The sequence below is a fragment of the Zophobas morio genome, unplaced genomic scaffold (assembly GCF_036711695.1).
Source record: "Zophobas morio isolate AGI-343-1 ecotype UQ-CSIRO unplaced genomic scaffold, CSIRO_AGI_Zmor_V1 ptg000280l, whole genome shotgun sequence".
NCBI classification, from domain to species: domain Eukaryota; kingdom Metazoa; phylum Arthropoda; class Insecta; order Coleoptera; family Tenebrionidae; genus Zophobas; species Zophobas morio.
In genome coordinates, this window is record NW_026972384.1 from 7,634 (window position 1) to 75,856 (window position 68,223).

Sequence of the window (68,223 nt, forward strand, 5' to 3'; positions counted from 1 at the left end):
TTAACTTTAAACAAACGAAACAATACATAAAGAATTCTTATTTACATGAGACTTTCTGGTAATAATTTTACGCATATGCCCACAATGAATAATGAGTCTCAATTCTTTATGTTTTCGACACCCTAATAATTGTCTCCACTTTTATTTATGTTTTTAAATCTAAAAATTACATGCCACTTTTTATTTCTAGAGTCACTAAAAAAAATTGTAATGAGTACTATTTTAGATTTTACTACAAATAAACTGAATTTAAAGGATACTTGTATGAAAAACCAAAATTTGCCTAATTAACCTTTTAGAATACCTCTTAAGAAGCTTAGCATTCAAATATTGGTTCAAGCAAGATTCTTTTAATTATAACGAATATAAGGAAGTCTTCTTAGGATAAAGTTAATGTTTAGGATCTGCGGGCCCGTTATAGTATATATGCCCCCCTAATTGAAGCTGAAAGTTAAACTTTTTTAAGATGAATAGAAATTCGCCACTTAGTGTAAAAAGGGCAAATTAATCTGCCATTGTAATAATTTTTCTACTTCTTCCTAAAAAAAATTTTTTTATAAAAAATAGCTGCAGCTAATAATATTTACAGTAGTGATCCCAACCCCAAACAAAATAAATATTATAACTTTATATTCTGGTTGTGTTCGAGCAATGCATTAAATTTAAGTAACCCTATTCTTGGCGTACTCTCATGTGGTGATAACTTCTTGTAACCAGTAATTAACTAGACCAAAGATTCTACTTCCTAGTTTATTATCTGCAGAGCGGAATAGACTTGATATTAGTTTTTATTCAAAGCGTGTTACATTAAGATAATTGTGTAACCCCCAAAAAAAAAAGTTTAGTACTCTATAATAATTAATTACTTCAAAATTTAGATATATTAAACTATTGTATTAAAAGCCTGGGTAAATGTTTATTAGAAATGGTTAGGTTTTCCGAAGCACTCCTTTTACGCCGAGATGGTTGCTTTATACAAGCGATAGAAGGTTAGGGGTTCTTAATCTTCTATAGTAGAGGCTTAAAAAGTATATACTACCGTTATTATCCTTGGGCGCCTCGGAGAAGTTCCCAGTCATGTCTTCGGGAAGGTCCTCTAACAAGTCCTGTAGAGCTGGATACTCTGATCTTAAGTAGTTTAGCACTTGCAAATTATATAATTAGGACTTTAGAGCTAAACAAATAATTTTTAAAAAACCATCTTCATCTGTAATTTCGTCCTCCTCAGCACCTAAAAAAAAGTGAGCAAGTTTTAGTAAAAAAAGAAATTATTTAAAAGATAATTATATTTTTTATTATAAAAAGCTAATTGTGTACCCTCAAAGCTATGTGACTCTTAATAACATATTAAAGCCATAATGCCAACCATTTATACAAAATAACGCAGCACCAGCGAAAGATGTCAACAAAATTTAACAAATCAGTAACTTTTTAATATTAAAAGTTTTCTATCAGTTGGTATGTTGGCAATGGACCTTTTTTGGTATTTTTTACCCGTAAAGAAAGCAACAATAAAAAAAGTTATTACAAAAAAAATATACCAGTGAAACCGGCCTCTTTAAATACAGGTTCTTCCGGTAGTGGTTGTTCTTTCATTTGTTGAATCAGTTGTTCTATTATATAATTAACTTATACAGAAGATTGGCTTGCTGGGAATAGAGTTTAACTTAGAATTTTGCTTCTAGGGGGGCCTCCTGGGTATCTAAAATTTAGGTTTTCCAGGAGAAAAGGCACTTTAAGAGGTAATTATTGATATCATTAATCAGATTTACACTTGAAAGTATGCAAAACCGCTTACAAGCTTTCAATATGTAAACAATTGCAGATTGAAGAGCTGGATGAAAGACGATGGGTGAGTATAATATTTACTCAAGGCGAAGATATACTTCATTGATACAACCTAAATTCAATTCTGACTGACTCCCCTCCACTATAATAATATATTATATTAAATAAAGGTAATTATTAAAATAAAACATGTTTAATAAAAGTAGCATTGTATAAAAAAAAATTACTTGCTGTTTCCTGCATGGGGTACATGTTCGCGCTCTTCCCCATTGTAGACATTGGCGCTTGTAAATATTATATATACATTATTATAGTAAGTAGATAAAGGAAATTCAAAAATAATACTTCCATTTGTTAAGAATAAAATGCAGTTAAGCAAGTGTACAAAATAACTAAATACATGATAAACTTACTACCAGATTTATTTTATATAAAAGGTAGATAAAATATTATACAAGGTAACTTTAAAAAACTTTTTCAGGGCGAATAAATTATATAATTATCACATTTTTTCTAAGAAAGTTAAAGTTAAGAGTTATAAATATTTTACTCCTCACCTGCGTTTTCTAGTGCAGCATCCCTACCCATTGGCGCGTTCCCATTATTTTCTTCAATAAGGCCAAAAGATTTTAAAACCTGTGGTACTAAAATAATATGAAAAATATCAACAAATGCCAAAAAAAAAGTAGAGAAGGGTTACGTGATTTTTTCGCTGCTTGCTTTAAGACTGGACCATACTTAGATACTGGAAATTAAGAAAAATTTTTACGGATTATTATTTATTGACTTACTTATTAAAATAATAATAGATATTTAAAGTTGTTAAACTCACTTTTTTCCCAAAAAGAAGGTTTAGTTTCTGGAGCGGCTTATAATAGGTACGAAATATTCGGTAACAAGTCAAAAGACGATACGTTAAAAAGTTTATAAACCTTTAGCTTCCTGCCCGCCGGAGCTTAAAAGCTTGGTAAACGAGCTGGTAGATGGCACTAAATATTGTCATAATCAATTTTTTTCCAAGCTTTTAATATAATAATATTACAAAAATTTTTTACTAAAGTAGCCTTGTTGCGGACTGGGTTATGTATATGCTAAAAATTAACTAATTTTATATTAATTGAATAAGTAATTTAACATACATTTATTTAATAGTGAGGTCCCAGTTGAAGCTGTAAAGAATAATAAAAAGAAATTATACAAATAAATTAGTTACAAAAAAGTATTTTTATATATAAAATATATTTTAATAATTATTTGCACATTTATAGATTTATGAGCTCAGTTCTCAATATTTTTAAGAAAAACTCAATCTAAAACAACTTATATTAACAAAACATTAGCTTTTGGGTGCCCTACATATATATCAACTTTTCTGATTAAATTATAGCTATGATGAAAAAAAAAATTACATTTAACTCCTCCCCCAGGCAGGGCTGCCTCCTGATAACTAATATCAGCATTTTCATTAGTTTCATAATTTTCTAGACGTCGGAGTTGGGAAGTAACAAAATAATATTAAATTTTTTTTAAATTATATGAATATAGCTTCCCTAAAGAAAGAAAAGTGACTACCTTCTTCTAAGGGAAGTGCTAAAGAAGTCGAATAAAGCAGAGCAATAAGTAATAATAACTTCAACATCTTAAACTGTACTGTATTCTTTACGTTTTTCTTGTAACCATTTTATATACTAAAGTTAATTTACATTTTTAGTTAGGTTCTCTTTAAATAAAAAAAATTGTAAATTTACTATTATGAAAAAATTTTCATTACTAGTAAGGTTATTAATTAATTATAACATAATTATTAAAGTTTTTATCATAAATCAACCAATGAAACTAGTTACTTACTTTTTACTTGCATCTAAATAAGTTTTTACTTAATGAAAAGAGTTAGGATTATTAAAATTCGCTTGTTTCTGATTTAATTTCTACAAGAAAGGCTAGAGTTGTATCATAATGAAATAAAATCCGCTTAGTTAAACTTAAATGTTTATGTGTCTTTTAACAGCTTCTCTTACTAGAGCTTCACTTTTGCAAACAATTGTATATAAGCGACAAAAGTACGGCTAATACAAATAATTCAGCATTCAAGTGAGATTTACAAATCAAGTCTTTGCTGGTTTTGAAATATACTGAAGAAAGGTTTTTAACTTCTTTCAATGTAACTATTTTTCTAAATTTACAAGAAAAATTGATAGTAAAAACAAGATGCCTTCAAGCTTTTGGCGATAAGAGGTTAACGGTCGCTCTCATTAAGGTTTATTAATTACTAAATAGTTAATAAAAGAAATTATAATTATTTTTTTTTTCTTCCTGAAATGTGATATGTATATTAAAACCGTATTATGCATGCTCAAATGACATGATCTTATATTGGTCTAAAAGTAAACGAGGCATAATCAAAGAAAATTTATTCTTTGTGCCTATAATTTTAGTATATTAAAAATAATAGTAAAGTATATATTTACATGCATACGTAAATATGGTAACGAAGAAATTCTGAAAATTAGAAAAAGTGTCTTAGAGAAGGTTAATGCTTTAATTATTGATAATTTTACAATGGAGTGATTTTTGCTAATACTATAATTTAGTATTAATATGTTAAACTAATATTTTTTTTGTTTTCAGATTACATATTGCGCCTTCTCGCAAAACAACCAGCATTTGAAAAAAAATATGTATATTTTAATAAAATATCTTCTTTTTTTTTATATTATTATTTCTGAGTTGAAGTCTGAAAAAAATTTTAATATAGCCTTAAATGAAAACTTTAGGTTTTGATACAATTATTAAATTTAAACGTAACTAAGTTTTTTTTGGCAAAAAAAACTGACCTATAATACGGTTCGGTTTAAAAGATTGTATATACTATATGTATGGTGAATAATGCTTGGCAAGTGTTCGCAATATACCTTTTTTTTAAGAATTTTTACGTTGATAAAAAAAATAATGCAATATAAACTCGAAATAATAAAACGTTTAGGGGTTTTCGTTGAATAAATTACCTTATTTATAACTATAAGATTTCACAACTTAAACAAAAAATTTTCTCGTTAAATTTTAACGGTATTAACTGTAAAAACGCAAAATTAGTGTCATCTTTTCACTTTAATCAAAATTTCTTTTAGTAATTAAACTGAGTGATCCACTTAATTTTTTATATAAAAATAAAAATTACGAACGGCCTAAAAGACAGAACCTTCAGTTTATAGTAAGCGTTTCGTAAATTTTTCTTGCAGGAAGAAGTTCAGGTTGTGAAATATATTAATTTAATATATCGAACATATGATGATAACTTAAATAAACAATAAATTATAGTTTATAATTTTTGGTTAGTTGATAATATAAAAGTCTAACCTGAAAGTATGAAAAATGCTATAACTTTAGATAACATTAACCACCTTAAATTGCTAGAAAAAAATAATATGTTATTCAGAAGTTGTACTTAAATCACCTAAAAGCTACATGACTTATGAAAAAAAAAAGTACAATACTTGTAATAATAGTAATAATAATCAAAAAGGAATGGATAAAAGGAACTAACATCAATTTTTTTTTTAACCCTTGCAAAGATCCGTTAAAGAATTTTGTAAAGAAAGGACTTAACAAAATTTCTCAATTATTGCCTATACATACACAAACTTATTTCTGGCTTCCAGGCATAATATAAACATATTTAACACAAGATAATGTGAAGTAACAAAGTAAAAGGCTATATGGAAACACCTCTTTTATAACTTAATAATATATATCAGGTGTTGACATTCTACAAGTAACCTCAGGTTTTTCCTACGTATTTTAGTTACTCTCAAAGAATTATTAGCAACCATCATTAATCTTATAAATTTTATATCAAATTTAAAATTTTTGTTATTAATTGTGTAAAAAAGCTTTTCATTACTTGCGTGCACCTAATTGTAGATTTGCGAAATTTTGAAATAACATAAACTGGTAAAAAAAAAAATTTTTATTTATATTTTGTTATTGTTCTTTAAAGTATAGTCATAATCTAAGTTTAACGTGATCTTAATGCACATGGACTGAAAATTTTAGTTTTTCTATGAGGAGATGAGCTCAATGCGGAAATAGGAATTGAAACGCATTATAAGAAATAAAAATGGAAACAAAACAACATTCATTAGTGAAAAGTAATATTTATATGTAGAGATAAAAGCCCTTTCAGCAGTAACTAGCGCGGAGAGAAGGATAAGCGAAAAACATAAAATATTTAATATAAGAATAGATGAAACTTAATGCATTTAATAGAACATACTTATATACAAATTCCAATCAAATAAAATTTAAGTCAATCTGAATATTGTAGACTATTTACAATGGCGCCTCCCTTTTCCTTCTGTTTTTTTACTTAGACCCACCTTTTACACATCTATATATAGTGTATATTAAAAACATCTTCTCCATGCTTTTTAGGAATTACCCGAAGGTTTCCTATTAATGCCCCACTTTTGAAAGTTTGGCGTTTCGAAAATATTTCTATCTTTTCTTCTCTTGCAGGGTGGGTCAACAAGTATTTGTTCTAAAATAAAATAGTTTATTAAGTAGGATTTAATAAAATACTTATCTATATTTAATACAAGTTTCTTTAGTTTAGTATCATAAATGCAGTTTTAATACTTAAACCTTTGACCGGTCGAATTTTTATTTGTGTTTGTAAGTATTAAACGTTTTTTTGGAATAATAGTAATGAATATTCAAGTATTTGGTGACAGGCATTAGCATAGCTTTGCGTTAGTTGTTATTATTATATGTGTAAGCTGTATTTAATTTGGAATTATTAATTTACATATTTAAATTTTTTAAAACCATTGTATGATCAGATATTTTCTTTTTTCTTTTTATACTGACTATAAAAAGTGTGATTTTTAAGTTTATCTATTCAAACTTTAATTTTATAGATTATGTCGATACAGTTGTAAGTAAGCTGAATTATGCTTACCTTGTGTTTTATGCGACTTAAATGGAATTAGCCAGATCAGAAAGTTTCCGCTTGAAGTGAACCAATAGTTAGTTTTTTTTTAAAATCAATTAATATAATTACTAAAAAAAAGCTTAAATAAAGAGAGTTGTGAAGACTTCTCTCGGTAGCTCGGGTAAAAAGGTTAAAATAGGGAAATACTAATTGAACTTTTTGTGCAATTAATCGTAAATGCAACTTATGTACCTCTAACTTAGGGGCCGTGACAAATTTAATTTTTGTTCAGTGATAAAATCGGTTACTTAGTATATTTCAATTATTTAAAAGTTTAAGCATTAACGATTTGGTCTGGATTTCTTTAGAGCTTCCTTTAAGATTTTAAAGTAGTTTCTGGTTGTGTGTGCGTTTTAGTGGGAGAGTCAATGTTCATATAGACATTCGTAGTATTCCCTGCGCTCATTGTTCTTATTAAAATTATTGCATAATGAAATTTTATTTATATTGTCAAGCGTCTAAACTTTCTCCACGTCTCAGCTTGTAGAAAAGACGTTTGAGGTATAATGCTACTCATTACTTGGCTAATGTACTTATGGAATTTCGGGCTTATCCTGCAATGTAAGGAGAGAAAGATTTGATATTAAAAATAAATATAATGCTTAGAGAGATCTTTCTGACATCTTTATTATAACCTATTATAGATTGTTAAATATATCTGGTTGTATGCTCATAACTAATTATGACACGGCGACACAACGCTTCGATGATGTATTAACGGTTAATATACTTTACAGGAGTATTATATAAAGTGCATGTACGCACCGTAACCGTTTGTGGAAGACCAAGTTGAGCAATATTTCGGAAGTTAGCGATGACGGTTGCATCTCTTTCCGAAAATTATTAGGAGATACAGTTACCGTGCGTACCCCATTACTTACTTTGCGAGACAACAACTTTTTGGCAGAAAATGATGCTGACATAGTGACACTTTTTGCTAATCACATCGCCACTCATTGTATGCCACCTGCTTCCTCACTTGCAGATAAAGTGCTTTGTGAGTCGAACTTCTTTGCTTGCTAAAGAACAGCCCGAGCCAACTACCACAATGAAATCATGCAAATTAATAAAGCTCTAATGAGACGTAAGGCATCCTGTCCCGGCGGTATCACTAATGCAATGTTAAAGTCAATACAATGGTGTCTTTTATATCCTTCCCGTTGCGCTAGAAGACGGCAACTGTAGTCCCCCTGCCCCGACACCACAATCAGCCTCTACATCAAAACAGGTCTTTTAACGTCTGACATCCCTTGCCAAAGAAACTGAATTAGTCATACTGCCGCTTAAAAACGTTTGTTGACGCAAACCAGGCACTGCCTAATTCCAATTTGAATGTTGGCAAGAACAGTCCACGAATCCAACAGCTCCTCCGTTTGATAGGAAAAATGGAAGACTTGGTCCTTTAATTTAAAAAGGGCAAATAGCTCCGTCTTTCCTGATGTCGAAAAGCTTTTAATCGAGTTTAGCACAAAGTCGGCATATTTAATACTTGTGTAGGCTTTGCGCACTCATCCAATTGGTGTCCCACGAGTATCTCTACTATACCGCCTACTCTTTGCGCCTTGCGTGCGTGACGTTTCACCTCCTGGCTACTTCCACACGCGAATTGCCGTATGGACGGGCAATACGGTGATTTACTACTACTCAGCTTGCCGTCCTTAGTGCAACACATTGGCAGTGGTAATTAGTGACGCTTATCAACTGTCATCTGCGGAAAATTACTATCAACGCGGAAAAGGTAAAATTTTTATTACAAAGAAGCGTTTTTAACCAACGTTAGCGCCTATCTTGTTAGACGAGATAATACCTTGGTACCCGCTAGCAAAATACCTGGGGGTTATTATTGATAATAAGCTCTCGTGGGAACCGCGCGAAAAACTATGATGCGGAGAAGGTCAAGACAGCTGCTTAACCTTTTACCCTTTACTTTGTGCCCGAAGCAAACACGTTGCACCACAAGCGACGCTTGTATGTGTTATGTATCCGGCGAATACTATCATACGCGCCTACTCTCTGGGCCTTCGCCTCACCGGTATAGCCTTTTCACTTAAAACAAGCTGCTACGTCTTTTAATAAATGCCATGGCCTGTTCGAAGAACCTTGTGTTTAAAAGAAAATTACAACAAAATTAATCTCTCAACCCGATTATATTTTATGTTTACAATGTACTTAATAGTGATAATACTTAAAACACAAACATAAGGGTGGCTTAGTGGTTGGTAAAACTTAAAATTTTGCATTTTTTTGTACATTTTTTTACATATAGAAATCTTAATAGTAAAATAGAGACAGCGAGTGGCTTTTCCCTTCTGGGTATGAGCCTATAATCGGAGAGGCCTGGTTGGCAGTGGTGCTGGTCGGTGTCTTCAGATGGCCTTGAGCCTTGTGTCTAAGGCCGCCTCTCCAGGTGGTGGTTTTTAGCGGTTTTCACCACACTAGACCGAACTGCGGGAGTCCTGGCCCGATATTTCCGGCTTTCCCAGTCCTTTGGGACAGTCATTGTAACTCTGTAAAGAGCGTACGGTAAGCACTCGTGCCCCAACCCCTACAGATGAGGAACTTCAGATTAAGCGGTTTAAGGTCTCATAAAGACGGCGTAGTATGCCAGTGCATAAATAAAAACCGTTAATAGTGAGGTTTAACCTTTACGAATATGGATATATGTAAAGATAAAAAATTACTGGTCACTTACAAAAATCTTTGGTAAACTTACAAGCAAATTGTCTAAGTAATGTCATTGCTCGATTAAAATTCCCTTCTTTTTAAACTACAAGTAAAAAAACTCACTAATCTCCTATAAGAATCTATAATTAAGTTATAAGCAAGTTGTCTAAGTAGATGTTCTAACCCGACTTAGAATTTTTTTTGTACACTACTAGAAAAAAAACTCATTGGTCAACTGTAGAAACCAGTAATAAATTTTCTAAAAAAATTGTGTAAGTAGACATTCTATCTCGATAAAGTTTTTACTAAAATACTACCAATGAAAAAAATTCAATAGTAAGCTATAAATATCCATAATTAACTTATAAGCAAGCTGTAAAAGTTGATGTTCTAGTTCAAAATTAGTCAAATTTTTAATACCACGAGAAAAAAAATCACTAGTCATTCAAAGAAATCTATAATTAAGTTTTAACCAAGTTGTCTAAGTTAGTTAATTAAAATTTTTTTTAAAGACCACTAGTAAAATACTCACTAGCCAAATATTGAAATCTATTTATAAGAGGTCTGAGTTGATAGAAGAGTAAATTTTTTAAGACTACCAGTAAAAAAACTTAGTCCTATATTAAAATATATAAATTATAAGCAAGTTGTCTAAGTTTATGACCTAGCTTAAAGTAATCCTTTTTTTTTAATACTACTAAATATAAAACGAGCTAGTCTTATATAACATTCAGTAATTAAGATATAAGCAGGTTGTGCAAGTTGAAGGAGTTCAATATTTGGATGGAACTCCATTTTAATTGAAATTTTAATTTTGCATAGAAGCTACGTTTTACTTATGAGATTTTATAGTAATTTTTGTTGACTTATTGCGTCTTGCAACATATTATTTAAAGTTTTAACATGTAATATTTTTTGCGAAGTTTATGCAAGCAGATGTGCCTGCAACAAAGCTACGTTCCTATAGAGTTTTTAAGTCGCAATAAGATTAACGAAATTTGTATGAAAGTTAAGCTTAAAATACTTTTTAAAACTTATTCTAATAGTTCTTTCGGTATATAAACCATTAAATAAAACATTTTTTTTTATTATGTTTGTATAATGAATTATCGGGGCCTGATCCTGCAATATAATTATTAATTTGGACTTCTTAATCTAATACAGAATTTGCTACTTTTTTTTTTAACTATTTGTTACGTTAATTCTTCTTTTTTCTTTTATTATTATTTTTTATAAATTTATTTATAAACTTATGAAAACGATTGGTCATGTATTATCCAATCAATTTTTTTTAAATTTAAACAGTGAAAGAAAGCGTTCTATATACCTAAAAAAAAAGAATATCAACTTGTAAAACTTTACGATAATTTTTTTAGAAGGCGCTCCACGCGGACGCACATGCTACGCCGCACTATAAAAAAAAGGAGCGTGACAAAAATAAAATAATATAATAATAATAACTTATAAAAATCCAGAAGTTTTATGATTAATATTATGAAACTAAATAAAAAATAAATAATGAAGTATAACTACTAAATTTACATATTAAAAAATTTAATTACTATTATTATTACTATGAAAAAAAAAAGTAATCTAACAAAAAAATTCCACCAATCTTACAAACTTTTTGATATTTTTGAACACACAGAGGACACTTATTTTTTTTTCTTTTGACCTTGGAAAACGTGAAATATGAAGGTTAACACAATAAAAATTTTAGTAATAATAAGTATAAATAACATAAACTAAAATAATAATAATAAAAAACTTGAAAAAAAAAAATTAAAGTGAAACATTTATTTTTTTTTTACTTTCTGTTTACTTTGTAGTTTTTTTTATTAAGAATTCCTTGGCCCCTGGTTTTTAGTTCCCTTTAAAAATTAAAAATAATAGAAATAAGTAAATTTAAATAAAATGTATTTGTATTAATAATAAAAATGCATACAATTGTTATGAGCGGCTACGACGTCGATCACGTGGGCGAGTTGGACTTCGAATCGAGCTTTTTTCTTTACGATAGCCCGGTTCGGCATGGTCGCGATGGCGACTTCGACTTCGGCTGCGACTGCGGCGATGAGTTTTTTTATTATGAGAGTCTCGATAGTCTAATAATAATATAAAAAATAAAAAGAATAACATGTATATATTCAAGTAAAACAACAATAATAAAAATTAAAAAAAATAGAATTTATATTTTTAGTAATAATTATAAAAATGATAATATATAAACGCTGATAATATTAAATTTTCTAAACTAATAAAAATATTTAAAAGAATAATATTATTATTTAAATTTATATAAGTAAAATGCTCAAAAAAAAAGGTAAATAATAGTAATGTTATTAATAATAATAGATATTATAATAATATGAACAATCAAATAATATTGAATTAATAAGAAGTACTAAAAAAAAAGTATAATAATACAAATATAAAAGAAATAAATATAATAAGTAAAATTATAATAATAGCATTATTAAATTAAAATATAATCATAAAACACAAAAATAATAATTATATTTATATATTTAAGTAAAATGATAATAATAAATAATAATATTGAAATTTCTAAATAATAATAATAAAATAAATATATTTAACACATATTAATAATAATAAATAACTAAAATATTTAAAAATAAAAATAAGTAAAAATCATAATAATAAAATTTTTTAATAATACGAAAATTTAAGTAAATTGATAATAATAAATAATATAAATATCAATAAATATAATGAAAATATAAAAATAGTAAAAATATAAAAACATTACAACATTAATAAATTATAATAATAATATATTTATAAACAAGCAAAATAATAATAAATAATTAAAAAAATTTAATGATAATATATATTATATATTTCAGTTTTTAAATAAGTAAGTAAATAATAAATAATAAAAATAGTAATATAAAAAATAATAATCATTTGAAATAAAATCATTGAAGCATTATGATAATAATATATATTATAAATTTTTTAATTATAAAAATATTTATAATAATATTAATAGTAAGTAAAAAATATATTACTAAAAAAAAGTAAAAGTTATTATTATATAAAAATAACAGGAGAATCTTATAAAACAATAAATAGTGATAATATAATGTTATAAGTAAAAAAATATATATATAAATAATAAATATATTTAGATACTTATAATATAAAGTAAAATAATAATATATAATAAAGAAATTTAAATATTAAAAATAATTATTAATAAAATAATAATAAAAGTCATTATTATAAAAAAAATCAGAGATAAAAATAATTATAATATTAAAAATAAAATTTAAAACAATTATAATATGGTGTAAAATAATAAAACTAATAATAAAAATATAAGTTTATCTAATAATAAGAGTAAAGGAAAAATATATTATAAAAAAAGTCATTATTGCAAAAAAATAATGATAATAAAAAGTCATAACAATACTTAAAAATTTAAAAATTATAATTTATTAATACTAAATTTACATAAAACAAATTAATAATTTCTATAGAATTGTATAAAAGAAAAATAATAATAAGTAAATAATAAGTAAAATATTAAATATAATAATAATGAATAAAATTTATTTAAGAAAAAATAAAAATAGTAATAATAGATAAATAAATAAAATATTAAGATATAATAATAGATAATTAAATATAAAATTTAGAAAAATTAAAAATAATAATAAATAAATATTAATAATAATAAGAATAAAATATAAAAAAAAATAAATATAATAATATAAGTGATAAAAAATATTATTTTATAAGTGATAATAATAACAAATAACAAAGAAATATTAAAATAATAATTATAATTACTAATAACCAATATAACAGAAGAAGTTATAATTATTATAGTAAAATATAATGATGAAATATTTCATAAGAAAACTAAAAAACGAGTTTTATTATGAATATAATAATAAAAACAATAATTTTAATAATTTTTGTAATAATAATAATAAATAAATATTAATATTAATAATAATAATTCACTTCTTCTTTTCTCAGAATCTCGAGTCTCACGTTCGCGTTTTCTCCTTCTTATATAAAAAAATACAACTTTTTATAAAAAAAGTTTGTAATTTTTATTTATTTATAAAAAAAATAATAAAAAACTTAATTAAAAAAAAATTCAAAAATATAATAAAATGAACTTTTTTTATATAATAATAATAATAAAGATTTTGTTAATAAATTAAACTTTTCTTGTTATACGTCAATACTAATAACTAAAAAAAAATTAAAAAAATTTAGAAATAAAAATAATAAACACAATAAATATAAAAAAAATTTATTTTTCTATTAAATAATAATAACTTTTCTTTAAAAAAATAAAAATAAAAACAAAATGATAAAACAATTAATAATAATAATCATAAATATTTTTTTGATATATTAATTTTTAATCACACATCAATAATAATAATTAACAAAAAAATATAACTAAAAAATTTCATATTAAAAACTATTATAAAGATTAACAAAAATATAATAATTTTAATATTTAATAAAATTAAATTTCTTTTCTATACAATATTAATAAAATAATTTTTTTTATAATTATAAGTAAATAAACATTTTTATATAATAATAACCAACAATAATATAATTAAGTAAATTTTTTCTTATTAAGCAATTATTATAATAATAAGGATATATACTATAAATTTTATATTTGATAATATTAAATTACTATTCATTATATAATAATGAAAATAAATAATATTTTTCTATAAATACTTTTTATTAATGGAAACAGTACAATAATAATAATAATAAATAAGCTATTCAATATTTATAATAATAATAATAATAATAATAAGCAAACTTTTCTTTATTGATTTTTTTTTTGACTCATAAAAAATAAATGTTCATAAGTTTTAATAATTCCATATTATATTAAAAATAGTAATAAATAAAAAATTTTCATTACAATAAACATTTACTTTTCATTTTTTACTTTTATAATCAATAAAAAATAAAAAAAATAAAACGTATTATTAAATATTATTTTAAATATTTTTTAATATAAAACTTTTATATATCTTTTTCCTCATTTTTAAATTGAAATAAATTTTTGAAAATTTTTCTTCTCCTATATTTTATTTTATTATATATATATATATATATATACATTTATATGAAGAGAAATTTTAATTTACTTATAATTGTTGCTATAGGTATCGAAGTCCGCTGTTATTTTTAATGTTATAATTTTTTTTGCATAATAATGAATAGAATAATGATAATAGTAATAATTAGAATAATAAAACTCTTTTAATAACAGTAATAATTAACATAATATTTTTCGTAATACAGAAAACTTAATAATATTTATAAAATACAATAAAACTTTCTAAAAAAAATTTTAATTATTATAATAATTATTAATTAATAATATAGTAAACGCTTCTTATAAAATAATAAAAATAATAAAAGTAACAATATTAATAAATATAATAAATAATAAGACTAAGAATAACAAGAATAATACTAATAATAACCAACCGTTCTTCTCTCTCTTTTTGATCCTTTTCCTGCAACTCTTTAAATATTGTAGCAATTTTTAAACGACCGGCATGAAGTTTTCCAGATGAATGATCAGCCAATCGTCGGTCGTTATCAAAAATATTTAAAAAAGATCCGCAAACATCGCATACACGAAGTTTTTTAATTTGTGGGTCATTCGCTTTTAGTTTTTCCTATTTATTATTATTATTATTGTTATTATTATTATTATTATTACTATTATTATTATTATTATTACTATTATTATTATTACTATCATTATTACTATTAATAATGAGTATTATTATAATTTTTATTATAAAAACCTCTAACGCTCCTTTTTTCTTCTTCAAATCTTCTACGATGCGCATAAGTTCCATACTCTTCCGTTTAAAGAAATTAAAAAAAAAATAAACCAAATTTTTAAAAGAGAAAACACATGCTTCAGATTAGCCCAGTCACGTGTTTATCCTTAAAAAGGGGTGCACAAAAGGTATATCGAGTGATTAAACCACTTTTACGAAACATGTGTCTAAAGAGCTATAGAATCATCCAACCAATGCAGAAACGTGGCAATTCCTAGACCTCATGAGTATTTTTTAAAAGTAGAATTCAATAAAAATAAACATCACGTGCTACATACTAGCCTAGTCAAGTGTTCAGCCCTATAGTCATGTGTATAACGAGCTATAAATCACGTGAGGGGCTAACTCTTTTCATAAACCATGGGAAGCCTTATACCTCACGTGTTACATACAAGTCTAGTCACGTGCTCAGACGTAAAAGCAAGTGCATAAAACTATAAAGTCACAAGTTTAAACCAAGTGAGACCCCTAACACTAATGATTACTAAAAATAAAACGCACGTGCTACAGATCAGTTTAAACACGTGACCAGCCTTATAAACACCTGCTGAATGAGGGAAAATATCCTTTTAGGAAGGAGCACGTGATTAAACTATATCATGAAAACCGTGTGAGTATAAAATCACGCGTATATAATGAAAAAAAGTTCAATCTACACAGAAACGCGTTCGAACCGCTTAAAAAAGACCGCGTGATTAACCACGTGATACGTGTACGTATGAACTTTTTTTCAATGTATACCTTATCGATCTCTCCCGCTTCGCCGAGCCGTTCCGCTTCGGCTAGTTTTTCTCCGATTTCAGTAGCAAGTTCGGCGCATTGCTCAACTTCGGATGCTTGATTAATAGCGTCAACCGTTATATTTACTAAATATTAATAATAATATTATTATTAAGTACAAACATTAAAAAGTATATAATTTACGATAATAAGTAAGAGATAGTGTTCAAAAGTTAAAGTAGTACTGAAATAAAAATAAAAAAAATAGATTTGGAACAATAATAAGTAAAAAAAATAATAATAGCAAATTAAGAATTAAAGGAGCATCTCAAAAACAAAGCTTAAAAATTTTTTTTAGAAATAATAATAAAGTATTATTTATAGTAAATTAAAAATAATTAATAATAATAAAAAAATTAATAAAGTACGATTGAATAAAAATAATTAATAATAATTGTAATCAGCGAAAATATATATAAAACTGTATTATAAATAGTAATAAGTAAATATATTTATCTTTTTCTACTTTATTTATTCACTTATTAATTTTTAATATTATTATTCATACCTGATTTTAAATTATTTTATTTTTTTATTATTAATTATTTATATTTTTAGTTTATTATTATTTTTTATTTCCTTGAATAGAAATATTAACTTTTTTATATATATTTTACTTATTACTAAAATTAGAACCATTAATAAATATAGTAATAAATTATATATAAGTAATGATTAAAATATATATATACTACAAGTAATAATAAAGAGCATATTATAAAAAAGTATAATTGAGAATAAAATGTTATTAATAATAAGTAAACATATAATAATTAATTATTACAAAGAATAGCAATAATAAGCAAATAAATAAAATATAATTGAAAAACAAAATATTATTATATTAATAAGTAAACATGTAAATAACATATCTACTGCAAATAATAAGTAAAAAAATAAATAAAGTATTGTCGTAGCTTAAATGCTATTAATATTATAATAATAAGTAAACATATTAATAAATTATTTACTACATATAATATTAATAAGTTAAATTATTCCTATGTTACTAAATAAAGTTATAAAATAAAAAAATAAAATATTATAATTAGTATTAATATATCAATATGTAAACCTATAACATATTTACTATAAATAATAATAACAATAGTAATAAGTAAAAAAGTAATAAATTATTTATTAATAATAATAATTAAAATTTTAAGTCCGCTACACAATTACTATAATAAATAGAAATTAAAAATAAAAATAAAAATTATTTAATATATAAAATCATTATATATTACCTTTATTCATTGTTTATAATAAAAAAATAAAATTTTAAATTAAATAAAAAGTGTAGAAATTTATTGTTTTAATATTTTCATATATGCCATATTAAAAAATAATAAAAAGCTAAAAAATCATTTTCTTATAATATTCAGGGTTAACTTGAACTCTTCCGATATATATAAAGTTAAAAATTTTAATAAATATTTTTTTCTATTAATTTATAAAAAAAACTAATTTAAAATGTATATAATAATAATAAATTTAAATATTAAGAATAAATAAAATATATTTATAAAAATAATTTTAAAATGTATGTAATAAAAATATTCAAATTTAATATTAATCAAAAAGTAAAAAAAATTATTAAGTATATCCTTTAAATTAATAGAAAACTTTTTCTATATTTAAATTTTTATAAAAAGTGAAAATTATAAATAAATCTAAATTATATAAACATTTTTTTTCTAAAGTAAATTCATATCTACTACTAAAATTATTAAAAAAAAAATTCAAAATTTTTATTACCAGCATTCGTTTCCTCTACTTTTCTTAACTGGCTCCTCTTATACTGTTCGCATTCTTTTACTAAACCTTCAAGATAATAATAAAAATCCTTTTGAAAGTCATACTTCTCACCTGAATGTGTAATAAAAATGTAAAAAAATAATATCTAGTTAATCAAAAGATATTAACTTCACCTCTAGCAACGGCCTCTTCGAAATTAGCTTTTAGTTCATCATTATGAACTTTGGTACACTTTGGTGTTTCGAATTTCTATTTTTTTTAATAGAATAAAATAAAATTATAAAATTCTTATAATTAAATATATGCTTTACAGTATTGTCAAACATATCACAAGCACAAAGACCACACAAAAAGTTTTTGCAAACTTCGGGATCAGTAAATTTTAGTTTTTTTCCTCCATTATAACCTTTTTTTGAAGGATAACGTATAAATATAAGTAAATTTTAGTTTTTTACCTCCTTTATAGTATTTTTTAATCAAAAATAATAATAAAAATAGTTATAATATTAATTATATTAATAAAAATTGTAAAACCAGTTCCCATTAGCTTCTCCATTTCAGCTCTGAGCATACGTATGGCCATTGTTGCTTACTCAATAAACGCTATAAAATTTTCTTTAGCTACAAAAATAATAAAAAAGTAAAAAAATATACATATATAAATAAGTTTTCTATGGTTAATCCGCCGAAAGGTTTTTTAAAAAATAAAACTTGGTAGAAATAATAACAAAAACGATAAATAAATTACTAAATTAAGAAACGAGAAGCATATTACAAAGCCAACACACGCAAAGAGCTACTAACAATTAAAGCCATAAAATAGTAAAATATATTTTTCTCCAGTTTTTCTTCCTTTTTAAAAATTTTAAAATTTATAATGTAATTAAACCGATAACTGAAAATCTGACGTCATAACTAAAAGTGAAAAAGACTGAAAAGCTCTTCACGACAAGGTTACGAAAACGCTAATGAATTTTTAAAACCCAAATGTTACTATTTGTGCTTAAAATGATTCTTTTATAAGTTTCTAAAGGAAAGTATTCAGTTATATTTTTTTTAATACACCGTTGTAGTGGTATAGTTGAATTTATTACTAAACGTCCATTTTGCAAAAAATATTTCAGATTTATATAAATTTAAAATTTTGTATTATAATATAATAATAAACAATAAAACTTATATACTAATAGGGCTAATTTAATTATAATTATCTTTATAATTAACTTCTATTATTGGCGTTTGTACTTCTCTTAACAGTAACACATTTATTTAAAAAACTTTAGGTTGCAATTAAAAAAAATTTATCTAAGTTTGCCGTGAAAATGCATTGTTAATAATCCAATAGCGCCATTCAATATGTCGATATACTATAAGAAAAGTTAAGAAGCCCCTAACATTAACTGTTAACCTTATAAACAAGAGATTTTAGGTTTACGAGGTTAAGTTTAAAATAAGGTCACTTATATAAAGGAAAGCAAATTAATAATAGCCAATTAGTTTATTATGACTACACCCGTCATATACTCACTTCACTATTCATGAATAATTAATTTTAGCACAGTAATTATAATAAAGGTAACGATTAACATTAAGTTCTTTCTAAAATAAATCACTTAATACTAAACTATTACTATAGGTTTCTGTTTATCCTTTTTTATCTAACACAGATTTTGCAAATTTATCTTAGTAGAGTTAATCTTATAAAATTTATACGTCGATATACCAAGTGGAATATAATGATAAACTAAGTTACATTCTAAATAACGCTTCTTCATTAGAGATGAACTCTTTAAGAACTACTGACGTAGTTGTATCTCTACTAAAGTTCAGTAACCAATACAAGCAAATTTAATGGGTTTCCGACTATTTATATTTTTCTACGTGTTTTTATTAGCCAATCAGTGTGCTTATTAAAATCGAATACGTTTTAAAGTTAAAGTACTTAGACAACTTTTTTGGCTCTAATTATATGCACAAGGGTATTTCTAAAAAAAACTAATATTCATTATGCATATATAAACTTTTTTATAAATAAAAAAGTCTGCGTGAGAATTAACGCTGGACAGAGGTCAGTTCCGTCCTACATCAAATTTATGTATATACAATTATTCACTACCTACATTAATTTTATGAAATACTGCACACTTCATCATAAACTAGTTTAAGTTATTTTATTCTATACGCACGCTTGCTCTTGTTCTCACTAGCCCCTCGTTTTCTTAAACAAGTGGGCATGTAATTTATAATAAAAAGTTGAACAAGGGGGCTTCTCTTTATGCATGATTAAAGTAAATTCGTTGTTGTTCTATGGACCTTTTTAATTTGTATTTTGCGGATATAAGACAATAGCGCTTACAAAAACGTAAAATTTCCGGTTATTTATAGTAAATCGTTAAATTAATGCTGGAGTTTCACGTTTATTTCGCATCTAACTTGACTATTTTATATATACGGTTTGAAAGAATATAATGACCACACCTTAACGTTGCAAAATAGGGGTTATAAAAATACAAGAAATCTGAAAAGAAGCATCTTTGAAATTATTATAGATAATATCTAACGACTGCTAGGAAATTGTATGGTAAATAATTGTGAGTAATCGGACATTTTGAGGTTAACTTAATAATTGATATAATAGTAAAGGCACTCCAATAAAAAGGTGTAATAATATAAAACAAAAGTTTAAAATATTAATTGATACATTAAATAGTCTACTAACACACTAATAAAGGTCCGTAAAGTATCAGGTAATAAGCATATTTACTTAAAATTCGAAATTTTAAGTATGGAAAAGTGCTAGGAAAAACTACGAAATAAATTTTATTTATTTTAAAAATGTTTTTATATAATCGGTTACTGGAAGGCAAAACCCTAGAGGGCAAATTGTTGTGGAATAACTCGCGCATACCGTTGTTTTTCCTCCAATTTGTGATTTTTCCGCTTCTACGTGTGGTGCTCATCAAAAGTCTATGAATATATGAAATAAATTATTACCATTTTTTGTCTATATAAACTTTATATTATAATATCTTAGTCTATGGTATACGTAATCTATATTACTTATAATTTTCGGGGTTTAAGACTTCTAAAATTAAATAAATAAAAAAGATAAGAAACAAGCCCAAATTAACTAGTATAAGCCAAAAAACAGCTCGACGATATTGAGGACTCGATGGTTAATTTATTGCACTTATAGGGGGTGCAAACCGTATAAAGGCGCATGATGAGTCAGGTGGTAAATGAGGGGGCACTATTCTGTGCAGAATATTACTTGCTTTATCGCATTATTTATAACCTAATTTATAGTTCTAAGACTTAATTAATTAATACATATAATAGTAGTTCAGGCCTTAGGATATTGCCAGATCCCTTTAAATTTTAAATCTATTTGAGTTTACACGTTGTTACATAAAAACTTACAATAATTTGACTTTAAATAGAATACAATTCAGATATGTATATCAAGTAAAACCAAACAACCTACTTAATTTTATATTTTATTATTTATCAGAATGCGATGTGCTTTTAATTGTAATTTTTTATATGCACTACCCTTAATAGATCCACTCTGAATGTTATATAGCTTTACAAGTAATCTTTTTGTATCGAGTAGGGCTTATTAGTTACTTAATTCTCTAATATAAGCAACAAAGTTCTTTAACAAAAATTAATTCGTTTAAAAAAATTTAATTAATATTAAACTGTTAAAAAAGGTTCAAAATAAAAAAATCTGTGCGCAATGTTTACACCTGTTATATTTTATAAACACTAATCCTAAAAACAAAAACTTCTGCCTACTAAGTTTACAGCAAAGAATAATCTTAAAATAGTAAGGCCTTTTAAAAAAGCCTAAACAAAATAAAGGGAAAGGTGATATATATACAATTATTAGTAATTAAAAAAATCATAACAAAAACTTTAAAAAAACAACGTAATTTAAAATTAAATCTTGCAAGTAAAAAAAATTTTTATAAAAAAGCTTCATTTAAAGACTCCGAGCCCCTCCAAAGTTAAATATAATAACCATATTAAAAAAGGTACCATAGAGCCATAGTCAAGATAGCCCGATGCTAGATATTCAAATAAAATTATAAGAAAATTTTTTTTAAAATTAAAATTTAAAACTGTTTACCTTAGTACAAGCTAAATTCTTTAAATAGAGTAAATTCTGAGGTGAGAAAATTAAAATAAAAAATATTATTAAAATTTCCTGCTTAGATAAAAAACTCAATAAAATAGTAAAAATCTTAGAGCCGATCCTATATATTAAAAACTGCCTATTTTTAATTACAAATGTTTTTTTAAAATTTAGATCTTTTAAAAGCCCTTTAAGCCTGAAAACAAAGGAAAGGCAGAGCTCTAAGAAAGAGCGTTGGAGTGTGTCTCTGGCGTGGTAAATAATTTAACATCTTAGATAAATCCCAGCAGTGGAAGAGAGGAAGCCTCCAACATTTAAATATTTGACTGGAAGCGAGTAAAAGTAATAACACGTGGAAAGCTTCTGCTTTCTTCTTAACTTAAAATTACCTAAAAAGTTTGTATTATTAATAGTTTAATGGAATTTCCCATTTATTTTAATATAATATAATATTTAATAAAGACTTAATGCTTTGCAGTAAAGGCTTTTCTTACAGTGGCATATTAGCTCTTTACAAACCAAAAGGACTACTTTGTTCAGAAATTTTAAATAATATAAAGAAAATTATTTTAAAAAACGGTATCTCCTACCAAAAATAAAAATTTTTGTAGTGCATTATTAGTTATTTTAAATAGTTATATATTTTAAGATAAATCTTTTAAGGATTGGAAAACTTTTTAACTTGGGTAGTGAATTAATATTTTTAAATTTGTAGTTATTTTTTTAAATAGTTAACAAAATTAATTATAAGATTTTTTAGTAGTTGTAAATATATAAAAAAATTTTCAAACAAAAAAGGTTTTACCTATTTTTTTTTAAATAAGCAGTTAAGTTGTGATTTTAGGTAAATACTTAAGTTTTTTAGTTTAATTAGTTATTATTTTAAAAGTAATTATAAAATAAGTTATAGTTATTGTTTTATAAACGTTAGTTACTCATCTTTTCATTAGTAGTGGTTAAATATATATATAAATATATATAATTTGAAATAAAATTATACTTAATTTTTTATTAACTATTTTCTTTAGAGTAATAAAAGTAAGTTTTTTTATATTTTTAGAAATGATTTAAATGTGTTTAAGGGAGTTTTGATTTATATTAATAATTAAGAAAAAAGATTATCTACTGTTAATCCTTTTTTTAAAACTAATAAAAGTAAGTTGTAGTTGTATATTATAGAAATTACTATTATTTCTTAGTAGTTATCTAAAGTAATAAGAATTAAGTTGAATTAAGTTTTTTATTAAAGTTTATTAAAGCTTTTAAAGTGGTGTTATTTTATAACGAGAATTTTATTTTAAAAAAAGTTAGTACTTATGGGGTTTACTTTTATGAGTAAAAAGCATATGTTTGTTTTACTTTTAAAGTTATATTATTATAAAAAGCGAATTAAATTTTCTTTTAATTATAATTAAAATCATTTGTTGATTTCAAGGTGGAGATTATAAAAAGTGCAAAGTTGGCCACGGAGGAACTTTGGATAAATTAGCGGAAGGAGTTCTTGTAATTGGCATTAATCAAGGGTGTCGTTTTCTCAACGATCTACTAAAAGGCCCAAAAGTTTCGTAAAATTATATTTTATATTTTTAATTTTTTCATATTTATAATTTTATTAAACCCAGCAATATCGTTTTATAATAATCTAAAAAAATTTTTTTTATAATTTTATAATTTTTATTCAAAATACTTTTATTTTTTTTGAACTGCGCTTTGTACTTAATATTTTAAAATCTTTTATAACTAATTTTTAAATTTAATTTTTTAACTCTTTTTGCTGTTGTTTGTTATAAAGTTTACTTAATAAATTTTTGAAGTGAATTCACTTTATATTTACAAAAAATACTGATTATTTCATTACATTACGTTATATTTAACATAAACTTAATATAAATTTTTTGCTAATCGTTCGATAATTAAGGCTATTTCTGCTGTTATGAAACTTTTTATAAATAGTATTTTTTTATTAGTAAATATTATTATTACTTGCTATAGTAGTTATCTTGTTATCATTTGAATTATAATTTCTATTATTATTCTAATTATTATTTTTATTATTATTAGAGTTATGAAGTTGTAGGTAAGTTGGGCTTGGAAACTGATACTCTTGATTTAGGAGGGAATATTATAAGAACTGCTGATGATGGTTTTCCCATATGACTATATTCATTATTTCTTTATATAATACTTGTAATAACTTTTGTTATATTTTATTATTTATATTTATTTTAACTTATTATCACACTTGCTTATTTCAAGAAGCGGTGCGCTGCTTTACATGTTAATTTTTATTTTATAAATGAGCCAATTAAGAGAAGAATTAATTTAGCAAGCGCGCGAGGATATTATATTTAACCAATGATTGTTTTTTTTTTATTGTTTTGTATTTTTTTAAGATTTTTATAAAAAGTACGTGAAAATTTAATAATATAAGTTTAGAAATTTTTTTAATGTGGCTTTACTAAAGAAAAAATTTATAACTGAAAATTACGATGTAAAACTTAATTTGTAGCCAGTTGAGTACATCTCGAATGATTGGATATACGAATTATTTTGTTACAGTATGTCGTGAATAAATTATAATTATCTTGTAATCAGTCGAACACTAGAAAGAAGATGATTGAAAAGCAAAAACCTGGTACACCGTTTATTATGCTCAGATTGATTATATAAATGAAACGCCATTTAAATTAATTTAAAAAGCTTGCCCCTGCTATTGACTCTTTTCTAGCATTCGTCATTTATGTATAAAATTATAATTATTCGTTCACTGCGATATTATTATTTTGTTAATATTATTTTGAAACACTTCAGACCACGTGGATGAATCTTTAATTAATTCTGTTTTGCCTTTATTTATTGGTGAAACTGAGCAGGAAGCGCCCATGTGAGTTTTTCTATTGGTTTATTTTTTATCATTTTTTATACTGCTTAATTTCCACTCCCTTATTACTGATCAATCATTTACAGTTTATGTAAAACTATAATTTTTGGATAATCGCTACATAGAGAATGGATTGGTTAACCCTGAGAAGCCATCCATTAATAATGATAAAGTTTGGTGAGAGGGGGGTTTTAGAAGCTCATACTTTATTGGTGCAACACTATTTTAATTTAATATGATTGGTTTGCAGTTAGGCGAATTTGGTAGTAAGCCATTTTAATTTTCCTCTGCTTAAAAAATATTTGGTATATATAAAATAATTTTTATTATAATTAGAATTACTATCTACCCACGTGATTATACCTTTACGAACTTTTTAACCAATGAAAATTTAATTAGAAAAAAGTAGCTTATAATATCTTTATAATAGAAAGTTTTTCAAGGGGCGTATAATACGCGCTGGCTATATTTAATAACCTTGTTATATCAAACAAGCACCCTTTCCTAAATTTTACTATAAATATAAGCCATAAAGCTAATATATATATACTTGAAAAATATATTTTATAATGGCATAGTATATACTCATTTAATAAAAAAAAAACCGTTTTTAATAGCTACTCGAGCTTAAAAATAAACGGCAAAACTTCAGCAGACCGTGTGCGCTCCGGAGAGCACGTGGAAGCCAAAGTACGCAAAGTTATCATTTACGATATAGTCTTAACAAAGTATGAGAGCCACGTGGACCATAAAAGCTTTACATTGGCAGTCACGTGCGGTGCAGGGACGTACGTGCGTAGTCTCGTTCGGGATATCGGCAGGAAAGTCAACTCTGCAGCCACAGCGACCACTATTATACGCACTTCGCAGGGACCATTTTCTATTGTGAATTCATCAAGTTCTTCTTCCCTTCCTGTTTATAAATATGAAGAAATAACGTTTGAAAAGATTATTGAAGCGCTCGATAACTTTAAATATAAACAGCTTATAAAGTGTTGAAAATTTTAATATTAATAAATATATATTGTGTTTTTCCTACTTTTTTATATATATAAACGTTATGAGCGTATATTAAAAAATGAACTTTTATAAAAAAAGTTAGTGTAGCGCTTTTATAATGTTTTTAATAAAAAGAGTGTAACAGAATTTTATAAAACTTGCTTTACACCACTTTTAATTTAGCGATATTGGCTTACACACTATATTTTATATACACAGAATTGTGTACGGCAGTTTTAAAAGCTTTTTAAATCCAATTACTTATTTATAAAGATATTTTTAAAGGTAGTGGACGATATTAGAAGTTTAGAAATTTTTACTAGCGTACTATATATATAAATAACGACGTCATCGTTGGTATAAAGTGTATAAGTTTATATTAATAGCTAAAAACTGTAAAGAATTTAACATATATAACGTTGTTAGCGTAGCTGGTAAACTACTTATATATTTCTTAAACCACTTATATATTTCTTATATATTTCTCTGTGGTGTAAAAATATTTTGAAATTATAATAAAGCAAAAAGTAACGTTTTATAATATAGTGTGTAAGTTTAAAAAGTAGCTAAATACTGTTATGAATTTAAAAAATAACATTGTTAGCTTGTTAACGGCCCTTATATATGTGTTATTATTCATTTCTCTGTAGTTGTAAAACTGCAAATTTGTATTTGTAATGCAAAAAGTAAAAGATTCAGAGAATAACCAGCTAAAAACTATTAAGACTCCGTCGGAAGTGCAAAGTGCATGAAAAGTTCTGTGAAAGTTTTAAAAAATTTCTTCATTTTTCTAATGGTATTACTTAAGAAGAGCGTATTTTTTTTTATCTTTTGTTTTACAAATTAAAAAAAGTTTTTTCTTAAAATATTCTATTATAATAACATATATCATGTGTTAGTTTTTAGAAGATTCAGTTTTGTTATTATTTTTACCTTAATATTTTTTTGTACTAAATTAATCTTAAAAAGCCTTTTTAAACCAAAAAAAAAGATGAAGTTTTTTAAGTTTTTAGTTTATGAAATATTGAGTTTTTTTATTATTATTATAATTGTAACGTAAAGTGCTATAATTAATTTATTTCTTTAGTTTTAAAAAGTTTTTAAAGTTTTTTTTAACGAAACTTACGTCTGAAGTTCTGTAATATATTTTTAGTTTTTGTTTTAAGAAGATTAAAAGTTTTTTTTAATAAAATTCTTCTTTCATTTCTTGTTTTTATAGACTGTTTTTATTATAACTTTATAGATAAAGTACGGCTATTATTTTTATTTCTTTAGTTTTATGAAGTTTTATAAGTTTTTTAATGCCTCAATATCTGAATTATATTTTTATTTTTTATTTTATGCAGTATTAAAGTTTTTTATTATAATTTATAGAAAGAGCCAAAAATTAATTTTATTTCCATAGTTTTATGAAGTTTTTTAAGGTTTCCAAAGAAGTATATAAAACTCGCCGTAACATTTCCAAAAAGTTATTATGATTGTATTATAGATAATAGCCCGTATTAAATATTAATTCTACAGTTTATAAAATTATTAAAGGTTTCATTATTATCATTATTAATATATATATGAATAATATACAAGACTTCCAATATATATATTTGGTTAAAATAATAATACTAAAACCAAAATAGCTTTATATTATTATATATATATAAATATAGATGTTTTCCATTATATATATTAATTAAACATTATAATAATCCTAAAACTAATATAACTTTTATTATTACTATTATATGATAACAACTTAATAGCCACGCCTCCTTTCTAGCTCTTCTTTTCTATATAAATTTTGCTTATATTTTTTATTTATTCTGTTATTATTATTATAATTAGTATTATTATGACTTCCTTCAGGGAAGTTATAAGAACTTCTTTCATTTCCTTTTAGACTATAAAAAGTTTTGTTGGGAAAGGTGTCGTTAAAATTGTTGCGTGAATGTTCCTCACGTTCATTCATTTCAGTAAAATGGCGATCGGCATAAAAAGTTCGGTTGGGAAAAAATTCTGTGGAATTGTTATAACTTTTTGAGGTGTTCGTATTACTATGATAAAAGTTTTTATTATTATTATAATTGTTATTATTATAATTACTAATATTATTATTATTATTATTAGCAGAACGAAAAGGTTTGGGGGTGCTGTAGTATAACTGAGGAGTTTTCATGGAAAAGGCATTCATATTATTATAAGAATTATAAGCAAAAGAAGTGGGCGGGCCTGAAAATAATAATTATATATAATATAATAGATAATAAGTAAACATAAAAAGTAAATATTTATAATAATAAATAAATAAATAAATATATAATAAAAAAATAAGAAAAATACAATGAAAACAAGCTTTAACAATAACTTCAATAAAGAGTAACAATAATTTGTATAAAATAAGAATTAATTATACTAATAAATAAAAAAACTGATTAAATAGAAATAATAATATAATAAATAGTAAAATATTAATTAACAAGAATAATAAATAAAAAAGTAAAAATATTATTATCAACTATAAATATTAATTAATAGTAATAATAAATAAAAAATAATAGTATATACTAAATATTTAAATATATAGTATCACAATAACATATTAATAAATAAATGAAAAGTTATAATAAATAAAAATATATATAATAACAATAATTTATAATAATAATTACTAGAAATAAATAAATGAAAATAATATGATATAAGAAAATAATAATAAAAAATAGTTAATAACAATATATAAATATTAAAGAAAAATATATAATAACAAATAATTTTTAAAAATAAATAAATAAAAATATTATAATAAATAGTAAATAATAGTTAATAATAATAGATAAATAATTTAATAAGTATAATAAAATTTATAATATACTAATAAAAAAAATTAAACAAATAAATGTAATATTATATCAAATAATAAATAATTATTAATAATAATAAATATTAAAAATATAATAATAACAATAATCCCATGAAAACGGAGGAACCGAAGGAGAATGCGGACGAAATGCTAATAAAATTTAAATAAATAGTAATAATAGTAATAATACCAAAGAATGATTGGTTAATACATTAATAAAAAAATCTTTGTTCCCATCTTTTATAATTATTATTATTATAACTATTAAAAGCTTCTTTAACTATAAAAAAAAAAGTTTTTTAATATATATATATAAATGCTTTGTTACTAATTATTATTGTAAATAATAAATTGGATGGATAATATGATTATTATAACAATTATTATAAACCATCATCCCTCTTAATAATTATTACACTCTGTAATAATTAGATATTATATAATAAAAATAATAATATTTTACTGCTTATAATAAACTTTTATTTTTATAAGTTTATAATTATTAGTATTATAATTAAAAGTACCAATTATCGAGACTATAACTATTATTAAAAACTTTCTAAAATAAATAACTAATTATATTCTAATAATACTAAGCTGCATTACTTAAATGAAAACTTAATGTTTCTCTTAATATATTGTAATTTATTTTAAAATAACAATTGTGATAATGATAAAAATAATAATTATTAATAATAATGATCGAGACAAGATTAACTACTAATATTAATAAAATTTCTTCAATTACTAAAACTTATTATTAATATTGTATAATAAGAAAATCTAAATATAATAATAATGGCTTTTGTAAAATTTTTTATACATTTAAAAAATTTCTATCAATAAATAGACTTGAACATTTATGGAAACTTGTTATCTTTATAACATAAAAAAATCTTCTTTACATAATTACTTTTGTGAGTATTTATTAATAATCTTATTTATTTATAACCTTTAAATATTTACTATAACATTTCGTAAGCAAATCATTTTATAATAACAATAAAAACTTATAAGTTTTAAATGATTTTCTTAAAATGTATAAAAAATTTACATTTTCTAACAATTAACAACAAAAATTACTAAGACATTATATAATAATAATAAAAATTTTCTTTAAATAATTAATATAATAAAACAACAACTCATACTTGTTTATAAGGAATTAATAATAAAAGTTAACTTTCTTTCTTAATTATTAATAAACTTTCTATTAATACAAATATTATTATTATTTAATAAACAAATCTTCTTTATATAAAAATAATAAATAATAATTTTTATTTTATTTAAATTCTCATAAACTTTTTGTATTATTCATATAAAAACTATTAACTTTATATAAAATTATTATTAAAACATACTCTAATAAATATTCTAAATATAGTATATAAATATAATATATTTTAGTTTTTATATTATTATTACTTTATTTATAATCATAATTATTATATTTATAGACAATAAGTATTATTAGTTATCATTAAATATAATTTTTTATAGTTATTTAATATATAAAAAATAATGAATGTGTGTATATATATAAATTATGTCATAATTATAAAGAATTTTTTCTTCGAAAAATAAAAAATATTGTTGTACGTATAATTGGCGGATGCGGACGATTAAAGGATTGGCTTGCTCTTCCCAGACCGTGTCTAATTAGTTATTTTTTTAAATATAAAAATGGATTGGTCACTTATCATAAAACATTTTTTATAAAAAAATCTGTAGTTTTGCATTTTTTTTCATTATTATTTTATAAATTTATAAAAAATTATTCATATAAAAAAAGTCATTTTTACTTTTTATTATCCTTATTAATTAAATATTAAATATTATATATTTTCTTCCTATAAACTTTTACAATTCATTATCTATAATATCTAACTTTAAAAAAGGGTAATATTATTATAAAACGCGTTAGATATAAAAATTGTATTACTTATAAAGAATGGTAAAATAAAAGTATATTTAATAAAAGCTTTAATAATAATAATAACTGAATCATTCTTTTTGCTGGAGTTTGAGGAGGTTTTCCTCTTCTTCTTATTCCAATTCCTTTTATAATAGTAAATAAATAAACTTTTTTACTTATAATTATAATAATAAATATATTTTTTAAAGAACAACAATTATATTATTTTAATTAAAATTTTTTGTAAATATAATAAGAATAAACATTTAATAATAATAATAATTACGACGAGAAAAAGTAAAAGAATTCTTTATATATTGAAAGTAATATTAGTAATAATTATTATTATAATAATTATCATGATAAAGACTTTTATTTTTTTTTTGACAATAAATTAAAACCAAAAAAAAATAATAATAAATAATAAGTATTAATATATAAAATAGTAATATTAATAATATTAATAACATTAATAAAAAAATAAGTTATTCATTATTAATAAATAATAAAAATTATTATTTTATATAAAAAACTAAAATAGTGAAATAACAAAAATTCATAAAAAGATGAATTATTAATTATTGTAAGTATAATATTAATATAAAAATAATGAAAATAATAAATACTTAATACACAAATTTAAAAATTTAAAAATAAAAAATACTAAATAAAAAATTCATTAAATTTTAAAAATTTAGTCATAAAAAAAATTGAATAGTATATGTATGCTCAAAAATGAATAATGAATCAAATATAAATAACGATATATATAATAATTAATAAATAACATTCATAAATTTTAATGATAAAATAGATCAGTCAAAAAAAATTGCAAAGTATTACTTATGTTAATACCAAAAAATAAATAATAGATAAAATATTAATAAAAATTATAACAAATATAATATGTATATATAAAATTAAAAATTTGATTATAATAATATAAAGGCATTATTCACTAAATAATAGTTAGAAAAAAATAAGCCATTTATAATCCGCAAAAAAAATAAATAGAAATAATAATAATAATAATAATAATAATAATAATAATAATAATAATAATAATAATAATAATAATAATAATAATAATAATAATAATAATAATAATAATGTAATTTAAATGTTCCCAGCAATGAATGCTTAAAAAAAATATTGATTAAAAAAGGGCGACACTATAAAGGCTCAATAAAAAAAAAACTGGTATTAATTGTAAGTAATGCCGTAGTAAAAAATAATAAACTCCAATAAAAAACAATCCAACAAAAGGCAATTGATTAAAAACCTCCTGATTGGGAAATTTCAAAATCCTCGCGTGACACAACACGTGAAGGTGTAACGGCGTTTTTCAATAGTTTCGATTCAAAAATATGGGATTCTCCAAATGTAGGAAACTTGTAACGAACACTGTTGGGGGACAAATAAGTATTAATAATATTCATTATATTGTCCACTGGAGTTAATTAAAAAAAAGGCACGATGATTAAGTACCTAATAACCTGATTATGAGGGATATCAGGGTATGCTGGTAAGTTAAGGACAGAAGAGCACGTGCTTCCAGGAAGGCATACAAGTGGGTCTTTCGAAAAAGTTCCTGTGCAAAAAATTCTTTACAATTATTGAAAATTGTTTGGAATTTTATATTAAATTTTCAAAAAATTTTAATATATTATCATCATTAATCATATACAATTTTTTTAAGTATAATAATAGTGAAAAGCAAAAAAAAAAAATAATAAAGTTAATAATATTTCACATAACAAACCAAAAAATCCATAAGAGTTGGCCAACTCAGCGGAGTCAAACCACTTTCATATAAAAATATAAAAAAATAATTAATAAACATAAATATATATAAATTGTTATAAATATAAATAAAAATATAAAAAGTTAATGAATATATAAAGGTATCAATGTAAATATCGTAATATTTACTAAAATTACAAAAAATAAATGATAAGTTATTAAAAATATAATAAATATAGAAAATTTATAATAAATTTAATAAAAAATAAAAATATAAAATATATATAAATATATATCTTATCACAAATATAAATAAGTCTAATGATATGTTAATAAATATATATATTAATCTATATAAATATATATAACTTTATAATAAATATTAATAAATTAAATAGTTGTTAAAAATATAGAATATATATAATATATTTATATGATATGTTTAAATAAAAAAAAGTTATAAAACTATTAAAAATAGAATATATATATAATAACTACAATTATAAATAAATTTAGAAAGTTAATAAAAATATAAATAAATCTATATAAAATTTATTGTAAGTATAAAGAAATATATACTATTAATTATAAAAAACAATAGAAAAAAATAAAAAAGTTAAAAAATATAAATAATAAATACATATAATATTTATTATAAACATAAATACAAGCAATTATAAGTATATATTATATTTATTATATTACTATCAAATTATATAAAACCACACCTTATCTGTATCGCTTTCCCCGTAAATTTTACAAAAAAAAGAATAAAATGAGTTTTTGGGTCCAACAAAAAGAAAGTCGTGCCCCTTTTCGTTTCTCTAAAAGTTATAATTATATTGTTTGTAATATTATCGGTTAATGGAAATTTAATATAATAATAATTATAAATTTTTTACTATTATTCTTTAGTTACTATTATTATTATTATTATTATTATTATTATTATTATTATTATTATTATTATTATTATTATTATTATTATTATTATTATTATTATTATTATTATTATTATTATTATTATTATTATAGTTATTATTATTAAAATTTACTTCTCTCTGCTCTTCAGTTAAATCATTATAAACCGGCTTAAGCGCATTAAGTAACTTTTCCTGCTCAATAAAAGGAAGAATAGCAACGCCTATCATATTATTAATAATAACAATAATAATAACAATAATAATAATAATACCCATCCACGCGTACCGTTTCCCATTCATATCAACTCGAAATTCTGTTGGATAATAATCAATAATGGATGAATCAGGGTTGAGCATAAGATCCGACCATGACTTGAATAATAATAATAATTAAAATAGTAATAGAATATAAATATATATTAATAGTAATAATATAATAACTTTTGGTAGAAATTTTACGCCCGAACTTGCAGGAAGTACGCCCATTAGTTGCTCAAGAGCGTTAAAAGGTTGCGTATTTTTAGAAAAATAGACCTTTTATATATTAAATATTAATAATAGTAATAAAACTAATAATAACAATAATAATAACTTTTTGCTTGAGGGTGCACTCGCCAATATCAGAAGCAAAAGGTGCGTAGTGGTAAGGGAAGTACCATTCCCACGAGGCGCAGCCCTTAAAAAATAATAATAATAAATAAATAATAACTATGATTATTAAAGATAATAATATTTAATAAAAAATAACTATAATAATTATTATATAGATAATAGCAAAGAAATAATAATAGAAGAGCAATAATAATAGTAAATATACAAAAAATGTGGGGAATTAATGAGTAATGTAGTAATAATTATAATATTATAATAAAATAAGCAATGATAACAATAACACAAAGGTATTAAAGAAAATAATGATAATATAAAAGATAACATTAAGCTAAAAATATTATTAAGTTTTTAAATAATAATAATGAAAAGATAAATCTATATTAAAAAATAATAAGAAAATTTAATAATACAGTTTATTTGTAGACTCAAAAATTATTATAATAATAACATTATTTATGCATAACTTTTGCAATACCTTAAAGAAATAATTATTATTAATAAAAAGAAAAGTAAAAAATATTAAATAATATTTAATAAAATTAATATAAAAAACGAATAACAATAAATTATAAAATAATAAATATAAAAAAAAAAATTATAGTAATAATAAATAACAAAAATAAAAACTACAATAATAATAAATAATTCAAATTTAACAATGAAAAAGAAAAAAATACAACACATATAGTAATTGATATTAAGAAAAAACAAGTAATACATAAAAAGAATATAAAACATTAGTAGTAACGTTACTATAAATATAAATATCACTAATAATTATTATATAATATATATATAAATAATAATAAAGTAAATTATAAATAAACAAAATAATATAATATAAAATAAACTAAAACGATATAAGTAATAATAAATAATAAAAATGAAAACAAAGAAAAAAAAATATACTAATCAAAATTAAAAAAAATATAAAAAATTAATAGAAAATAAAATAAAATCTAAAAAGTATAAAAAAAATAATAAAATAATAAAATACACAATATAATAAGAGAGTAATAAATAAAAAGAATAAATAGTAGAAATAAATAAATATAATAATATGATAATTATTAAGCAAGAAAGAATATATTAAAATAGCAAATAATAAAAATAAAAATAAGCGTAGTACAGATATATAAAAATAATAAAAATAATATAAGTTAGATGAAAAATTATATAATAATGATAATTAATAATATAATTTGTAGTATATTTATAAATATAATAAATAATTAAAAGAACAGAACTATATGAAAAAAAAAAAATTATAAAAATACATAAAATAAAATAAAAATAAAAAATAATAATCTTGAAAATTTATAAAATTAATAAATAACAGAAATAATAAAATTATATAAAAATAATAGACAGTAAATATAAAAGATATCAATTATAAAAATAAATAATAATAATATAAAAATGTTATAAATAAAAAAATAAATATAAATCTAATAAATAGTTAAAATAATAATAAATATAATTAAAAAATGAATATATATATAAATCTAATAAATAGTTAAAATAATAATAAATATAATAATATCATAAAAAAATCATAAAAAATGCGGAATAAAATTAACGACAAGCCAATAGCAAACCTGATAGTAATACAAAAGCACCCAACAAAGACCCTCCATATACGATTGGACCAATGACGTGCGAAACTGAAGGTCGGTAAGGTCCACCGAAAATTTGCCTGAAAAAAATAATTATTAAATAATATATAGTAATAATAGTAGATAATATTATTATAAAACTTTTTTTTACATACTTCTTACTTAAATTTGTACTATAATATTCTTTTTATAACAATTTTTCAATAATATATATCTAACACCTTATAAATATTGATCATAAATAATATATATTACATAATAATAGTAGTAATTAAAAATATTATTATAAAACTTATTTTATATATTTTTTATTATTTAAGTTTGTATTATTAAAATAGTCTTTTATAATATTTCTTTTATTTTAATAATTTTTTTAAAGAATATTATAATTAATTTATGGATATTAATAAAAATAAAAATAATAATACTTAAAAAGTTAGCGTTTTTGCTCTTATACTAAACTTTTTTTATATTATAAATATCATGAAAGCTTCTTGTCGGTAATATTTACTCTTAAAATAATGATAATAAATAAATATAATATAAATGAATATATATTAATACATAATAATAGAAATTAAAGTTATTAATAATAATAAAGATAATACAAATAGTAAATTATTATAAACAATTATAAATCTAAATAATAATAATTAATTAATTAATTTTACTAATAAATAATATATTAATAAAAGTTTTAAATAAATAAAAGTTATGAAAGTAATAATAATAAAATAAATAAACTTTTCTATAACAATAAAATAATAAAGTTAAATATATAATAATAATATAATATAAAAGTAATAATATTAATAAATAAAAAATAATAATATAATAAAACATAATAATTAAACTTAAATAAATAATATAAATAGTAATAAATATATAAAAGTTAGTTATTAAAAAAATAATGAATATATAGACTTATAAAAAATTATAAAAAATAATAAATACATAAATATTTTATATAATAATAAGATAGTAATAAATAAATATAACTTTGAAAAAAGTAATAAAATAAATAAACTTTACTATATTAATAAAATTAATAAAAAAAATATATTAATTAAAAATATATAAAAGTTAAAAAAAAATTCATAGAATTGAAAAAAATTGAACTTTAATATATAATAATTATATAAATCATAATAATAAATAAATTATAAAAAAAATAATAATTATAAAAAAACTTAAAAACTAAGGAAAATATTAAATACATAAATTTTAAAATATTTTTAAAATTATTATTATGATTATGATTATTAGTAAAAAACATGAAGAGTAAATAAACTTCAATAAATAATAATAAGTAAAAAATAATAAAAACAAAAAATATCATATATAAAGATTTTAAAAGATTATTTGTCACCACTATTATTATTAGTAGTAGTAAATAAACTTTTAAATATATAATAATAGTAAATAAAAGTAATAAAAAACTTAAAGACTTTAAAAAAATCTGAAAAATAATTTTGAAATATTATTTAATACCATTATTATTATTATTATTATTATTATTATTATTATTATTATTATTATTATTATTATTATTATTATTATTATTATTATTATTATTATTATTATTATTATTATTATTATTATTATTATTATTATTATTATTATTATATAAACTTTGATAATATCGCGCCTTCCATCCTTTTTCATATAATTTTATATCATCTTCTTGCTCTCCCACTTCCTCAAGTTCAAAGGTAACAGAAGCATCGTTTATCTAAAAATAAAAAATTTATAGAAAAAAGTTTTTATTATTAATTAATATTTCTAATTTTTTTTTTTTATTTGTTTACTTGGTAACTACTTTTCTAATACCTCTATAAATTTATATTATTCGTTTACTAATTAACTACTTTATATATATAAAAAGTTATACTTATTATTTTTAAAATATTTTATTTCCTATTATTAATATTTTTTAAATAATTTATATTATTAGTTTACTAATGAACTGCCTTATTAATATTTATATAATAAATTATATTTATTATTATTTTAATTTCTTTTATATCTTGTTTATTTTTTGTATAAATATTTCTATTATTTTTTTATACTCATTAACTGCTTTAATAATATTTGTATATAAAAAGTATTTTTGATAATAAATTTTTTAATAAAATTTATTTTTTTTACTGTTTCTATATTTTTTATTTATTTATTTATTACTTCCTTCATGTATAAATTTTAATAACTTTATTATTTGTTACTTTAGTTAAGAATAGTAATTAGTTATATAATTCAATAACTTCAAATAAAAATAATTTACTTTATAATTTTTTATTTTTTTTTAAATTTTATTACTTTCTCACTTTAATATTTCATTAATTTTTTATAAAATTTCACTTATTTATTACTTGTTTAATAAAATTTCTTATGATTTAAATATTTTTATATAAAAAATTTATTTACTTTTTATTTAATATTTTAAATATTTATTTATATTTTAATTTTTATTTCCTTGCAATATAATCATAAAAAACTTTTCTATTAATAATTTATATTAAATATTAATATTTGTAATTATTTTTTTCTCACAAAAAATTATATAAAACCTATAATTAATTTTACAAAAATTCATAACTTTAATAATGATTTCATTTATTACAAAAAGAATAATTATAATTAACTTCATAAATATATTAAAATATTTTTTATGGATATGAATTCTATTTCTTATAAATCACGTATATTAAATATCTTTTAATTATTAAAAAATTATAAAAAAATGTTAAAAAAATTAAAAAAAGAGGTAATAACGAATTATTAATAATCAAAATTAAATAAATAGATAAAAAAAAGAATAAAAAGTTTAATATTAATAAATAATAACAAAGTTATATTAAAAAGATTTTAAAAAAAAATAAATTTTTATAAATAATGACAAAAAGTGAAGCAAGTAAAACTTCTTAAAAAATATAAATAAAAAATATATTGAAAAGTAAATCGGATCAAAAATAAAAAATAAATTTAATACTAAATTATAATTACTATTAATTTGTTTTATTTAGTTATTAATAATTTATATTTTTTTGGTATTTATTATTTTGAAATTTTTAATATTTTTGATTTTTATAAAACTTTTTTATTAGTTATTATTATTATTTATTTAATATAATTTAATAATATTTAATAAAAAAGTTTATACTGATGAGTCATTATTATCACTTTCACTCTCAACATGTTTAACGCGTTTAAAACCTTCATTATCATTATTTTCGGCCCGTCTTTTCTTAACTAATATATAATAATAATAATAACGTAAATAAACAATAATAATAAATATAAAAAGAAACCAAGCAAAAAAATAAATTTAAGTGACCAATAATAACCTGGAGTGTCACGTGCCAACTCCTCCTTTAAATATGTTTTCAATTTTTCGGCCACTCTTTTGTTTTCTTGAGAGATTTTTTTCTTTGATTGGTTTAATTCCTTCTGTCGTTGCGCCTCCTTTTCTTCTTCTCGCCGAATGGCTCTCGTGACTTCCAAAGTAGACTTTCATAAAAATAATATTTATTTTACATTATTATGTATTATTATTTATTTATGTTAAATTATTTTATTATTACTAATATTTATTATTTATTATCATTATATTTATTCATTATTAATAATAACAAAATAATAAAACAAAGGTATAGTAATAATAACAAAAGAAAAAATATATTCAAATAAATTAATGTTTTAAAAAAAAATAAAGTAATTAATAATTAGTAAAATAAATGTAATAATAATAACGAAAGAAAAACTGTATTAAGCAAGAATAATAATATTAATAATTATAAAAACTGCAAAGTAATATAATAAAAAATTAAAATAATAAAAACGGTAGGAAAAACTTTGTTAAAGTAGAATAATAATAATAAATTAAATTATAAGAGTAACCAATAAAGAAACTGTAAAGTAAGCAATAATATAAAAAGTATATAAGAACGATAGAAAAACTGTATTATGTAAAAAAATTATATTGACCAATAATAAAAGTTATAATAATAATTAAAAAAGCGATAAAGTAAATAATATCAAAAAAATTTTAGAAAAAATAATAATAACGATAATAAAAACTATTATAGTAAAGCAATAATAACTAATAATACTAATAATTTATTTTTTTATTATATATTTAAAATTTCATACTTATTTATAATATTTTTATATTTTATCATATTTACTTTTTTTTTTATTTATTACTAAATTTAACGACAGTGATAGTTTCCATAATAACCATTATAAAACAAATAAAAAAACGAGTAATAAACATAATAATATAAAAACTTTACATGTTTAAACTTTTTGCCAAGTATATACAAAAATAATAACTAAACATGAATAATTTTATAATTAATAAATGTAATAATAATAGTTAAAAATAATTATATAATAATAATGATGTTATATAAAATTCATATGCATTAACTTCTAAACTTATCATGTTTTAATAAATATTATAAATAATATAATAAAAATAAAAACAGTAATAGTTATAATAATAACAGATTTTTATATACTTTAATATTTTAATCTTTTATATATATATATAATAGGAAAATAATAATATTATTGTTTGAATATTAAAAATAATATTAAAAAAAGAAATAAAGCTATTGTGTATTAATAAATAATAACAATTCTAAATTATTTATATAACAATAATAATAAAATCTTCAAGTAAATATATTAAAAGTTACTTATATTTTTTTATTTATTTTTTAAGATTATAATTCTATTATAAATACCATAACTTTAAAACTTTTTCTATAATAAATCTTTTCTTTAAAATTTTTTCTATTGCAATAATTTCTAATATCCTTTTTACTTTAAACTTTTTCTATAATAATAACTTTTTCAACATAGTAATTGTTAAGTATTATTAAATATTAATAAAAAAATTACTTTCGACTTTTTAAAATTTTCAAAACCAACGCGCTGTAAAAAGCCGAACTCTATAAGTTTTTCTTCATAATTTTTCTTTTTGCTCTGAATTAGTTGTTCCCTTCGCGCTTCTCTATTTTTTCTGCGCTCCTCTTCTTCTTTCCGTTTCACAAAAATTTCGTCTTCCATAACGCCAATATCCTGCAAGAGTTTCTGGGCGCGGTGACAGTTAACAAACCCTATAAAAAGCCATTATTATTATGATTACTCACTATTATTATTATTAATAAAACTATAATTATTATTAAATATACATACTACCACTAATGATAATTTTTATAAGTTTAATATATTAAACGTAAAATTTAATAGCGTTTTAATATTTGTTGTCTATTATTTTTTATTTTATTATGATTGTTGTTCTTGTAATTATTATAACTATTATTACTATAATTATATAATTATTATTACTTCAATATAAAATATTTATAATGTTTATCCATTATTATTTAACACTTTTAATATTAGTTAATTTTAAGAAATTATTATTGCTGCCGATAAATTTTTAAGTGACAAACAAAATACTGAAGCCCTTTTAATTGTATAGCCACGCAACCGACGCTTATTTATAAAACATGTGACATTAATTAATTATACATATAATCCTTTAAATCGATTCAAATTATTGAATGTGTGTCTATTTTAATACAAACAGCAACAAAAAAACAAAAGGGCGGTAAATGGGTACCGTTTTCGGTGACATAACCGCCAAGAGAGACCAAATTAGTCTTATAAACTTCCACGAGGCGGTCTATGGCGCCTTCACGGATTTCCAACGAGGGCAAATGAGGCAGAAAATCGTTCCCAACAAAAAAACATAAGAAAATCCAATCATCAATCGCCCTTTCCAAATCGAAGCCGAATGGGAGATGAGGCTACCAAAGGGGGCAAAATAATTTTAAAAATTGGTAAATTTTTATAAAAACAAAGCAAAAAATATCAAATGAAAGTAAATTGGTATAACGATTGGATAAATATGGAAGCGTTACAGTTTTTATAATAAAGATAATTATTTAAAATATAATATTAATAAGTTTACAGTTTTTTAATAAATATAAAAACTAAAAATATTAATAGAATAAATATAATAAGTATAACGTTACATTTAACATAAAATTATAATAATAATAAGTAAAAGTTATAATTATATGATAATAATAATTTAAATATAAGAAAATAAAGAAATAAAAGTTACAATGTTTATAAATATAATAATAAAATAAATAATAGTAACCATATATAATTCATGTTCCAAATATTCACGAAGAACATCAAGTTTTATAAATATAAATTTGGTAGTGCTGACTGGTTCGGAAGTAGCCACCGATTCGTTTTCCAACGGCAGCTCGCCAGGGCAGAACTGGGGCCAGTGACCAATGCGATTGCATATAATACAAGGAGGCGCTTTGGCGGGAGTAAATTCTTCACGAAGCACGTGGAAGACGACCTCGTGAGTGGCCAAGCCTAACAGTAGCAACGATAATAATAAATTGTTTTCAACATTTTATAATTATGTAAAAGAACACGTGTGTTTACGACTTTATACTATTATATGTTAAAATTTATAACTTCTAAATACAGTATAAATTTTTATTGATATAAAGTTATTACCAATAATAATGGATTTAATAACTTTTTATTAATACTTTTTTTTAGTATATTATTTTCATGCTAATTTATTATTATAGTTTATTTACAATAACGATATTTTATAAAAATATATAATTTTATTCATATCATTATTTATATTGTAATTTATTAATTTATATATGAAAAATTTTTCCATAATAATTCATAAAAAATATATTTTTTTCATTATTCAGAATTATTTATAATAATATTATTTAGAAAATTTTTATTTCAAAATTAGTATTTATATCATCTTTATTAAAAGTTATAAATACTTATTTAATAACTTTTTTTTAATAATTGATAAATAATATTTTATTTAAAGTATTTGTTTTCAAAATTATAATTATAATTATATTTAATTTATAGATACAAATATTAAGATATATAATATTTATTCATATCATTATTTTTTTTACTGTAAATATATCTTAATGACTTTTTTAAAGTAATTCGATGTAAAAAAAAAATTTTTTATGGAAACTATTATTATTATATTTAATTTATATTTATAATATTAATTCTTATCAATATTAATTATTATTCAAAATCATAATTATTTTAATAACTGTTATCCATATTATCAATATTATTACAATAATTATTATTACTATAATTCTTAGATATTATTGATATTATTATAGTTGAATATTTTTTAATATTAATAACTACTTTCATATTTATTAATATTATTAAATTTAGTGTTTATTATTATTATTATTATCCTTATCATTATCATTATTTTCTATAAATTTTAAAGTTTTATTAATAAATTTTCATAAATATTATTTTTGTTAAACTTTTTTATTACAATCGTTTATTATATTTTAGTTTTTATTTCCATTAAGTATTTTAAAAAAATTTTAAATATTATTATTATAATTCTTCATAAAAATTATTCTTATAATACATTTTTATTCATATCATCTACAATATCTTATTTTTTTATACTTTTATTTATTGTTATTAACTCACCAAGCATAATAAGATCGGCGTCCGCCCCATACAAAAGGTGGGTTGTGGCGGGGTCGTAAGTCACGTGGGCTCTCTGTCGACGAATGAAGTCAGTTATTTTATGCTCGCCTTCCCCAGGGACAGTCGCATCGGATAAAAAAACTTTTAAATTTTTCCATGCAGGACTCGTATTTAAGCGGTTGATAACGTAATATCTTAAAATATTAATAAATGATGAATAAATATTAATAATAATAAAGTAATAATATAAAATAAATATATAAAAAATATAATAATAATATTATAATAACAATATATAATATATATTATATAATATATAATATATAATATATAATAATAAATTATAGATGATAAAAAATTAATAATAAAATAATAATATATACTAAATAATAAATAAAGTAACAATTACATATTCAATAATAATATAAAGTAAATTTTAAATAGTAAGAATAAATTAATAATAGATAATAAATAAAAAATAATAAATAATATATATTACAATATAAAATATATAATAGATGGTATATAATTATATAATAAAAATAACGATACAAATAAAAACAATAATTAACAATAAGAAAAACCTTAAAGAAACTGATAAACGAGACATAAATTCAGTTCCTGGAGTGATGCAATTGCTATCAAAAAAACTTTCCGACGGCTTCGTAATAAAATATAATTATAATAATAAAATTTTAAAAAAAATAAAATCCTTTAAAAAAATTAAAATTACTTTTGAAAAGTATAATAATAAAAATCTAATTTCGTTTTACTATAAAATAAATAAATTAATATTGTATTAACTTCATTAGGATATTTCTATATAAGTTAATAAAAATATCATTTTATATGAAAAAAATTTCTTTAACACTTACATAATAAATTAAATATTCAAAATTTTAACTTCTAAAAAAAAATTAATATAGAGAATTTTTTTAAATTAACTTTATAATTAACAAATAACTGAAATGCTTTTGTTATAAAATATTTAAAAGTAAACTACAATTAATATTTAAGAAATATATTTTTAACATTTTTACAAAAATAAATGAAAAATTCGTCTTTTACTGCTATAAAAGGAAATAAAATTTACTTAAACAATTAATCTAAAGATATATAATTACTATTAAAATGCTTTTATCATAAAAATAAATTACAATCATATTTTCAAATTACGAAATAAATTTATAATTCAAATTTTTAACTGTTAAAAAAATTCAAATTTTAACAATTAAAATAATGGAAAAAAAGTATTACAACAACGCTTTTCTTAAAGAGGAAGTAAAAACTACAATAAATATAGAAATAAAATTATTTATCTTTAACATTTACTTAATAAATCTATATTTAAAATTTTTTACTGCTAAAAAAAATGTTATTTAACCAAATAGTCTAATGGAATAAAATTATTATTAAAATGCCCCTAATAAAATATAAAAAAGCTATATAAAAAATAAATATTTAACTCAATATAAATTTCTTTAAAAATTAATATAAAAAGGTTAAATTATTATTAAAATGTTTTTATTATAAAATATAAGAAAGTAAATTACAATAAATATTTAACTTAAATAATTTTTTTTTAGTATTTAGAAAAAATATTTCTGATTCAAAAATTTTAAAGCTATAGCTATTAAATTTTTTAAACAATTAATTTCAAATAAATATTCTATTAAAATGGTTTTATTATATAATAAAAGTTTCCCGAAATATTCTTATAATAAATTTTTTAGTCTACAATGACAATAAAAATTTACAAATTAAATCTTTTACTACTAAAAAAATTAAATAAAATTTAATTCTAAAAAAGAGTTTATAATAAGTATACTTTATTAATAGGCTTTTATTATATAAATAATAAAGTTAATTAAAATATATATATATAAGTTATATTTTCTTTGCAATTACGTAATAAATTTTTATTTTTATTTTTTACGTAAAAAATTCAAATCAAATTATAATTTTTTATTTAAAAAATTTAATTTTAATATAAATAAACTATTATAAATAACTTTTTATATAAATGTAAAATGTTAACCAAAATTAAGATATACACAAAAAAATATTTTTTTAAATAAAAAATAAACTAATGACTCAAAATAATTACAGCTAAAAGAAATTTATAAAAATATAAATTTCTTTTTACTTTATTTTAATAATAATAATACTATGATAAATATTATATAACATTATAAAGTAAACCGAAATATACATTTAAATTAAAACATACATTATTTAACACTTAAAAAAAAAATTAACAGTAGATTTTAATTAACATTAAGGTGCTTTTTTTTTTAATATATATAATATTATAAAGTTCACAAGAATATTCTTTTTATATTAAAATATTTTCTGAACAAGTACAAAATCATAAAGATGCAAATTTTTTATTGCTAAAAAAATTAAGTTTAAATAATACTTACATTTACTTTTGAAGGACTAAATTATTATAAATATAGTTTTATTTTATAATATGTTAACCAAAAGACAATGTTATGTATATAAATTTCTTTAAAAAATATATTATTTCAAAATTTCCTGATAAAAATCAAAAATAAATTTTTTTTAAAAACTTCAATATATATATATAACATTAAAAAATTAATCGAAATATACATTTATTAAAAATATTTTTTTGACTATTACAAAATTTAAAAGTGAAATTTTTTAATGCTTAAAAAAACAATTAAATTTAAAATTTTATCAAAATAAAATTTATTTAAAAATGTTTATTAATACTTACAATAATGCATCTATGAAATTTTCTACTGCTAAAAATACAAATGATAATATTTTTTTTAACAATTAATTTTATGACAATTCAATTATTTTTAAAATGCTTTATTATAGAATACTAAAAAGTTAACCAAAATAAACATTTAAATAAAAATATTTTTTGTTATAAAATAAATTTATAATTAAAATTTTTTACTACTAGAGAAATCAATAAAAGATAAAATTTTATCTACTTTTAATTTTATAATAATTAAAGTATTATTATAATGCTTTTATTAGAAATTGTTAAAAAAATTAAGTAAAATAATGAATACAAAATAAATTTATATTAAAATTTTTTTAGTACTAATTGAAAATGAATAAAATTGAAAAACTTTTTAAATATACGTGTTTTTAAAGCTCTTAAGGGTTTTTAAAAACCGGTTTAGGATAGAAAAAATTGTTATTTACTATGATTATTATTTATTTGTTGCAGATATATTTATTTCTACTTATTTAACATTAAATTTTGACAAAAATAATTCCTAAAAAGTATAATTTCCTTTAAAACCATTACTTTTAAAGGTGGCGGTTTCTGGCCGCTTTCTAAAAGTTCTTCTCTAATTTTCTCTAATTTTTTCAGTTTTTCTGCAGCTTCCTGGGCGACCCGAAACCGTCGAGAACGTTGTTGATTCATTTTCGCTCTCTAAAAAGAATTTATAAATTTTTATAAATTTCACGAAATAAAACCAAAAAAATTTAAAAAATAATTAAGTCCAGATAAGTTTAAGTTTTAAGAATTTAAAAATATAATCTAAAGAAACATTAAAAAAAATTTAAAGCAACCGGTGCGACGCCATCGATTGCCATATATATGAGCTTTCGTGGGCGGACTATAGAAAAAATTCTATCAATATACTCGAAAATTAAGGCAATCATCTCATCTTCAGTTTCTGGTTGCGGTCTAAAAATAACAAATATAGCAAATTAAGTAATTTTAAACAAAGGTCTACAAGTCTATATATTATTAGTAAGCCATAAAATAAGCTTTTTAAAAAAATTAAAAATAAATTATATAAAAATATTAGTAGTATTGTATATAAAAACATTAAACCGATCTTCAGGATGACAACAAGGATGAATAATGCCATTCATATCAAGATATAAATTATCATATTCTACGCCATTTGGATTAGATGTTAAATCAATTTCAATTGGTTCTTCTCCAGGTGGGGAAGGTTTTTTCTAATATTAAAAAAAAATCCCAAATTATATTAAAATTGAAATAGTCTGTATTTTAAATAGCAAAAAAGTTAGCAAAGATTTTTTACTATAAATTTTCAGATAAACCTCAATTGCTGGCTGTATAATTTTACTATATTTGCTTGAAAGCCAACGAAAAAAAGCTGGAACTCCCATATTTCTAAATATATAGTTAAAAACTTTTATTATTATTGCATACACGCGCGGATTAATACAGCATGAAAATTTATTATCAAAAATTACTAAAGCAATAAAAATCGTTACACCAATTAGCAACTAAAACGTTCCGTGTTTTTCAAAGTTTACAGATATGAAGCTCCTTATTGGCTAGAACAATTAGGGAAAAAGGTAAGACACATGGCTACTGAAAAGGAAGAAATTTAATACTTTTTTTTGTAGTTACAAACTTTAATACGTAAAGACATAAAAAATCAACCTATTTTTTTGTTACGCTTTATAATTATATAGTAAACGAAGATTTTAGTGTGACTATTATTATAAAGTTTACAGTTATATAGTTATTGAAGGTTTTAGCGTAACTAGTACAGAAGTCGACTTTTATTATAGACTTCTCTTGGGTAAATTAGCTTTATTAACTTTCTTTATTACTCTAAGAACTGAGCTATTAATATTTGGAATTGTACATTCCTGATCGTTCTAAGGTTAGGAGAAAACAAATCTTATATAAGAACTTTTTTAAACAACTTTTTTCTACTAATAAAGGGAAGTCAATTATATGTTAGGGTATCAATTTGAAGATTTTACAAGAGTGAAAAAATATGGTCAGACTGGTTATATCTGAGCTTTTGTTAAAATAATCTCGTTTTATAATGAAATATCTAGTCAAAAACTACTAATGGGTATATAAAGCTTATCAGCGAAGTCGCGCTACCAAACTTTAAACTTTATATTAAGGTTAACACTTTTATTTACATTCGGGAGGGTAAGTGTGCCCATTTATTAGTTGAAAGCATATTTGTTAAGTAATAAATTTTTTTTGTAATATAGATTTTATATACTTTTCATATCTAAAAAGGTGACTGTAAGGGAAGATGGCTTTATAATTTAGAGTTTCCTTTAAAGAATATACAAATTTTTTAGAGGGCGCCCGGCTACATAATCATGTTTTTTTTGGGTTAAATTTGTGTACCACAAAGGATGAGTTGGTAGTAAAAACTAAATTAATAACATAACAACATATACGCTCAATTTTTATTTGATTACTGGTAATGATATTCAGTATTAAAAAAACAAAATACTATATAAAAGTGAAACTCTTAGCAAAATTAATTGTATTTTGACACAAACAACGTAAAAATGTAAAATAAATTACATAAAATTTATTATGTAAAGATAAACTAAATAATGAAGTACTATATTTAGAGAAAAACTTAAGTTTAAACAGTTTTTCAAAAATAAATTTAATAAAATATTGAAAGAATATGGCAATTACTGTCTTTAACTTGTCTTTTAAATGAAATCAACATAAAACGTTTATTTAAGTAATCTAATTTTAAATATAAAAAATATATATATATAAACCGAAGATTTTATTTATAAATATTTGTTCGTAAAGGTGTATATATTTCGCTATAATATAATTTTCTTATGATCTCTCAAAAGCGGGTACGCAAACTGTAAAAAAAACGGGTGTTCAAAGGGAACTGTTTTCTTTCTTTATCTCCGTTTCGTTTAAGAGTATAAGGATTAAGCGATAAAGTTATGCTAGGCATATAGACAATAGTACGTCAGCACCAACTCTCGTTCTTTTTCTTCTCGCCTTCTCTCAAGGAGGTATTATTGGTGCACTTTTATGGAGTTCCCTATTTGTATAATGGCATGAAGGTGAATAAAACAAGAAATTACTTCTTAGAAGACTTAGATGAGGCAAACAGATTTGGTAATGTGGCCTATAACCAATAATCTGCCTTGAGGAGTTTAAATAAACTTATGTTTATTTGCTTATATAAAATCGCCGTCTGCTTAAATTTTTCTTTTCAAAGCTATCAAGCTTTATGAAGGCACACGTAATCTAGAGGTTAAACTCTCTTTAATAAACTAACCTCTATACAGTTAGCAGCAACACTAAGTTCAGCCCTATAGACGTAAAAAGTTAATTAAACTTATCCTCTATGGACTGAAAGAACGTCACAAAACAAAAGTATTTAAAATCTTTTGAGCTTTTAGGCTCTTTAATATTGCAAGCGCCCTCTAGACGTTAAGCTCCTAATAAATATCCTATGGCCAGTTACTAGCAACGCTCTGTTCGGCCCTATAGACCAAAACAATATGTTTAACTTGTCCTCTAGGCAATAAAGCTAAAATTTCTTTACAGCCCTATAGACTCAATAGACGCAACAAACAAATAAGACCAAACATCTTATTGTTTATAAAGGTTAATATAAATGTAAACATATATACATACATTTATAAAAATAATCATGATAGATTGACTCTACTAGTTAAATTAGTTAAAACGCAATCTAGCTTATTTAACTGCGCACTGAGTGGGCCACACCATCAACAAAAAGAACGAAAATCTTATTTATTTTACTTTTTTTATAAAACCACCACCGGTGCGGCTCCAGGTACAGAGCCGAAGCCTTCTAGAGACTCCGTCCAGCACCGCTGCCTGCTAGGCCTCTCCGGCTATGGGCTCCTCACCGAAAAGGGAGGTTTTTATCTTTTTATTTATAATTGACAGCCTTTAGCGCTTCAGAAACTCGCACTCTCAAACAGGCATGATCGCACTTATTACAAAATAGCTTTCGAGCGGTAAGATATTAATTTCTTGATATTGACAAAGAAATACTAAAGCTTACGCGCTCCACGTGGCCGGTGAAAACGCGCCCCGTCACATGACTCGTAAATGTTTGCTTACCAGCGGGCAGTTAGTATGCCTGGATAGACTGTCGTAAGGGTATATATGCATTACGTTGGAAGACGAAGTCTAAAGGATACAGCTGAAGCCCCATCTAAAGCGCTTCATTTCGCACGCGCAGAAATTTGTTTTGTATCACTTAAGTTTCGACGCTATTGCAGTGGAGTCGTAGGCCCAAGCAGCCGACGCGATATGTCACTGGTTTCTTAATGTTTCTTTTTTTTCTTTTGGCACTGGCATACTATGGCCGATCTTCTTAAGACCTTAAGACCCTTAATCGGAATTTTCCCTCTTCTGCAGGGGTTGGGGCGTGGGTCTCGCCAATGTACACTCTTTAAAAAGCTGTGATAATTGTCCCGAAGGACTGAAAATGCTGGAAATGACGAGCCCAGTCTCCTGCGGTTCGGCCAAGTGTAGTGGAAAATCGCTAAAAATCACTACCTGGAGAGACGACCTTAGTCACAAGTTCCGAGGCCACCTGAAGACACCGGTTAGTACCACTCAGCCAGACCCCCGACTATGAGCTCATTACTAGAAGGGAGGAGCCCCTGGCTTCTTAATTTATTTATTTATTTATAAAGTTGATATAATACAGCCAGGCCAAGGTTAGAAGAGGCCTAAAATACTATTTAATCTGATTTTCAAATTAGAGAAAAGAAGTCCTCTAGGTCCGGGAGGGGTTAGGCGATAAGATGGTGTCCTGGTCTCCTATAACGAGTGTAAGCACCAGCGTCATAGGTTATTTTTCGAACAAATAAATCGTTTGGATGAGCTTAATGTTTATTTTCATAGCTCTCCACAGTAACCGACGAAAATATCAAGGAAGCGTTCCAACTTCAAGTCACGATGGATGTGAGCATCCCGGACAAACCATGGGACACTTGTAATTATTCGCGACAGTCGATTTAGATCCTCTTGAAGTCGCTTTATATTTAGGTGACTGCCATACAACCAAGCCACGGCTGAACAAGTCAAAGTCGCCGAATAGTTTTCAAATAAAACTTACCTTTGTTGCTTTTTGAGAAAGAAGCCTTTTTACACAAGAGGGGGTAAAGTTCTTTAATTGTTAAGTTAGCTCGGTGTATGAGGAAATCAACGTGATAGCACGTTTCTTAAATTAAAAATAATATAATTATATATAGTTTTATAAGAATTAAATATCCTGAATAGGTTAGGTTTACCAGTTATAATTAGCAAAACACAAAGCGCCTAATTTTTGGTGGCGTGGAATCTGTCTTATGTAACTGCGTACCGTGAGTGGAGCAACTAAATAACCCGAATTGCAACAATAACAGATAGAACTTGACAATTAACGAAAGTCAAATCCATCAATTATCTTGCTTAGCTAATATAGGTTCTAGCAGTCGCGGAATATCGGGATCTCGGTTTTACATTTTAAAAAGTGTTAAACTAACTATATCAGTTGAATGCTTTTTTCCCCCAAAAAATGAGCTAACCTTACCCGAGAAGAGGAGTAGTAATATTAGGCTAAAATTGTTTTTGTGTTATTTAGAAATAATACGTTTAGAGATGAAATTCAAATCAAACTATTGAGAATTTCGATAAGCAATTTATAAATTAAAAAGTACAGTTATATTAGCTGGTTTTCAACGGCATTTATACTCACTATGAGGATAATTATTTCCATATTTGTAAGAAAACCTATTCTTACCAAATTACTAAAAAATTATTATATTAGTTTAGTTAACTTGTTTCCGTTGAATTCGAAAGTGTAAAATTATTTATTTAATGGTCTTCTGTTGTTTTCCTAACCAACCATGAAATTTGTTTTTCATTGTGACTGATTTACTTTGGAATCATCTTATCTAAGAAATTTTTGTTAATGTAAAGCCTTAACCTTAATGTATTTACATATTCTCATTAACTAATTATTACTAACATTGTTAAACAATTAATTACTAGTATGATCCCCTTATAGATAATCAATGTCCTTTTGACGTCCAAGTCTCGTAGACTAGAATCTATAACAATTACTATTAACAAAAATAAGCCCTAATTCACACCTTTAAACTGGGATCCAAAACCAAACAAAATTATAAACTAAGAGCGAGAATTCTCATATCTCCTTGTTTTTTAGTATCGTAATAACTCTTACCCGTTCTACATAATGGCTAATACAAAATCGTTTAAGTTTACTCCATGTGCGCCAACTATGCTAAAAAGCAGCTCTTTTTAACTTGCTTACAACAAAGCGTTAATTTTTTAACATCGTGTTGTGGGAAACCACTTTATTTGACATTTTGTGCAGTGCCTCCTGTTAAGTTAAATTTGTTATGCTATCGAGTTCTGCTTTTTACCATCTACCTTAGCTTATAATAAAATATTTTATATTCATTTTTGTAATTCATTTAATAAAATTTAAACCTTTTCTTATGTATATTAACTAATAAATATTAAAGGTGGTAAACTCATTTGTAGAGTCATTAGACTATATAAGTTTAAAAAACAAACGTTTGCTTAGGTTAGCAATCAAATTCTTAAAATAAAAGGAATACATTCAGTAACTTTAAATCCCTAGGCAGAAAATAGGTAAGGGTTTCTTATTTAATAATTATTATGTCATTATATTAGCACATTAATTATGAATTACTAATAAAATTTATCATTTTTCCTTTTCCTTTTTTGTACTAAAACATTATTGTCTTTCATTTCAAAATGTGATGTGCTTCTGATAAAATATACTCGGCCAGTGCTCAAAGTATAAAGCTTAAACAAGGAACATTCAACTGCCTATCAATTCATGGCTTTGCTATTACACAGCAATTTGGTACGCACATAATAATAAATAATTAATGACAGTTAAAGCTCATAGCATAATGTTAAGCGTAATATAACTTACCAATCTACTAAAAACTCTTCTTAAAATTTTTTTAATAATAAAGTTATAATTCTCAAGTCAAACCTTATTAGAAAAAACGACGTTTTTTCTTATATAGCATTTATAATTTTACTTTAAAAATATTGTTCTTAATGTACTAAAATAACTAAACATTTTCAGGTCAGGTGTATTTTAACTAGAACTACGTACTTTTTTTTTCAATTTTTTATATAATGAAAAAAAATTTTTTTTATACCATTTACAACCAAAAGTTTGCTGACAAAAGGTACACTACTGCTCATTTATTAGGAAATCCTCAGTATATTTTTATTTAACAGTATAGTTTTTGCTCGCCCGCAGACACATGGGCTTATAACCATTGTCTTACGCTTATTACTTTTTATCCCCAGATTTATTTATTGTATTTTTTTTGTGTGAAATACAACTTTTATACCAATAAAACGGGTAATAGCACATTTCTATTGCTCTCATTTATCATATTTATTAATACAAGAAAACAGAGAAGCACTTTCAATATAAAAACTACACAGAGAGTCTTATCCAATTTATTTTTTTAATTAACAATTGTTCATAATCTTGTGTAAATGGCTTATTATGAAAATTATGGATTTGCTAAAAATTAGTATGAACGTTTAACCTCTTCGATATTAGAATTTTAATATTCAGATGAGGTGTATAGAAGAGATCATTAATATAAAATTCTTACCTTACAAGAAATTATATAATGTTTATTAAAAGAAAGATAGCGATACTCGCACGAAGATAAACAAATATAATAACCTTAATATGTAATACTTTTTTGATGTAAGATTGAACTAAGAATGTTTTGCACTATTTAAAGGAGCCATGTGGTTTGTCAAATATTTTGTGTAAATTTGTTTTTTATGGTAGTAACGTGCACGCGGAGCTTATAAGTTTCAGTTTGTTGGCTTTAGCTGTTCCTTCTTCGTTTTCTTGATGGTCTGGGATGTCCTCTGCAGCTTTTATTTCTTTTTTTTTTCTTTTTCTTTTTATTATATATTTTTTTGTATGTTTATTAATTTAAAAACTATTTGTTACTTAACAATTTATAAAAAAGAAAGTGGTAAATGTACAATACTTAAACCACAAACTTTATACTTTATTATAGCCTTTAATTTTATACGTTTTCATAATTAACTGTTTATTCTAAATAATGAATTTGGTTTGTTTCCTTATTTCTTCTAAATATTATAAAGTTTTTTATATTATTTTTTAGTTTATTATAAAACCTATGGAAACTTTTAATTGCTTACCCGGCCTATTAAAGCTCAAGCCTCTTCACTCTCCATAAACGAGCTCCCTACTTTTAGAAAATTTATACATAAAAAGGAGAGTTTTTATCTAATAAAATACTCCCCTATTGATAAAGTAATTTTACATTTTCTTTATAAAACTTATCAAAATATAATAAATATTTTGTACTTTGCTGATATTGATAATATTTTGTTAATTAAAAGTTCTGATTACTGTTGTAATTGTAAATTTTTATTAATAATTTTATGTTTTATAATAGAATGCCTTTATCTAATTCACCTTCCTTTATAAAAAAAAACGAAATGCAATTTTTAATAATGGATGCGCCTTCTGCTTCCAACGTGGGATCTTACTTGAAGGCATTTTTTTTAATTTTCTTATTTTTATTTTGATCTAATTATTTTTTTGATCTATAATTTATTTTTAGCTAATTTTAATTTTATAAGGAATTAAAAACTTACAACGTTACTGATGTAGTTCGAGTATGCGATCCCACTTATAACGCAGAATTTTTTGAAAGGGAAAACATTCAAGTTTGGGTAATTTAATTGTATTTAAAAATTTAAAATTCTTAATTGTTATAAAGATAAATTTTTGTTAATTTCTTATTTTATTTTTAAAATTTAAGTTTAATAATTTTTATAAGGATAACTTTTTTAAATTTTTAAAAAAAGATTAGCAAAATTTAGTAATAGTTTAAATTTGTTATCCTTCTTTAACGATAACTTTTTATCAATAACCTTTTTAATTTTTTTTCTAATTTATTAAAGTTTTTATTAGTAATAACTTTTGTAGTAGTATTAACTTTTAATTGATAATTCTTTATTAATTTATTTTATAAAAAGATTTAATATTACCATTTTTAATATTTCTATTAGTTGTAATTTTTTAACGATAAAATTAAAAAAAAATTTAAAAAGATTTTTGTATCAGTATGTTTCTATTTTTGATTAATAACTTTATAACATTAAAGAAATTTAATTTTTTTATTAGTTTATTAGTTATCCTTTTTTTTACTGTAACTTTTTATTACTAAATTTTATAAATAAATAAGTTTTTAAAAATCTAAAGTTTTTATTCGTAATATTTTTTTAACTCTAAGTTTTTAATAAAGGTTTTTAATTTTTTAATAATTTTTATAGTAATACTTTTCAACTATAACTTTTGATTAATACATTTATTGCTCTTAAAAAAAGTAGTCATCAATTTTTTTTTATAATCTATTAACGTTAATTTTTTTTTAATACTATTTTCCAGTTTTTAATTTTTTATTAGTATTAAATATTTATTAAACAAAAACCTTTATTTTATTAAATACTTATATTATTATTTTTTTTAATATATATATTAATTTAATTTTGATTTATTTAAAAGTTTTATTAGTAGAACTTTTTTAACGATAACTTTATTAAAAAATAATTACTGACTTTTTGATAACTATTTATTAATAGTCCACTTTTAGTAAATATAAGATTTTCTGTATTATAAAGTTTTTACTAGTTCTTTTTTAGTGATAACTTTTTACTTTTAAGTTATTTTATTTCAAAAAATTATATTTTGAACTTTTTTATAGCTAATTAGTTAATTTTTTTAAACGATTACTTTTACTAATAATTTAATTTCTATAAAAATTCGTTTTTTTATTTTTTTAAAAAAAGTATATAATGTAGTATTTTTCAACGCTAAATTTTTATCAATAATCTATTCCTACTTTTTTTTTTTATTAATTTAATTAATCTTGAAAAATTTTATTTTTTAAATTTCTAAAAATTTTTATTTTAATAATAATATATTAATAAAAAATTATAATTAAAAAATTAATTATTAAACTTATTTATAGTTTATGTCAGTAATTTTTTAACTACAACTTTTTTTAATAAATTAATCTCTTGTAAATAATATATTTTTAATTTTTTAAATATTATATTTGCAATACTTTCTTACGAAATTTTTAATCAATGTATATAATAAAAATTTAATCTTTCATATTAAAATTTTTATAAGAATTTCTTTAACGATAATTTTTTTAATAGGAAATTTGTTTTTAAACTTTTTTAAAGTTCCATTAATTTTAAAATAATTAAAAAAATTAATTTTTTTTTTAATTTTCTTTAGTTTATATTAGTAATTTTTTTTTAACTACAAATATTTATTTAAAAAATATTTTTTATAAAGTAATTTAAGTTTTTTAGATTTTTTCAGTTCTATTTTTAACGATTACTTTTTATTAATATAATTATTTTTATAAATTTAAAATTTTATTAGATGTGATAATTTTTATAAATAATTTAATCCTCACTATTAAATTTAAGTTTTTAACTTAAATCTTATTAAAAAATTTTATATTTTAAATTTTAAATTAAAATTTATATTGCTAGTACTTTTTATGACAGTTATATATTAATTAAAAAAAAACATAAAAATAAATACTAATTAATATTACTTGTATATTATTGGAGCAAAAAATAAGATTATTAAGAAGTATAAATTTTATAGAAATTTTTTATTTTTAAAGTTTCTTAACGTTAATACTTAATAAAATAATTTTTTCTTTATTAGGAATTTAAGTTTAGAAAATTTTCTAAGTGCTAATTTTCTTAACGTTAACTTTTTTTATATAAAATAATTTTTATTTATAAATTCAAAATTTTTTAATAAATTTTTTTTATATTAAATAAACCTTTAATAAATTTACTTTTTTAAATTTATTATAATTTATTAAAAATAATTTTATTAGTTTTTATTATTAGAAATTCTTATTCAATTTATATATTATTATATATTCTTTAGTTTATATAATAATAAATAAATATTTATTTATATATAAAAGATTTTATATATATTTTTTAAGTATATTAGTTTTTTGTTTTTCATTTTCAACCTTTTTTGCTAATGTTTATATCAAAAATTACTTTACTGCTAAATTTCGTATTTCATTAAATTATTTTTGAAATGAAAATAATTTTTTATTCTATTTATATTTTAATGTTTAAAGTATACACATTTATATTTTTCTTTTAAGGTATTACTAGCAGTTTAAATATTTTTTACATGATATTTAGAATTTTATAATAAATTGAAAACTATTTTGTTTGAAGTAATTATTTTTTAATATTATTTACAATTAAAATTTCTTCAAAGAAAAATAACTATTAAAATTTATATATTTAGAAAATTTCAGAATAGTTTTTACAAAATTTAAATATGATAATTTTTTTTAATATTTTACTTTTTCATGTTTTGGAGTTTAATTTTATTTTATTTTTTTATTTTACTATATTATAAACTATTTATTAATAAATATTAGTAAAAATTATTTGTATATATTAAACATGTTATTGTTTAATATTTAGGAAAGTTATTTTATATCTTGATAACTAAAAGTAAACATAGTAATTATAATGACTATAATAAAAAATTATTATAGTTTACATGTTTTCTAAAAGAATTTTTAAGTTTAAATTTTTTTTTTAAAAAAATATTATTGTAGGATTGGCCATTTGGAGATGGCGAGGCGCCTCCTCAGCGAATTATAAGCGACTGGCTGGCTTTAGTCGCTCGAAGGTTTAAAGATAATAAAAACGCTACAATCGCTATCCACTGCGTTGCTGGATTGGGAAGGTTTTATGTTATTATTATTTTTTTATTTTAGGAAGTTAATTAAATAAAATTTATTCACTATTATTTATATTATATTTATTCTATTATGTTTATATACTTTACTTTTTCATGTTTTATTATTAATTATTATTATTGTTATTATATATATTTAAATATAATTTACGTATTATTATACTTTATTTATTATTTTTAATTTATAAAAAAGTTATTAACTTTAAATTATATTTTACTATTATTATACTATATTTCTCTTATTATTAATATATTGTTTATGCTTTTTTTCATTTATTATTATTATTATTGTTTCTAATATACATGTATTAGTATTTATATTATTATCAGCATAAAGTTGTTTATATATGACTTAATATTTATTATTGTTACTATCTTTATTCTTATTAATATACTGTATTGTTCTTTTTTACTTTATTATTTATATAATATTATTTTTCAATTCTTTTTACTTATTATTATTGTGTAGAGCTCCTGTACTAGTGGCGATCGCGTTAATTGAATCTGGCATGGAAGCGGAAGATGCTGTTGAAATTATTAGAAGAGCCCGGCGAGGCGCTATTAATAGCAAACAACTCGTTTTTCTAAGAAAATATAAACCTCAACGAAAAAAACTTTTCTGCGATTGTGTGATTTGTTAGAATTAATAAAAGTTGTTATTATTTTTTGAATGCCCGAAAGAAAATTAAATGATTTCATTGAAAAAATAATAAAAAATTGAGATTGTGTGATTTGTTTGAATTAATAAAAGTTATTACTATTTTATTAATGCTTGAATAAAAAAAAGTTGTAATTTTGTGAGTTGTTCGAGTTAAAGAAAGTTATTATTATTTTGTTAGTAGAAAAGAATAAACATTAGGTGATTCATTAGAATTAATAAAAGTTATTATTAGTATGAATGCTCGAAAGAAATAAAAAGTTGAAATTATGTGAATTGTTTGAGTTGTTGAGGTTATAATTATTTTATAACTTTGAAGTAAAAAATAATTGAAGTACATAATTTGTTGGAATAGACAAAGTAATTATATTTTATTATTGCTGATAAAATTTTTATATTTCTTTTTCCCTTTTAATTAAGAAATGTAGAGAAATCGTTAAGTTTATTGTTGGCTGCTAATTATTTAAATAAGAAATAAATTATAAATAAATGCTTTAAAAAAATAATAATAGCGGCGTTATTTAAATAATTTTTATTTCTAAGCGCTTATGAAATGGAAATTTTACCAATTTTAAAAGCATTTATATTTATTAACCTTTTTACTTTTATACACATTTTTTTTTATTTTTATATTTATGAAGTTATTTTAATTTTTTATTGTGATAACTTTTCTGCAGCAACGCAAAACTCTGAATCCAGAGCTCATTTAGGTAGATATCATTATCATTCGTCGGTTTTTTAGGCGATAAGTGAATTTGAAATCTAAACATAAAATTACTTGCGCCCAATATTAGAAATGAAGAGAAAGAGACAGCAGCAGTCGGTTAATAATTTTTTTTTTAGCACTGGTATACTATGGCCAGCCTTCTTGAAACCTTAAGCCGCTTAATCTAAATCCTCCTCTTCTGCAGGGGTTAGAGCACGAGTGCCCACCGGTGTACGCCCTTTACAGAGCTACAATGACTGTCCCAAAGGACTGGAAAAGCAGGAAATATCCTGCCAGGGCTCCCGCCATTCGGTCTAGTGTAGTGGAAAACCGCTAAAAACTACAACCGGGAGAGGCGGCTTTAGGCACAAGAACCCGAGGCCACCTGGAGAGACAGCCCAGCACTACTGTAAGTCAGACCTCCCCAGCTGTGAGCTCACTAGAATTGAGGAGCCCTTTTTTAATAATTGTTATGTTGGTCTATTCATATACTTCTACCAAAGAAATTTAAAAGCTCTGGATCATAGAAAGGGACGTGATTCAGGTTAAGATAAGCGTGTGGTCCTCCGGTATTCCAATTTTTATGGCCACCTATTATTTATTGTAGTTCGCAGCCTCTGAGTAAGCGCCAGGAGTTTATAATAAACGCGTATAGCTAATAGGTATCTTTTTTCGTTCGCTGGACGATAGTAAACCTGGGAGACGAAGAGCAATCTTACTTTTACTATAGAGTATGTACTTATTAATATGAAAGCTAATTATTAGGATAGCGACGGAGAGAGTAGGAGCAATAATTTAATCTTATACCTTTTCAGAAAAAAACCGAGAGGTGCCCCGTGCACCTTACAGACAAGTCACGTGGTAGAACGCGTGACTTGTCGGATTTAGCACTATCAGAATTTTGTTTATAGGGAAGTTGTACGCGTAACCACCAGCCCAGATAAAGCGAGTTGGGTCAACAAGATTCTATTCCCCGACCTTGAGATTGCGTGACAATGCTCTAACCACTGTGCTACGGTGACAGCTCACAGTTTCGTTCGATAAATTACGTATACAACTTTTGTCAAACTCTAATAGCTAGCTATCAGTTGAATGCAACAAGAAAAGTTGCATAGTGCTTTTATTAAGAGCTCAACCCAACGATAACGTGACTTTATAGGGAATCGCTGTTGCCTACTAGATACAATATTATCGATGTTGCTCAGCCCCCAGACAATGACGGAGCAACTTTGGAAAAAAATGTTTTTTACTTTTCTATATACTTTGAAAACAAGTTTGTCAAAATGCTTAGTCTATTAAGAGAAAGTCAGACAGGTCCAAATTAAGTTAAATCCTTCTACTAGTGACACTATACATTAAGTTTTATAATTTTTATCAGCTATTTAAACGAACCGCACGTCAAGCCCCTCTTAAGCTCTGCCTATTCACTTAGCACTTATAGGAAGAAATGAAGCAGCAGGCCATGCTAGTTTATCTAGTTTTTCGCTTTACACTTGAAAGCTCAGGACCCTTTACGGTGGATGATCACGCCATTACCACAATTTTTTGGTTTGCATATTAAACATTACTTTTATGTGTTAAATAGAAGACTATTGTAGCCCAGGAAAGAGCTTTATAAACTAGAGAAACTTATGAACATTATTATATACATATCGATATGTAAAAATTGAACGAAGTTATAACAAAAATAAATGAAACAAAAATAACGAAAGAGAAATTTAACTTTGGGCAAACCAGTGCGTTCATTGTTTGTTTATTAATATAAATTCTTGTGTTTCAATGAAATGCATCGAATTTTCGTGAATTAATTATATAAAACTTTTTTAGAGACAACATGTTCAAAGGGAAAGTGTCAAAGCGCCGGTGAAAATAACAACCCAATTATAACTAATTTACGTGACACAGTATATCGGTTACTATATCTGGTACTGGAATGTACTGGAACATTGATTTAACGTAAATTAAAGATAGGAATTACTTTTTTGAAAATAGATTTCCTGGAAAATGGCTACTCCTAAATTTTATTTTAAAGGCCAGTTTACATTTTGGAACCATAAGTTCCTGTTGTTCAAAGGAATTCACTTAGTGCGTCTGCACCTATCTTCCAGTCGATTGACTAAGTGGACTATTATACATCTTGATCCTTATACCTATATCTTCTTTGTATCATATTTATTAATAAAATATGTACTTTTTTTGCTCTACTAGTATGTATAACAGCTCCTGCTTTATGTCCTCCGTAACAGAGACGGTATACTATGCGCGGGAGGAATGATAGCACTGCTGGACGCGTACCGCGCATGCTTTTGTCTTTTACAAACCCCTGTACGATAATATAGCCTAGGGACGAGTGGCAGGTCCTCACTCTACTTAAGAATGTACTTAACTGACGCGAAAGTTAACTAGGTTTAAACTAAAAACCAGTCCTCTAATTCGGTCTAGCTGTACAGCCTAGAGATAAATTTTAATCACAGCGTTAGTTAAGAAAGGGAAGCCGAGTACAAGTCATGCTTAAAGATCAATAAAGATGAAATTATCAAAATGTATACCTGGGTACGTGCTCAAGCATCGAATTGGACGCTAAAACACGGTGTTCCGCATAGGCTGATTACTGTGTATCTAGCCAGTGAAATTGAAAGGAGTATTTAGCAGAAAAACTCACTAGAAATGACCAGTGAAACTAGAAAGAGTGCTATTTTATAAAAAGCGATTCGTTGCTAGTCTGCTAGTATGTTGTGCTTATGAGGCATCATCAGTATATAACTGGAGCTTATTTTAATGAGGTATAGCCTAAAACTTCACCAAATCAGAAAACTATACCGAGCCCAAGCAAGATAGCACAAGGTTCGAAGAGTAACACTACCAGTATATTAACAACGCTAAAAACGATTGTGAAGAAGGACTTCCTTTCACCAAAAGATGAACCAGAAAAAAAGTAGTAGACATCAGTTAATCCAGACGCTAGAAGAGACTTTATAAGCTTCAAAGGCCCCACTATGCAAACCTCAAAGCTTTTAGTGCCACTCTAATAATTCCATACTAACTTAAAGTTTGACATAAAGCCACTAACTAAACTAGTCTTACTGTATCCAAATACTTTATCTTATCTTAAAGCCATCCCTTCGATGTTAGTGTTCTAGTATTATTTCCTATTAGAGTAATTAGCCTTTGTTAAACCTTTCACTCTTCATAAATATGCATTTGCTGGGGATAAACTAGCTTCTTCTTAGAGCTTTTTTATCTAATAAACTATTTATCTCAAAGACCACTCTTAGCTCAGTAGCTAGAGAATTACTCCATTGTAGAATTCACTCCCCATCCTTAAGTTAGTATAAGTAGTTTTTACTAAGAAGACTGGGTTTAAGATCATATATACTTCTCGATCCCACGCCAAACTAAGATATAAGTTTGTTAAAATCTTATATATTAGTTGACTTATGACTAGATTATTGTCTACTTAATTTATGTGGGTAGTAACTGGATAATTTTAACATGCAAGTTTTAGTAGAAACCAAGATTTAGTATTTTAGTTAAAACATTGTTAATGAATTTATTTAGTGCGTTAGTAAAATTAGTTTTTGGAAAATTGAAAATTATTACTTGGATATGCACTAGTAAAAAAGTACTATTCCTTTAGGAATCATGTTTAACTCTTCATGTTACAATAGGGTGGCCAAGTTATTGGAAAGAGTCATATCTTTGCTCCGTGGGAAGAAACTATAAATTTTCACTATACCAGCTTGGAGGTAGCCAAAATTTACTCTTCAGCACTAAGTATTTTACTCAAAGTATCCAAATATTCTTTGAAAAAGAAAGAAGAAAATTTTATAAAAATAATATTACTAACTACAAAACAAAGTTTTAAAAAAAAAATAGCAGAATTTTCCTTGAAACCTTCGTTTTTAAGGACTTAACAATCGTTGCACGTGGACTATTCATTCGTACATTGACCAACTTTCACCTTAGCTAACTCTGTTATGCGTTTTGAAAATGCCAAAACCGTTTTTCCCCGATCGTTTTTTTATTCCTCGCATAACAGAGGCATCATTATTCTACCTATATTTCTTAGAAATTCATTTTAATTACATTTATTCTTTTTGGTTAATCTTTAAAACACAAATGTAAATTCGAGCATTTTCCTTTTACTACTTTATATTTTCATAGCAAAACTATTAAACTATAACCTTTTTTTTTAAAATAATTAAAAACTATTAAAAAATTTTTTAGTATATTAAACGTAGGAAAGAAAAGGATCCACACTTCATAGTTAACTACGCAAGAGATTGCTCTGCCATAGTGATATTACTATTATGTTTATAATTATATATTTTATATTTAATAATTATAATCATAATTATATTTATTATTAATCTTTTTAATTTTGGAGTAATTTTTAACAAAAATTTTTACTTAAATAGACCAACTATTTAATTAAAACTTATGCAAACCAATATTCGCGTCTTCCTAAAGCTAATATTTCAGCAGGAATCAAAAAAGGCACTTTCTTTCACATTAAAATATATTTATTAAATAATAAAAAATATACTTAACTTTTATAAAGCTTTAATCTACATTGAAAATCACAAGGAAATTATAAAATTAAAAGATGAATCAATTGAGGGAACAAATGAATTAGTACAAAGCGTTTTATTAGGGCGAGATTTATTACTAATTTTAAAAAAAAAATTTATTTGAGTTTATAATTTAGTAATACTTGCGTAAATTTTTTATAATAATCGTTAGATTTAATTAATTTATACTTATTTGTAATTTTTTTATTTTTAATTGTGCGTTAAGACAATTCTTTATTACATATATTTATTGCCGCTCTGTGATTTTTTAAATCTTAAAAAATAATTTTTTTTAATTTCATCGAAATACATATTAAAAAATTTTCTAACTAAGTTTTTGTGAGTTCCATAAAAAAATTTACTTATAAAATCTATATTTTTAAATTTTTTTTAATCCTATTTATAACAAATAGAGAATCTTCGAGTGAGGTTGAATGCGAAAACAAAGTTATAATTTCCAGCTCATTAAATGATACTTTGTTACACACTTACTCTCAACAAGTTATTAATAATATTAGTTACAATAATAACCTTAATAACAACAAAAATATAGAATTCAGCTTCCTCAAAAAGATTGAAACATTCATCAACTGCGCTGAAAAATTTTAAGAAAAAAAGAAAACTTTTTTTTAATAATTCATTACATGTTGAAGAAAGTAATTATTATTATTATTATTATCATTATTTTATTATTTTATTACTATTGTTATTATTACTACTATTATCATTATAACAAAAGGCTTTAACTTTGGAATACCATCTTTAACTTTCTCGGATATTGGCGGGATTGAAAACTGTTTACAGGTTTTTTTTATATAAGTTCCAGTGTACTAATAAGTAATAAGTAATAATAATAATAATAAATAATAATAATAATAATAATAATAAAAGGATATTCGGGAATTGATTGAATATCCAATTACTCATCCCGAAATATTTTCTCAACTCGGCATTGAACCTGGTTAGTTGTAAGCCAATCATTAATCAGTATTGACGCCCATCTTCCAGTAGTTCCCTAACAATTTGGATCAAAAAGTTTAATATGGCGCACAATTTGTTCTTAATATGGAAATCTTGCACTTTTTTATATCGATTTCCGCTTATTAACTTTTGCTTAACATAAAAAGTTTGCTAGAAAAGTTTATTATTATTTATTGACTTTTTATAAAAAATAAAACCTTTTTTAAAACTATAAAAATAATTAAATATAAAGTTTTACTTTTTTAAAAAAACTTTTTAGTGTTTATTATTAAATATAACGTTTATCTAAGTTTTATATATGTTTGCATTATCATTATTATATGTTTATTCCATTTCTTATAATTATATTATTAATTCATTATTAGTATTTTCATTTAATAAAAATATTATTTTTTAAAAAAATTTTTGTTTTTATTATATTTAAAATGTTTTATTGGAATTATAAATATTAATTAAAATAATATCGCATTTATTATAAAAAGTTTTATATTTTTTACTATAAGTATTGATAATAATATTATAATAAATAATATTTATCATTATAGAAAGTTTAATATTTTTTTATATAAATTATTTTAATAATAATATATAAGAATACTAATTATCATTATAAAAACTATATATTTTTTATCATGTTTTTATAAATATAATTTTATTAATGATATATAAATATTATAAGTAAAACTAAGAATATGTATATTTAAAAGTGTTTTATACTTTATTAAATAGTTTTTATAAATATAATACTGAATAAAAATGTTATTGAAGTATTACTCATAATACTTTGTTTTGTAAAGTATAAATATAATTTTATTATAATAAAAAAAGTAATTTTTTTTTTATTTGTAATGTTTTTTATGATTATAAGTATAAACTAAAGTATTATTAGAAAAAGATTAATATTTTATTATGGAATATATATTTTATGAATATTATATATAATTAAAAATATTTTATAGAAAGTTTATATTTATATTTAAAATTTTTTTTTGTAAGTAATATAACCATGAATAAATATATTAAAAGGTTTATACTTTTTTTTATTGAAAGTTTTTTATTATTACTTGTAAATGACAATATTATTTTAAAGTCTTATTTATCTTATTATTGAATATGTTTTTTATGAAATATTATTTATTGTTATAAACATTGATTATTATAAAAAGTTATTTATATAAAATATTATTAAAAGTTTCATATTTTCTTATTTAAATTTTTTATGAATATTATCAGTATAATAAAAATATTGATTATTATAAAAAAAATTTCTTAATGTTTTTTGTAAGTATTATAAATATATAATAAATATTTATTGTTATAGAAATTATTAATATTTTGTTCGAAATATTTAGAGATATAAATAAAAATACCGATATAATATTATTATTATTATATTATATGTATGAAATGTTAATATATAAATTAATTGTATTTTTTTATAAAATTTTATAAATATGAATAATAAAATATTTATAATTTAAGAAGAAATATATAAATATAAGTCTTAATAATAAGTTATTTTTTACTAAAGTTTCATGAAGAGTGGAACTTAATAATAATAACGTCATCATTATTTGTTATGAGCAATAAAAACGCACCAAAATGTTCCCGAGTATTTGTAGCATGTGTTCTACAGGTGTACGACACTATTATTATTTGGGACATTCTCGAACTTTTTAAATTCATATAGAAGTTGTCAAACTAATATTTATTAGAAAAAAGCGAAATTTATATACTTTTTTTTATTGGTATCATTAAATTATAGTAAATAAAAATTTAATGGATGAATAATTATTATTCTTAATTTATTGGTTAACTTCCACGCAGCACGTGGTATTCTCCTGCACGGCCCACCTGGTTGCGGAAAAACCATGCTGGCGCATGCAATTGCTGGAGTACTTTATTTTTTATGTATTTTTTATTTCTTTTATAATTTTTAATGAAATGTATTTTTGTCTAATAAATATTTGATTACTTTTTTTTACAATATTTTATATCTTATTACGAAATTATTATTTTTTTATGCGATAAATACTATTTTTACTGATACTAAAGTATTTATAGTTACTTTTATGCAATAAAAGAGTTTATTTAAACGTAAAATATTATGTATTTACTTTTTTATAGTTTCAATTATTATTAATTTTATATATCAATAATATTATTATTATATAAAATTAATAATAATAATCGTAATAATACTATTCAAGGAGCTTCGCATACCGCTCTTAAAAATATCTTCACCCGAAATTGTTTCTGGCGTGTCCGGCGAGAGCGAAGCAAAAATTCGTCAATTTTTTAAAGAAGCGAAACGATTGGCTCCTTGTTTAGTTTTTATCGACGAAATTGATGCAATTACACAAAAACGTGAGACAGCTCAGCGTGAAATGGAACGGCGAATCGTTGCTCAGTTTCTCACTTCCATAGATGGTAATTGGTTATATATTAGTTATTACTATTATTTAATGTTGACGTATTATTTATTTATATATAATTATTATTAATTATTATTATTTATATATTTTTTGTTCTTGTTCTTATAATTATTATTATTTATTTATTCTTTTTTTTGTGTTATTAGTTTATTATTATTTTTTTTTTTCGAAAATTATATATTAATAATTATTTATATTCACTTTTATTTACTTATAGTTACTTGTTATTAGTTTTATTTATCATTCATGTTTATTTATAAGTTATTATTATTTATCTTTTTATATATTTAATCTGTATATTATTGCTTTTTTTATATAACTTACGAGGTTTTATTATTATTATCACCTGTTTTATGCATAATATTTTTCTATGTTATCATTTATTAATATTTATATTTATTTTTATTCCTTTATTTTATTTATAATGTAAGTTATTATAGATATTATTGTCATTAAGATTATTCATAAGTTATTTATTATTATTTTTACTGTTACTCTTTCATTTATTTATATATTACTGTCATATTATTATAGTATAATTAAATATATTTACTAAAGTTGTATACTTTCTTGAGATTATCATTATTTATATAATTAAATTATTAGTATCTATTATTATTATAGTCATTATTATATTTATTTTTACAATAAAACAACTTTTGTAAGTAAACAATATTATTGTTATTATTATTATATTAAAGAAATTATTTGATATATTATTTTTATTATTAATATTTTTTAAAGAATTCGTTTATTATATTATTATTTTCATTAATATTTATATCTATTAACACATTTATTTTAATTAATAATTTTTTTTATAAATAAATTTATTTAATACTAATTTTATGGCTGTTTATAACTTTTAACATTATTATTAGTACTTATATTTTTTATAAAAAAATTTTATTACTATTAATTTTATCACTCTTTATACTTTTAACATTATTATTAATATTTAAATATTTTATGAAAAAAATATTATTTATATATTAAATTTTTTTTTTAATTCTTATTAATGACTTTTTACGATATGAATATTATTTATAGTTTAAAAAAAATTTAAATTTCTTTATATCAACTCATTCCTGTTCGTAACTTTTAGCTATATTATTACTACGATCACTATTTATATTGTTTTATTATTTTTAAATATA

The 68,223-nt window shown here is 22.3% G+C and overlaps 4 protein-coding genes and 1 long non-coding RNA gene across 7 annotated transcripts; 3 read left to right on the forward strand and 2 right to left on the reverse strand.

Annotated features, from left to right (window-relative positions):
• Positions 1-11,251: 11,251 nt before the first annotated feature.
• Positions 11,252-21,928, reverse strand: LOC135119697 (putative RNA-binding protein Luc7-like 1). Of its 3 annotated transcripts, XM_064044092.1 has the most exons (12): positions 21,881-21,928; positions 20,765-20,823; positions 18,391-18,459; positions 18,168-18,262; positions 18,030-18,105; positions 17,857-17,967; positions 16,060-16,184; positions 15,280-15,336; positions 14,954-15,147; positions 13,439-13,485; positions 11,388-11,547; positions 11,252-11,313 (listed from the first exon to the last, which is right to left on the reverse strand). In XM_064044092.1, exons 3-11 carry the CDS (start codon positions 18,437-18,439, stop codon positions 11,393-11,395), a joined length of 909 nt encoding a protein of 302 aa, XP_063900162.1. In that variant the 5' UTR covers positions 18,440-18,459; positions 20,765-20,823; positions 21,881-21,928; the 3' UTR covers positions 11,252-11,313; positions 11,388-11,392. The 3 variants fall into 3 exon arrangements, with proteins under 3 accessions (XP_063900162.1, XP_063900163.1, XP_063900161.1); XM_064044093.1 differs by lacking the exons at positions 20,765-20,823; positions 21,881-21,928 and adding an exon at positions 18,511-18,582 and having other exon boundaries at positions 13,439-13,482; XM_064044091.1 differs by lacking the exons at positions 20,765-20,823; positions 21,881-21,928 and adding an exon at positions 18,511-18,582.
• On the forward strand, positions 19,637-25,874 carry LOC135119693 (pseudouridylate synthase TRUB1-like). The gene is made up of 5 exons (XM_064044088.1): positions 19,637-19,685; positions 23,430-23,554; positions 24,056-24,137; positions 24,806-24,878; positions 25,493-25,874. Exons 1-5 carry the CDS (start codon positions 19,637-19,639, stop codon positions 25,872-25,874), a joined length of 711 nt encoding a protein of 236 aa, XP_063900158.1.
• Positions 25,875-27,624: 1,750 nt separating this feature from the next.
• On the reverse strand, positions 27,625-47,222 carry LOC135119694 (5'-3' exoribonuclease 2-like). The gene is made up of 25 exons (XM_064044089.1): positions 47,154-47,222; positions 46,918-47,048; positions 46,650-46,767; positions 46,381-46,509; positions 43,673-43,749; positions 43,089-43,282; positions 41,719-41,948; positions 41,173-41,359; positions 40,446-40,663; positions 38,885-39,047; positions 38,701-38,789; positions 37,173-37,272; positions 35,523-35,620; positions 33,905-33,988; positions 33,754-33,846; positions 33,585-33,684; positions 33,445-33,533; positions 33,118-33,213; positions 32,409-32,451; positions 32,135-32,237; positions 31,929-32,050; positions 30,732-30,789; positions 30,331-30,386; positions 28,831-28,878; positions 27,625-28,097 (listed from the first exon to the last, which is right to left on the reverse strand). The coding sequence occupies exons 1-25, from the start codon at positions 47,220-47,222 to the stop codon at positions 27,625-27,627; spliced, it is 3,168 nt and encodes a 1,055-aa protein (XP_063900159.1).
• Positions 47,223-54,025: 6,803 nt separating this feature from the next.
• LOC135119696 (uncharacterized) lies at positions 54,026-54,446 on the forward strand. The gene is made up of 2 exons (XR_010278335.1): positions 54,026-54,196; positions 54,342-54,446. It is a non-coding gene; the product is annotated as an uncharacterized LOC135119696 (long non-coding RNA).
• Positions 54,447-54,534: 88 nt separating this feature from the next.
• Positions 54,535-58,385, forward strand: LOC135119695 (protein tyrosine phosphatase type IVA 3-like; the record flags this gene model as incomplete). The annotated part of the gene is made up of 3 exons (XM_064044090.1): positions 54,535-54,621; positions 57,573-57,703; positions 58,185-58,385. Coding segments are annotated over 3 exons (390 nt in total), but the record flags the coding sequence as incomplete, so codon positions are not given.
• Positions 58,386-68,223: the final 9,838 nt, after the last annotated feature.

What these genes read in the sequence shown, in the direction of transcription:
- LOC135119697 (XM_064044092.1), bottom strand. Translation starts at nt 18,439, where the DNA reads ATGGCCATACGTATGCTCAGAGCTGAAATGGAGAAGCTAATGGGAACT. An exon ending in CGAAGAGGCCGTTGCTAGAG is followed by an intron (nt 17,968 to 18,029) that starts GTGAAGTTAATA and finishes TTACACATTCAG; the next exon opens with GTGAGAAGTATGACTTTCAA. An exon ending in AGAAAAAAGGAGCGTTAGAG is followed by an intron (nt 15,148 to 15,279) that starts GTTTTTATAATA and finishes AATAATAAATAG; the next exon opens with GAAAAACTAAAAGCGAATGA.
- LOC135119693 (XM_064044088.1), top strand. Translation starts at nt 19,637, where the DNA reads ATGAACTCTTTAAGAACTACTGACGTAGTTGTATCTCTACTAAAGTTC. An exon ending in ATCTACTAAAAGGCCCAAAA is followed by an intron (nt 23,555 to 24,055) that starts GTTTCGTAAAAT and finishes TATTATTATTAG; the next exon opens with AGTTATGAAGTTGTAGGTAA. An exon ending in ACTGAGCAGGAAGCGCCCAT is followed by an intron (nt 24,879 to 25,492) that starts GTGAGTTTTTCT and finishes CGTTTTTAATAG; the next exon opens with CTACTCGAGCTTAAAAATAA.
- LOC135119694 (XM_064044089.1), bottom strand. Translation starts at nt 47,222, where the DNA reads ATGGGAGTTCCAGCTTTTTTTCGTTGGCTTTCAAGCAAATATAGTAAA. An exon ending in GCGTAAAATTTCTACCAAAA is followed by an intron (nt 33,685 to 33,753) that starts GTTATTATATTA and finishes TTATTATTCAAG; the next exon opens with TCATGGTCGGATCTTATGCT. An exon ending in GGGAAAGCGATACAGATAAG is followed by an intron (nt 32,452 to 33,117) that starts GTGTGGTTTTAT and finishes TTTATATGAAAG; the next exon opens with TGGTTTGACTCCGCTGAGTT.